The 60,170-nt window shown below is 50.8% G+C and overlaps 1 protein-coding gene and 1 long non-coding RNA gene across 3 annotated transcripts; one reads left to right on the top strand and one right to left on the bottom strand.

Annotated features, from left to right (window-relative positions):
* Positions 1-17,085: 17,085 nt before the first annotated feature.
* On the bottom strand, positions 17,086-52,961 carry KCNK5 (potassium two pore domain channel subfamily K member 5). 2 transcript variants are annotated; one of them, XM_037146203.2, is made up of 5 exons: positions 52,406-52,961; positions 22,797-22,908; positions 21,454-21,620; positions 20,982-21,150; positions 17,086-19,106 (listed from the first exon to the last, which is right to left on the bottom strand). In XM_037146203.2, the coding sequence occupies exons 1-5, from the start codon at positions 52,589-52,591 to the stop codon at positions 18,187-18,189; spliced, it is 1,554 nt and encodes a 517-aa protein (XP_037002098.2). In that variant the 5' UTR covers positions 52,592-52,961; the 3' UTR covers positions 17,086-18,186. The 2 variants fall into 2 exon arrangements, with proteins under 2 accessions (XP_037002098.2, XP_037002099.2); XM_037146204.2 differs by lacking the exon at positions 52,406-52,961 and adding an exon at positions 45,867-45,942.
* On the top strand, positions 33,719-35,176 carry LOC119050045 (uncharacterized). The gene is made up of 3 exons (XR_005082667.2): positions 33,719-34,032; positions 34,309-34,407; positions 34,529-35,176. It is a non-coding gene; the product is annotated as an uncharacterized LOC119050045 (long non-coding RNA).
* Positions 52,962-60,170: the final 7,209 nt, after the last annotated feature.

Below are 60,170 nucleotides of genomic sequence, written 5' to 3'. Positions count from 1 at the left end.
CTGTGCTGGAGCTCAGAGGGTGTGATTCTGGGTAAGTTCATGTGTGGGTTCTTTAAAAGGAACTGCTTGGAACTCCAGAAGTTTCTTCTACCAACTCAACCCCACTGGTTGTTGCAGGCAGAAGTTATGGAGACTTATCTTCCTGGTACTGGAACCCTGGGCTGGTGGCCTGGTGTGGGGCTGGGATTCCTTGCTCCTGAGATGTCCCTCTCAAATTTTTATCCACCACACATGGGTGTGAGGCCAGTCTGTTCCATGTCTGTGCCCCTCCTACCAGTCTGGATGAATGTGGTTTCTTCAGTTCCATGGTTGTCTGACTTCCATTCAACTGTATTTCTGAGAGTTCTGAGTTGCTCTATATTTTAGTTGTAATTTTGATGTAGTTTGTGCAAGGTGAGCTGTGTTTACCTATGCTGCCATCTTGACCAGAAGTCAGCTCTCCTGAGGAGTTATTTTAGTTAGGACGCATGTTAGGCTGCTAGTAGAAAGAAACCCCAAAATACAGTGCTTAAACAAGAAACAATTTCATTTCTCTCTCTGAGTATATGGTAGTCATTATGTAGAGAGACACAATTTTCTACCTTGTTGCTCTGCCACCCCCAACACATAGTGCTTCACATGGTTCAAAATGAATGCTCCAGCTCCTGCCATCACATTTTCACCCTTCTTCCTTTTGAAGACTTGATCCAGATACTGTACCTGTGACATTTGTTCATACCTCATTGGTCAGAACTTAATCATGTGGCCACTACTAGATGCAAGAGACTCTGGGAAATGTGGTCTTTTACTGGGTAGCCATGTGCCCAGCTAAAAATTCTATCACTATGTAAGAATGGGAGAATGAATATTGGAGGATTCCAGGGAGTGATTCATAGTCTGAACATAGAGCTGGAGCCAGGGAATCTAGCCAGGTCTCTCCAGGATTCTCCTCTTGGACTTGAACTTTTGGCCTGCTTCCCTGAGTTCATCAGGGCTGGGTTCCATTCTACCCCACAATTCACCTGTGTTCTTACTGACTTCAGGAAGCAAATGCAGCCTGTGGAGGCTTTGGTAGTGTAGGGTTGCAGTCATGACAGTCATCGCAGGGCCCCATCACATTACATGCTGAGTTCTAGGAGAGTTTCTGGAAGGTCAGTAGGATAGATTGGGGAAGAGGTAGGTTTTGGCAACCATGGCTCCCACTGGTTGTCAGAGGCTACTCCTTCTGCCCATTGTAGGAGAGGCTAGTCTGGGATGGGCAGTGGACCGGCTGTGTTTTCATTACCTACTCCTGAGCCAGGACCAGGGGTGGTCCCACAGCCAGGTAAACAGCTGGCAGCAGCCGTTGGAGTGGCTAAGGAGTGCTTTCTCACCAGACTGTCTGACCCTGAGAAGGCCAAAACCAACACCAGCAGATTTCGGAGACTGAATCCCACCCACTCTCTGGGCTATTCACCCCAGGCAGCTGCTGGCAGTGGCTCCCTCTCTGGCCTCTGCTCTCCACTCTTCTTTTCTCTGAGAGAAGCTAGAGGGTGTGTGTAAAGTAGGAATTGCAGGGGATCAGAGTTTCTCAACCTCAGCACTATTGGTATTGGGGGTCAGATCATTCTTTGTTGTGGGAACTGTCCTGTGCGTTGCAGGTGTTTAGCACCATCCCTAGCCTCTACCCACTAGATGTCAGTAGCACCAACCCCCACCCCAGTTGCCAGATGTTTACTGGGAGGGAGGGGGAAATCAACCCTGGTTGAAAACCACTAGTATAGATTCAAAACAACGTGGTTTACCAAAGGAGGAAGTTAGGGATGGATGGAGAGAGGGAGAGAGGAAAAGAGTAAGAGAGAGCTGTGACCAGTGTGGCTCAGTTGGCTGGGCATTGTCCTGAGAAGCAAGAAGTCACTGGTTCGATTCCACATCAGGGCACATGCCTAGGTTGTGGGTTTGGTCCCCAGTTGGGACACAAGCAAGAGGCAACCAATTGGTGTTTCTCTCCCTGTCTTTCTCCCTCCCTGCCCTTCTCTCTGGGAATAAGTAAATAAAATCTGTTTTTAAAAAGAATGAGAGAGAATGGGGGGAAAGGAAAAGAGGAATAGATGGAGATGGGGAAAAGAAGGAGAGATATTGAGAGTGAGAAAATAAAATAAAAGAGAAAAATAAAAGGAATAAAGGGAAAAAGCAAGTTCAGAGACAGATGAAGACCAGGCCCCGGAGGGCCAGGGCCTGGGGACGTTGAGCAGGTAATCAGGCCCCAGAAATTGTGCTGGAGTCTGGAAATGCAATAGGCCATGCAGGAGCTGGCTTGGGGCAAAGTGGCCATCTCAGAGCTCCAGTGTCGGGGTCAAGATTGAGGACCTGGCATCCCTTTCCTCCCCAGAAGCCAGGCCAGAGAGCAGAGTTTTCAGGGGTCAAGCTTCTCCCAGGTCTCTGGCCAGGATGCTTTCTTAGTGAGGCTGGAATTTTAATGTGGCATCTCCCGAACTTTCTCTAAGCCTCAGTGTTCACCTCCAGAGGATGGGTCATTGTTGAAGAGAAAGCATGCAGGACTGATCATTTTTTATCTCTCCTCCCCTAAGATCCCATTGAGATGATCTTGATAAGGCAGAGCCCACAAGGACAAGGAGAGAGAAGGAGAGAGTGAATAGTTCTGTAGAAGCTGTACCTTAACTGCCTACGGCGGGTGAGCAGAGGGATGGGAGGATGGACAGGACAGCAATACGAAACAGGTTACTTCCAGCTGTTGGTACACTTGCAAAGACCAGATCCCTCTGGAAAGGGGGTGTAAGGTGGGGCTACGGAGGACTGGTTGGAAGTGAATAAAGGGAGTCCAGGTCCACCCCCCCCCGCAACTACTTCTTACATAAATAGTTATTTTCTTCCCCTCCCTAGCAGAAAATGGGCTGCCTTAGCGACAGAGAGGTTTACACAGCTGAAGCAGGGAATTAGGTACTAGTCTGAACCAAATGGTGAGTTTCCCTGAGCCCTTCCCCACTCTGCACCAAAACATTGAAAACAGATTCATAGCCCCCAGCAAATTCCAAAGATTCTCTCTAGGGAAATTGGCCCAAAAGAAAAGTCCTACAAAGGATGACATTCAGGGGTTTCTCAGTTAAAAAAAAAAAGAAGTCAGTTTGCCACCAAGTCCACTAGGCACAAGCCCTGCTCATATAATCAAAGCCTTAGTCTTAAGTATGAATAGAAAACTGAGGATCACTGAACATTGGAAGAGGGGCATTCCTATGAAAAAGAGAAACCAAAATAAGCAAAACAAGCAAAGTCAGCAAAACAATCAAATAACTGGTAGATGATACAGAAAGCAAATCCTTTTTATTTCTTTGAAGTAATTAATATTGTCAGAAATAGGAAAAATACTGCAACCTTTGAAACAAGAATATGATGCTAGAAAAAGTAACATTTACAGAATAAGAAATGGCTCTTGAAAATTGAAAATATGACAATCTATATAGTAACTTTGCTAAAAACATTTAACCTGAATGTAACCATGATCCGACTTTCAGTCTCCAGTAAACATTACATGGAGTAGAATGAATTAAATAACATCCTGAGAAAGCAACTGGACAAATCCAGAATGTAGGACACTCTATAAGACAACTTGCCCAGACCCGTAAAGCATCAGTGTTGCAGGAGAAACAAAAAGATAGGACAAGTATTACAGATTTTAAAAAGACTAAGGAGACCTAGCAACCAAATGAAACTAGATAGGGTTCTGGCTCAAGCAGACCAGCTATAAAAGAAAATTTGGACACAGTTGGGACAATTTGAGTATGGATAGGATATTGAAGATAATAGAGAATTATTGTAAAATTTTTAGCTGTGATAATGGTGGTATGTTTATATAGCCAAGTGTCCTTAATTTTAGGATCTGCAGGCTAACATATTCCAAAATCAAGCATAAGGCCATCTATAAATTTGTTTCAAATGGTTCTGGCCAAATAGACAGGCAGTTAATATATAATAACATTGTTCAATCTACTAGTTACTTAAGGCTACTAATCACTTTAAAGCGCCTGAACTGAGTTATGCTTTGAGTATAAAATACACACTGGATTTCAAAGACAGTAAAAAAAGAAGTACAAAATATCCTATTAATTTTTTATATTGATTGCAGGTAGAAATGATATTTAAAAATAAATAGAATATAAAAGCTAATTTCCCCTGTTTATTTTTACCTTTTTAGTGTGATTGCTAGAAAGCTTAAAATTACATATGTGGCTCACATTGTGTTTCCAGGGAACGGCACTGACTTCCACGGTGAGGAGAGATGTTACGCATGCTATTTTTCACCTTTTCTGTACATTTACAATTTTCTTAATTAAAATTAGAGGGAAAAAAGAAACAAGGTAAAGATAAGGTAGAAAAATTCTTTTGAATGACAGAAGGGTTGAAAGATAAAGTTTAGAAAATCCTCTTAAAAGTAGTGTAAGAAGAAAAAAATAAAAATTATAAAATGAGAGAACCAGTTTAAGAGGTGTAGCTCAGAAAGATAGAATGTAATAAGCACAAACAGAAGCCAAAGTTCATGAGCTACTGGATTGAAAGGGAGCTCTGAGAGTTCAGCACTGTGAATGAAAAATTACACCAACCAATGCTCTGGGAAATAAAGAGATTCTAAAATGTTTCCAGTTTCCAGAGAGAGAGAGAGAGAGAGAGAGATCACATGAGAGAGCTAGGAATCAGAATATCACTGAACTTTTCCATAGCCACACAGAAAGCTAGAAGACAAATTAAAAAAAAAAAAACAAACCCTCAAAATTCTGAAGGAAAACATTTCCAACCCATAATTAGATACCCAGCCAAACTATCAGTCAAGGTTAAAAGTAGAATAAAGATATTTTTAGATACACAAGGTCTCAAAAATTTTACCTCCTTATACCATTTCTCAGAAGGATGTGAAGGAATTACTCCATCAAAAAAAGAGGTAAATGAAAAGAGACAGAAGGCATTGGACTAAAAATAGAACATGGCCTCCAATGTAGGAAGGAGGCAAAGGGAACTGCCCATGAATGGTGAACACTTTGGGATGCCAGCTATGTAGCAGGCCTAGAGGGTAGCCATCCAGCCAGGAGCAGAAATGTGCTTGGGTCTGAAAGCAATTCACCAAGAAAAAAAATGGGACTGATAGATTACCCTTCTGAGACGAGTTTTACAATCATAGCAGAGATTTGGGGAATTCGTGACTAAAACATACAAAACTGAGCAAATAAAAAACTTAGAAAATAAAATGTCATGCCAGAAATAAAGTGTAAACCAAGTATATCATGTAATATTTACTCAGTCATAATTGATATAAACACCAAATTGCGACCTAACCACAAACTGAGGTTAACTACATTGGGAGGAAAGGAAAGAAAGTATGTGGGTTGGGGGTGGAATGGAGCCAGTCCTCATCTTTTGTAGGAGGAAGATAATCTATACTAACTAAAGTAAGATAAAAACAATAATGAGATAAAAATAACTATATGTTATTTAAAGAAGTGGAGGAAAGGTAGGAAGAAATAGCTGGAAGTTCTAAAAGAAGTTGCTGCTGGGGGTTGGGGGTGGGGAAGAGTGAGGCAGGCAATTGCTGCTTTCCGTTATCATGTATGTGGTATTATTTGCCTTTGAAAAAGTATTTGTATGTATCACTTTGCTAAAAATAAAAGTTGAATTAAGAGATAAAGAGAAAACCTAGGTCATCCAGGGTAGGGCAAATGATTGCCCAGAACTGAGGGTCATTCCAAATGTCACTGCCTGTCAGCTGCCTACGTAAGCTCCTCTGGACAAGGCTAGAGGGAGCTTTTTTGAAGCCACATTATCCGGGCTACCCCCATGACTCATAGGCTCCCATTGTTTCGACACCCCTGCCATTCTTCCACCATGGGGATGTGCGTGTTGGGTCAGAGGAACTTTCTTGTGTTCTTTGTTTACTGTGTGCCCCACTCCCATCCCCAGGGGTACAGGCTTCCTTGCCAGGTTCCAGGTGTCACACATGGGGCACTGGGCACTGAGAAGGAGAAAAAACAATCTTAAAATACCCCTCTGCCTGCCCATTGTGAAAATTCAGAATCATGTGATTTAACAAGACCTATGAGATCAACTTGCCAATATCTCAAAGACGTAGATACCAACCATTTGCCTGAGTACTTTGAATGACAGGAACCTCAGTTCTTCAGTGGGACACTTTTGGGGGTCAGGGGCAAAGTGAGGGATACCTAAAGGTCTTTGGCAGCTAAAGGCTTTTGCATGGACTGTTCCCATGGACAAGGCCTTTCGGGTATCAAGAAACTCACTAGTCATAAAAGGTGAGGGTCAATGTAAGAAAATAGTTCTCAAGGGAACCAAGGCCTGACTAATCCCTTGTCACTGTCACTCTTGCTATGTATCTTCTTGATCCTCCTACTTCTCACTGTACACCTTCTTCCTCTCCCTACTCCTGGCTCATACATGATCCCAATGCCTACCATCACTCCCAAGCCTCCATGATCTTCCGGTTCAGCTCGCCACAGTTTACTGGCCCACTCTCTCAATATCTTAATTTTAAATGCCTCATCAGGTCATTTCATTGGTCCATTATGGTTCAGGTTTCCCCTTCTAGTCCAATCAGCTTTGCCAAGGTGGGTCACATGGTTCAAAGACAGCTACCTAGAGAGGCTGTTTCTTCTTCAGGAAGGACTGTGGGTGGGGAAAGCATCTCAAATGTATCTACTACACTCACCACCTTTCTCTGGCTCCCACTCCACATTTATCCATAGATACTTTCAGCAAATATTTACCAAGTACCTTCAGAAAGGACACTGGAAGTTTGAAGGTTGAAGAACCAGGCTCAGATCTGTGGCTCGCACCAGGCACTACCCCTCTGTGGGCCTCAGTTTATTCCTCTGTAACATGACGGGAGCTATGTTTCAAGTAGATTGGAGGTTCTCAACCCTGAGGGCACATTAAGTCATCTAGAGAGTTTTAAAATAACATTCTGATAACTGGCCTTCCTCCCCTCTCCCACCCCTTTCTGCTGAAGTTCTGATTTCATTAGTTGCTGTAGAACCTGGGTGACATACTTTGAAAATGCTCCCCTGACTCTAATATGCAGCCAGGGTTGAGATCCATCAGTAGATTATCACCAATATTCAATGGCCAACATGGTACTTGGCTCATAAAAGGTGCTCAATAGTTTCTTCTTGAGGGAATAAATTCCCTGCAGCCAACATTTGGTTCTGAGTTGAGAGATAGGTTTTGGGTTATTGGGGAGCTTGGAACCAGAGGTGGAAAGAGACTGGAAGAAGGGTGTGCTACCAGTTAAGGAGGAATCTCAGAGCATTTTCTGTAGTTGAACCAAGCTGGATTCCCTGAAATCTCTGACTCCCGTGGGGCCTGGAAGTGGGATGAGATCTTGGGGGTCTTTCCTTCAGTAGCTCTCTGACCTTGGACAAGTCAGTAAACCCACCAGATTTTTACATTAAAACAAGATTGCATATTTTCCCTTTCATTAGGTTGTTGAGAGTATTAAGGGAGACAGAGAACTGGAAAGCACTAGTGAATGCAAAGAATTGTTCATATGAGACCTACTCTCAGGTAAATCCCAGGTACATTGCTATCTAATGTCTCCACGAGGGGGCCGTAGAGAGAGCACTGAATTGTCAGGGTCTGCAGAGGAAAATAACCTCTGTCCAGTCACAGTTCTCCCTGGAACTTCTATGAGTCATCATGAAGTGTTTCCTAGCATGAAAAGAATGACAGTAGTGTATCTGTTATTTCTACAGATAGGTACATGGAGTAATGCCATGTGCCTTACATGCTAACCTGTCAGGTAGGTTATGGTCCCCATTTTTCCTATGAAGAAACTGGGTCAGATAAGTGAAGTGAAGGTTTTTAGCTAGGGGAAGGCTGAGCCTGGAATTTGAGGCAGCCCAAGAACAGTCTGTACCCTACCTGCTCACCGGGGAGATGAGACAGACACCCATGTACCGTCTAGAGCTAGCAGTCACAAATCTGCCTGGTAGAGAAGAACAGAGAAGAAAACCTTAAAGGGCTGGTGCTGCTGCTCAGAGGATCTTTCCAGGTTAGTTAGAACCAGGCCACCCAGTTGAGGAGGGGCATGAAGAATTAACTTCTCATTAACTAGGCACTCTAGTCTTGGGGTGCCTCTTCTGGGATGACAGGTCAGGTCTTTGGGGCTGAGTATTGGGGGTGCTGCTGTGAGGGCTCTTTGCATGGTAAGAATCAGACACCACTTTAGCTCACTCAAGCAAAGAAGTTCATGGTCAGGATTCAGCAGGTTATCCCAAGGAAATCCAGAGGTTAGACCCGCATCTCCTTGTAGAGACACCTGGGGCTAGGAATGTATCTTCTCTGGTATTTATTCTTCTCTGTTTCTCTTGTCTATATCTCTCTGACCTTCTGTTACCCTCAGTGCCTCTCTCTCTCTGGCTTAATGTTGTGCACGCACGCATGCACACGCACACATGCACGCACGTGTGCCTCTCTGCCTTTCTCTGTGTGTTTCTTTTTCTTCTCTGCTCTCTACCATCTGATTTCTACCTGAGCATATTTTCTACTTCCCCAAAATTGTGGCAGCCATGAAAGTGCACCCCACACATCTCCAACCGCCAGGAGCATGACTGACTGAAAGCTCCAGCTGCTGCCTCTGAAATCCATTGCCAAGTTTGTGCCCAGACCATGGGCTGTTCTGGCCAGTGACACAGGGAGCGGAATACCCAGGATTCAACTGAGCTGCCTTTCACTGGAGAACCCCCCAAAAGCCTAGCCCGACCTCCCTTAGCCTGCATGGCTGCCTAGGATGTTTCCGCCTGACCCCACATCCCACCATCACTCAGGATTGGACTTGCATCATGGTCAGATGATGCTCTTAACTTCTCACAGCTGCTTCCTCCAATCCAATACTTCCTGCCTGAATCCAACCATGGCACCTGCTTCTTAGAGAACCTGGACTAGCACCCGGCAGTTCTATGTGGGCCACTAAGGATCCCCAGTACCAACCCCACATGACCTCTCCTTCCACTTCTTACTACCAATGCACACATAGAGGATGAGAGTGGAAGAGAATAAAGAAAGGGAAACCTTTTCCCTGGATCCTCTTGTGAAGTGCCCAGCACAGAGCCTGTCACAACGCAAGTGGTCATAAAAGTTGTGTTTGTTAAAGGGACAGCATGACAAGAGGCTCTCAAGCCCAGAACATGCTCAGTGGCCAGCAGGACAGTGCCTGTCCCGAGGGGTGGGCCCTATTATGGCTGGCTCACTGCTGGGAGGATTCTGGGGTGGGGCTGAGGAGCACCAGACCTCTGAAGCACACACTTGACTTGGGCCATGGACAGCCTGCATGGAGTCACCTCCTCCCATGCACTGGGGGTGGGGACTTGCTGGAAGGCTTTAGACTCCCTCCTGTGTTGGCTCACATCAGGCATAGAATCCTGTGTGCTAGCAGGTGGTTTTGCTTGGCATCTTGATCCTTGCAGCCTTAGTCTGGGTCCCAACTCACCTAATCTCCATGATCCAGTTGTCAGACCCAGTGTTTGCTAAGAGGGTCTCCCCTTTAATTGTAAGAAACCCAGAGGGTAGGGACTTAGCTGAAGCCACAGTGCAGCTGGGCAGAGTGCAAGGCAGCTTCCGGACCAGGCTTTGGGCGGTCTGAGAATTCCAGCTGAAGGCAGAAGTGCCTCCTACACAAGGCCTAGGGTCCCCTTTCTGCCTCCAGTTTGGAGGATGACCCAAGAGCTTCCATGTACATACGTGGGGCAGGTACCTGTGTAACCTGCACACTTCTTACCCTCACGGTCAGCTCTCACAAGCTTTGAATCCTCACCCCAAGTCAACACCAGTCTCAGGGGCCCAAGGGAGTTTTCAAGTGACAACTTTATGAAATAAGTTCCCCCTGAAACCTAGACACTGCTTCTCTTTTCCAAGGTGGGCAAAACCTCGCTGCCCCCTCCCCACTCAGGCCACACAGCCAGTCCAGAAGAAGGTGAGTGCAGTGATGTTCTGGTCAGTGTTTACCATCTGGCTCTCTGGGGAGGAGAGAACCTTAATTTGTGGTGTTTGACCATTTTTGTGGTATAAATACTGCCATTGTGGCTGATGCTGAGCTACCAACAAGCTGTCAAAGAACATGAAGCTAGGAAGAGAAACACAGTAGTAAGATACCATTGTGTAGTATTTCCACCTACAGTAGATGCAAATAATTGCAAAGCATGGGTAGTCATAACATATGAAGTAACTAGAAAATAATGAGTTTTGAGTATTTACCACCTTTATTCTTAATACAATTTAATTGTATGTTTGTGTAACTTAATTTTTAATGCAACCAGCTTGTAAAATTTCTGAAATTTTAACCATGGGCTCTCATGAGCTGGTATGAATGGGCTCCAGAGCAGTGGGTCAGAACCTGCTGAGGGTGGGAACCGGAGTGGATAGAGAGACGGAGGTGAAGGCCCGATCGCCTAATTGTTCTTTGATTTTATTCCTCCTTGGTTACCAGTAACAGGTGTTCTGGGCAACCTAAGAGACACTCAACAAATACGGGCCATCCGAACTTAATAGAATGTGATGTCAACACCACGCATATCAGCTCAGCTGGCCAGAGGGCAGTTGGAGGAATTAAAGAATGAGAAGAAAGTTGACCATGTCTGGAGGTAAACACAGACAGAGAGGGACTGGCAGGGGATGCCAGGAACACAGTGAGACCTGACTTCTCACTGTGCTCTCCTGACTTCTGAGCTCTCCAGCCAGGCATTCCCCGGAACCTGGGTACTTCTGAGTTTTGTGCCAGACCTACTGGATCAGTATCTCCAGAGGCGGAGCCCAGGAATCCCCTGGTGATTCCTGAGTAGCCCCTGCAGGGCAGGGATCCGCTGACTAGTTCACCTCACTGTCTTCCAATGAGGAGTGGCAGGAAACTGCAGTCCAGGCGGCCTCTCTGGGTTCTCTTGCCCTTGAGCAGGAAAGGCTCTCTCCAGCAGGTGAAACCAAGGGTCTTTAGGACTTGGATTAAATTTAGCTTTAGATCCTAGCTCTAGAAATCATATCTCTCTCTGTATATGCCCCTCAGAGATGGCCCTCCCTCCCCCCGCCCCCACTAGTAATCAGCAAATCCCAAGGTAGCAGAAGACAGTAGCCGGGACCTGACTAATGATGACAAGTTCCGGACTTCTGGTAGGCTACTGATAACATCTTGACCTAAGTTTTATGTTTCAGTTCCTGAGCCCTAAGGTGGAATGACCCCCTGGCTACTTTCCCATGAGACCAGTCAGAGGGGTGGCAGAACAGACCTCAGAACTCTCCTCAAGAAATGACTTATTATCCCTGCCTTGCCTTCAACCAATCAGCTCCTATCACAACCTGAACCCCTAACCCACGGTGTTTTGTGATTTTGCCCTATATAATCTGTAACCTATACGCCATCAGGGAGTTGGGGCTTTGGGCATTAGCTTCCCATTCTTCTGGATGGTGCCACTCATCCATAAAATAGCCAGTATTTCTCCACTGCAGTTCTCAGTGTTTAGTGTTTGGCTCTGCTGGCTCTTTTGGCGCCGGGTGAACAAACTCATTCTGCTCAATAACACAGGCTTGTATGCTTATTAATAGTACAGGCTCTGGGTTCTCAGGTTAGAGCCCAGGCTCCACTTCTGTGTGACTTTTGGGCAAGTTCCTTAATCACTCCGAGCCTTGGCTTCCCAATGGGGATCAGAGTACTGACCTCACAGTGCTGTGGGGACTAAATGAGATCACGGGCATAAAGTGTCCTGGCCAGTGCCTGTATCCCACAAGTGGCAGGTGTGACGGTTTAGGCCACATGGCCTGATGGTAGCATCCTCCAGGCCTATGGCACTGTTTAAACACAGCAGAGAGGAGTGCCCCCCCCAGAGTAAAAGGGGACTTTGGTATCTTGAAAAACTTTGATCTTGGGTAAAGAGTTAGAAGACCTGGTGGCATTTGGTCTCTACTCTGCCACTTGAGGGAGTTTTAGTGCCAGGGCAGTAAATGCTGTTTGTGTCCCTCCCTCGGTCCTCTTTGGCTGTCGGTGCAGCTCCCGCAGACAGCCCAGGGGTGCTGCCGACTGCCTGCTCCGAGCACCTCTGTGCCTCTCTGCTTTTCCACCTCAGAGCTCTCTCTGAAACGGGGCAGAAGCTCGCTTAGCTCAGGGCAAGCCCAGCCAGGGTTCCCGTTGTCTGTTGCTGTTTAACAAGATACCCCAAAACGTAGAGGCTTAACACCACACCCACCGAGTTTTTGGTCATGGGTCTGCCGTGGGGGGATGGCTGGGCTCTGCACTCTTGGCCTCCTCTGGGCAGGGTGCCCCAGGATGGCGCCCTGGCTGCGCAAGTTCTCTCTCCACATGGCTCCTCCACCTGACTGGTTTGGTCCTTCAGAGCATGAGTCTCAAGGTGCTCACATTTCTTACATGTGTCTGGCTTCCCCAACAACACAAAAGCAGAAGCTGCCAGGCCTTCTTGACACGTGGGTTCAGAAAGCACAGAAGGTCACCTGCACATTATTCTCTTGATCACAACAGTCCCAGGGCTAGCCCACATGCAAGAACAGACTCCACCTCTTGCTGAGGGAGTGACGAGGTCACGTGCTGACCAGCACGTAGGATGGGAGATGCTGTCGTGGCTGTTGACAACAGTCTGTCACATCAAGCATGTGTGGGAAGAAGGAGGGAATTAGTGCCCCCTGGGGCCAACCCTGAGCAATGAGGGCAGGAACTGGTGGGTACGTGCAGGTCCCCTGCCCTTCAGAGGAAAAATTCTGACCTATATATCGGACAGGTTCTTTAGGGGATTCCCAGCAGGACAGAGGCCCAGATGCCCACAGTGGACGAGCTCAACAATGTCCCCTGAAGTGCTTGTCACTATTTCCCCATTTATATTTCCCTCTCCCCTCTGCTACTTCCTCCAAACAGCCCCCAGTTCTGGTCTTTGTCCTTCCTCTCCTGAGAAACCAAACCAAGACACCCAGTCTCTTTGTTTGAAAAAAACCCCTTAATGGGGGTTATAAAATATTGCACCCAAGCCTCTTGAGTAATCCTGAGGGAGTGGCTGTGAAAGGGCTTCGTAAACTAGCCACTGGGAGCTGAGGTGAGTGGTCACTTCGAGCACAGGTACTTGGGAGGGAAGCACGGGGACTGGGGACCACTGGGGTGGGAGATCCCCCCCCCCCAGGTCATCAGGGAGTGGTAACTGGGCTGCCTAGGAGAGGGCGAGAGGTGAGGGCAGAATGGTGTGAGGCAATACCAAAGGGGGTGTGGACAGAGGTGTTTTCTGGCGTGTGGAGAAATAAGGTGTGCTGTGTCCCTGTCCTGCCCGCCACATTTGAGTGACTTAACAAATTTAGGTGACTCATCAGGCCACCACAGCCTGGGACAAGGTCCCTTAAGATCATCCACCTAGCTTTGCTGAGGCTTGCTCTTGTGAGCCAAACCTTGTCTCTGGATTTGGCCTCTGCCCTGGGAAGAGAGGAACTGAGTTACCAATAAGAGAGTCCAGGACTCGGGTTCATTCACCCTCCATTCGGTAAACACTGAACAGCTGAGCTCTCCTCCATGCTAGGCCCAGAGGTAGGGATCCAGAGGTGAGCCAGCCACAACCTCTTCCCTCCGAGCTCCCAGGTGGGGGCGTAGTGTGAGACCAGCAGACGGGCAGCCAGAAATGGCACGGAAGCAGCGGGCTTGCTGGGGAAGATGCTCTGGGCACAGAGGAGGGACAACTGATGTGAAATCCGGAGTGGGGGTGGGGCAGATAATTGTGGGACTCTTCCCAGAGAAGCTTATGTTCACCTTGAATTCCAACAGGCCTTAGAACTTAGCCAGGAGACTGGCAGGGCATATGCCTGGCAGAGTAAACTGCATGGCCTTGGGGAGGCCTGGCTCATTTGAGAAACTTAACTGTGGGCAGAAAAATGTGGAGGAGGGTAGAAGATGAGGCTGGAGAAAGAAGTGGGTTGAGAAGAGCAATGGAAGCCCCTAAGGACTCTGAAGCAGGGGATAAAGGGATCAGATCTGAATTTAGGATACACACCACTGGTTACAGTGTTGGCCAGGTGTAAGGGCGACCACCTAATAAGGCTCATTCATTCATTCAACAAACGCTTGGAGCCCCCTCTAGGTGCCAGGCCCTGTGTCGCTGTGGGAATCCAGGAGAGGGGCTGGAGTGACCTGGATGGTGGCCAGGATGGTGGCCAGGATGGAGAGAAGGGGCAGAGATTTGGGGAGGCACTCTCGCTGTTGCGCAAACACATCCTGGCAATACACAAACTGGCATCTGGACCAGTTGTGCATGAGTTTGGAAATTGGGGACCTGTTATTTCAAGGGTGGAGAGCTTAATTGGCAGGGCTGAACTATTTCAGGAGACCCCACCCACAGCAGCAAAACTCTGCCTACCTCATCCTTCCCCCTCAGTCTGTCCCGGGCTCTGGGAAGCTCCCATGCAGTGGTGCCAAGGATAATCCACACTGGTCCGTTCCAGTAGGGGGGGTTGAAACCCAGACACCCCAGTTTCTTTCTGTCAGTCCTGGCAGGGAGCTGACTCCGCCAGGATCGAAATGAAATGGAGGGCAGAGGCCCAGCTGGGACACCGAGTTCGTGCTTGTTTATTTATTTCTGTGCTCTGCCCCCCTTCAGACTGCAGACTCTGGGGGTAAGAACTGTCTCCTCCACCAGACTGTGGGCTTTCTGAGCCTGTCTCCCCCATCAGATTAGGAACTTCTGGAGGGAAGACAGGAATGGTAATGAAAACCAGGGAAGCTGTTTTGCTGCTGATGAATAGTTTGCATTTGCAAAAAATAACTGTCATGAGGATTAAAAGACAAAATAGAAGAGACAAGAGTGAAGAAGGCTTGGACTGGATATAAGTACAAAGCATTTGTATTTATGAGAAATGGCCAGAAATGAGAGAGGAGGGAGCTAGACCATAAGCTCCATGAAGGCACAGATTTTTGTCCATTTTAAAGTTGTTTTCCAAGTGCACAGAACAGAGCCTGGTACATAGTAGGTGCTCAGTGAACATTAGCTGAAGAAATGAATGGGGAGTCCAGGTGGTAACTGTGGAGTGCAGGGCACCAGTTCACTACGAGGGCAGGGAGGCTTCTGGGAGGAATCAGGGAGGGCCTGGGGCCAGGAAGCCGCTGGGAGAGGGCCCACAGGAGTGGGGGTGCTGCCCTGGAGCCCCATGGACCTCTGGGGGTTGAGCGATGTACCCCATGAGCCTGTAGGTTTCACTTACCCAGGTCTCACTGACCTGGGTTATGAATCTGGTGTCAGCAGAGGGGTTTTCCTGCCAGGGCCATCTCCCTTGACTCCCAAGCTACATCTTCTTCCTTCCATCCCTCGACAGGACCTGTGACGTGACTGTGCCCTCTGCACAGTGCCCCTCCTATGCTCTTGATCCCTCACGAACCTGGGGTGCCTCCCAGGCCCCATCCTCTGCTCTCGTTGCTTTTCTCCACCATTTCCAGAACTTTTGCTTAGAAAGCTCCCAACTAATCTTAGCCAGTGGCCAGGACCACACATCCACCCCAACTTCCTGTTTGTGCCTTATCACCAATGAGCACAATTCTTCGAAACTGCCCCAGCTGTCATCTCCTTAACTGCTAACAGGGCTGGATGACCAGTGTCAGAGGGAAGCTCCGAGCTGTACTTGTTGAAGGACTTTGTGAAATGGCGAAGTGCAAAATAAAGGTAGCTTAGTGCGACAAAAATGTCTCCTTGAGGCTGAAAGGGGCTAAAACAAAACCAAAGAACCTTAGACCTGTGGGGGTGGAGGTGGGGGTGAGGGGGAGGGGAGAACAGGAGGAAGAGAGAAAGTGTGTGGAGATGTTTGGGCAGGGGGAGGGATGTTATCAAGTAATTAATAATTGGTTGGTATTTTAAACAATGGTCCCTGTAAACCATCTGCACCCTCACGAAAAATGTGGTTCACTCCTGAAGTCACAGAACTTTTCATTTCCCCCAACAGACTCAAAACTGTAACTGGCCCGTGGCGTTGTGAGGAAAGCCCTGGAACTGTCAGTCAGAGAAGACACTGATCTCCTCACTTGAGCGGGGCCGTGCGGGTTGAATCCAGGCTCCCCACCTGCTGAGATCTTGCACAAGTCACTTCTCAGGGACTGATTCCTCACCTGTAAAAGTGGGGATGTAATACCCACTCCACAGAGCTGTTGCAAGCCCAGTCGAGTTCATTCACATATCGCCGAGTTCCAGCACGTACACCAGTGCCGAGCAGACGGGTGCCACCAGTTTACCATTATTCACGCCTCTCCCTCTCCCTCCCTCCTGGTTCTCGGACCCTCTTCTGCAGAGGTCTCCCCTGCCCCATTCAGACCAGTTCGCTACCACCTCCTCCCAGAGGCCTGTTCTGCCCACCTCATCTTCGGTAGCCTGCTCTTCCTCCATCACCTGACCTTTCCGTTTTCCCTCCCTCCCAGATGCCAAGACCCCATTTCTCCCCTAGACCCCAAGGCCATCCTCAGTGCTCCCCGGTCTTCCAGCGCTGCCTCACCACATTGCACCCCACACAGCACACGCCAGGCTGGCCTGTCCATCTCACGTTTTATTGTAAAAATGTTAAAATAAATTACATTTGACATCATTACCAGTGTGTACATAGTGTGTGTGTGATTCCAGAACAGCCAGTGATACCCCAGCAAGGTGGGGTGAGGCAACTAAGATGAGCATTTAAAACATTTCACAGAATAGAATGCCGCTGCTTTTCCCCCCACTGTCCAGCCGGCACATCCCTGGTTACAGGATGAGCGGGGGTTTGGACACATGTGCCTATCACAGTCTTCATGTGTGTGGGGGGTGGGTTCTGGCTTTGCTTGGCCCCCAGTATTGGGGAGGGGACTAAGAGGCAGAGAGGGAGCTGGGATCAAGGGTGGTCACCCACCTCCTGCCCAGTATCCACTGCCTGTGACGGGTGCCCTCCCAATTTGCTCACCCGCCAGTCCATGTAGGGACTCTTTCATGACCTTGGCCGAGGTCACTGAGAAAGGCCCAATTGAGTTGGGAGGTAAGAGTCTAAATAGGGAACGTCCCAAAGATTCAGACTCTGCTCTTTTCCCTTCTCTCCCCCCCTTTGGCTCTAAAGCTGACAACAGATGCCAGGTGTATAAAAACAACAGTTTATTTAAAAAATAATAAAACGCGCATGGCAGAGGGGACAGGCCCCAGAGTGTGCATCGCGGAGAGCCTAAGAACTCTGCAGCCCCTCACTGGAAAGTCTGTATACAGTTTCACATTATCTTCTGCTCCCCCCATCACAAATCCTTTATTACACACACACAGAGGAGGCTAGGGGGAGGAGCCTGATTCACATATTTGGCCATTTCCACCTGTGAGCCCAGAGCAACCTGGGGAGTGAGAGGTGAGGTCCTTGTTCTGGGCACAGGGAAACAGGAAGGTGGGGGCAGAACTGAGCTGGCTCCTACAGCTCCCTGGTGACCAGCCCCAGGCATCGCAGCCTTGGTAACCATGGCCTTCCCCTTCTCTTCCTCCCAACACTTCCTGGGAGGCCAAAGGGTGCCAGAGACAGGAGACTGGTCTCCAGGCTGGGCTGGGTCTCAGTAAATGAACAAGGTCTAGGACCCCAGGGACACACTGGTCTTAGGCCCTGCTGGTATCAGGAGTGTTGCAGTACCTGCCCTTTATCTCCTCACTCCCTTCCCCCAGGTAGTCTCTTCCCTGGAAGGTTTGAAGTAGGGGCCAGTCAGGTAGACAGAGGGACTGGGAGGTGGTTAAATCCTTGCCCTGGGCAGGGTCCTGCTCCAGCAGAGACCTGAGTGTCTGGCCCCACCATACCATAGTTATCCCTCCAGCAATGATTAGCTCAGTGCTGAGCCCAAACACAGAAGCAGCTCATTAATACTGGTAAACTCAAATGGCCGAGGCCTCAACTTAAGAGAACCGTGTGACATTCTCAACCGTACGATGGGGCAAAGGTCAGTCCTGCCAGCCCACACATGTCTTTGAACCATCCAATAAACCAGCTACGCTCAGGACAGATGCCTCCCACTGCCAGGGTGCCCGCTCAGCTGGAGAACAGAGGCCCTGTCCTGGGCACACACACCTTGCTTAGCTGTAGGGGATGAAAGGTGAGACAGGCCCCTGGCTCCCCACTCCCAGTTCCAGGGGCTCCCAGGCATGGCAGGATGCCCCAGGATAAAGGTAACGGAAGCAATCAGAGGTGGAGTGGGGAGCCGGCCCTACCTCACGTGCCCCTGGGGCAGTTTGCCTTATTATACTCGTTCATTAGCTGTTCGTAAGGCACAGAGAGTTCTGACTCGGTGCTGGTGAAGGTGGACTCGTCTGATGAGGGAAACTCGCCCAAATTCAGGGGCACCTCGGCCTCAGCCTCTTCCTGGGGCCCCTCCTCTCTAACCAGGTTGTCCTCCAACGAGGACTTGGATGTCTCCTCGTCCAAGAGGCCCGTCTCCTCGTTCACGTAGCTGATGTTGGCGTTCTGGAAGATGAGTGGGTGGTAGTCCTGGGCGTCCCACGGCTCGCCCTCCTCGCTGATGCGGTCCAGCTGGTTAATGAACACCTCAGAGGCTGGGGGACCACCCTCGGGGGGCTCTGCCCCCGCCTCCTCACTGGGGGGCCGTGACACATGGCCTTTGCTCCTTAGAGTCTGAGACACTTCTTCCAAGCTGGGCACCCGGTTCTTAGAGTAGAACACCAGGGGGGCCAGGGAGGCGGGGACATCTGTCAGCCCGCCCCCATGAGGCCCTGGCCCGGGTCCTGGTCCTGGTCCTGGTCCGTGTCCCGGTCCCAGTACCGGTCCAGGTCCCATCCCCAGGACCTTCTCCCCACCCCCGCTCGTCTTCATTGCCTTCTTCCCAATCTGCTTGATGAGGTCATTGTAGGTCTCTTCCTTTTTAGACAGAAAGCTGAAGATGTTGACGTCCTTGGACGCTGTGCTCCCCGCCATCTGCAGGGCCTTTTTGGAGTGCGGGGAGCTCTCGAAGGACTCCTTTCGCCGCCGCCGCCGCTTCTTAATGGCTTTGTGGACCTCCACAAACATGCTCACCTTCCAGTTGACAAAGAGGGACAGCCAGGCCAGCCCCAGGTAGATCCAGAGCTCCACAAAGTAGCGATACAGGGCGTGGTAGTTGGCACTGGGGTTCACACCTGAGGACAGCACAGGAAGGCCAGAGGGTCAGGGGAGGGGTCAGTGGGATCCAGAAACACCCAAAGGCCAAAGCTGTTATCCGAGAGCGGGCGCGGCACCAGGACACAGAAGGGGACACACTGAGAAAGGAAGGAGGCCTGCTCTAGAAGCTGGGCCGTCCCATCACTCTGCGGGGCCTGTCCCAGTCAGAATGATTCGCTGGGCCAAGCGAGGTTCACGGAACAGTCCATGAATGTCTGCCTTTCAGTTAGTCACCTTCCCCCACACCTAGCTGTTCCTGTACTTTTTTTTTCAGTGTATTATGTTATGGTTCAGTGAAAACCACGGTGGAAGTTACCTGAGAGGCCTCTGATACTCAGACTCACTGGTTTGATAGAAATGAGGCTGGTGGTTGGCTCGAGAGGACTGTGGGCACTGGTCCCAGGAGGAAATATTCTGGACAGCCTTGAGTCTCCTTCAGTAAGGTCTGGCCTGCCTCCTGATTTCCTGTTTCTGACATCCTTCAATTGGTTCCTCCTACGGCCAGGCTTCTGACACCTGCTCCAGGGAGCCCTCCGGGGTCATCCCGCCTAGTCCTGGTTGCTTTCCTACACTCCAGGATTATCTGAGATTTGTACAACTTTCCTCTTCCCGCACACTGATCTGCATCATTATGAATCCTGTGCTTCCCCACGCCCCCTTGAAAGACTAAAAACAACCTGGAAAAGGGACGGGAGAACAGGGGCTTCCTTTGGAGTGGGGCTCCCTTGGGTGGGGGGGCTTGTTTGTTTTGTTTTTAAAGCAGTTTTACAGAGAAGAACACTGGGGCAGAGGTTTAGCATCTTGCTGGAGCCGAGAAAGTACACTTAAATACCCTGCTGTGCTTCTCCAGTACAAAAGTTTCTCCTTCACCTGCTCTGGGCCCCAAAGGCTACACAACGACAGGGTTGTGCCTCTATCTAAATTTACCTCTCAAAACAGCAGGCCCAGATCTGCCAGGTCAGTGGAGTGTCCAGGCCTCTTTCCTATTCCTCCTCCAGTTAGCCACCCCCTCCCAGCATTCCAAGTCTCCATTTACAATGGGGCAGAAGGGGAGTGACCTGCCCCTGCCCCCTGAGAAAGGGAGGGGGAGACCAGCGGCCCCTGGAGCAGAGGCTGAGGTCAACTGAGCAAGGCGGCAGGCACTAGGGGAACAAAGACTGAGGCACCGAGGCCAAACAGGGTGTCAAGAAGATGAAGAGCCAGGATGCTATGCAGGCCACAGGCACAAGTACTACAGTGGCCAAGTGCCCGGGCAGACAAAGGGTCCAAAGAATCCTATCTCCTGCCTGGATTAAAAAGGGGGTGGGGTAGGAGGGAGTGTCTGGGCCCACGCAGCTTGGAAGAAGGCCTCTCTGTGTTTAAGCCGCCTGTGGCAAGAGCAGTTTCAGGCCTCTGAGCCAAGCCCCTGTGACAGCTCCCTCGGCTCGATGGAAGGAAGGCAGCTGTGAGGGGGAGGGGCCCTGGCTCGGCTCAGAGGCTCTCTGAACGACAGGCACAAATCCTGCAGGTGGAAGGCCCTACATCCTAGCTGGTGCACCTGAGTTCAGGCGGTGGGCACGCGTGTGTCTCTCCCGGTCCTCAGCCCGCTGGGGAGAGCATGGAGACGAACATGAAGATGAGAGGGAAGGAGGAGAAGAAAGCCGCATCCTGAGAGAGGGAAACAGGCGTCTTCCGCAATTTCTCTGTGCCTTGGTTTCTCCTTCCACTGGCAGGGGGGGTAAGGACCCCACTGGGTAGAGGAAGTGCCCAGGAAACAAATGCCTACTAGGGGTCCCCATGAAGGTCAGCTGAATTGAGGTTGGGGGAGCAAAGAAAGTGGGGAGGCAGAGGCAAGAGGGCAGGGCATGACTTACCGGCCACGAAGTCCCCGAAGCCGATGGTGGAGATGGTGATGAAGGAGTAGTAGAGGCCCTCGATATAGTCCCACTCCTCGGTCACCATGAACACGAAGGGCGGGATCACCAGGTGGACCAGGACGCCCCACACGATGAAGATGGCCGTGCACGTGATTTGCGCCTTCCGCTGATGGGGTGGTGGGGAGTCCAAGTCAGACAGCAGTGGAGACTAGGGGATCCCGACAGGGACGCCCACAGGGCTGGAAAAGCGGCCAGAGGGGAGGCCAGTAGGGTACCACACCTCGGAGGAGGCTTACCACCCAGGAAAGGAGGGAGGGCCAATGTTCCCAGCCCGACCCAGGAGGGCAGGGGCTCTGAAACTGCTCTCTGGCCATCTAATACCTCTGTCCAAGTCTTGGATCCTTCCCATCCTCCATCTCCTGCCAGAAGCACCCCCATCTTTACCCAGCACCCAGGGTTAGGGACATACCAGGCTCACGCCTCTCTTGGTGAGGAACTGGCCCAGCCGCTTTGCTCGTCCCCCGAAGAACTTGCCCAGGGCACTGATCCATGTCAGGCAGAGTGGCACCCCAAAGAGACCATAGAAGACACAGAAGAGACGACCGGCAGGAGTCTTGGGGGCCACGTTGCCGTAGCCTGAGGAAGAAGAGAAGTGAAGCTAAGAACAGAGCCGCAGTGGGGGTAATGGACCCAGATTCAAAGTGACCCCTGCCTCTACCCATCCCACTCGCCCCCCGGCAAACACACACCTGGAGGGAGGCCCATTCTCTTAAGATCACTTCCTATTGATCTAATGCCAAAGTTAGGAAATGACACTATGATCATGATCATTTATAACAGTTACAATGGGATGGGGCTGTCTCTGCCATCAGATTGGGATCTTGCTGAAGGCAGACCAAGCCTCCACTGTCAGCAAGTCTTCTTCTAGTCTGTATGACATCCATATGCAAACCAAAAAAAGATGCGTCTCTGGGGAGACACCCCAGAACCACTGTGGCAGAAGGTCTCCAAACGTGGACATTCTTCATCCCTGCCCTTCTTATGCAACCCCGCTGCTGCTGAAGTCAAGCTGGTGGCTAATTCCCCTCCCTTTGAATCTGGGCTTTAGTGACTTGCTTGACCAGTAACAATGGGTAGGCCCGGTCTAAAAAGACTGCTGCTTCTCCCCGTGATCTCTTGAAATGCTTGCTTTTGAGATTTTCCCTCCTGCAACCCAGCTGCCACATTATGAGATGACTACACCATTGTCTTTTCACCCCCAGGTGAGCGCCCAGCCAATGGGCAGACTCAACTACCAAACACGTGATGGAAGAAGACATCACGCGTGTCTGCCAGTGACGCAGCTCTGGCACCGGCCACCATGACCGCTACAGCCTGAGAGGCCTCCAGTAAGAACCGGCCAGTTGAAACCAGTCAACCCATGGGATGGCAAAAGATAAGAAGTTATGTTTTTTGTCACTAACTTCTGAAGTGGCTGCTTATGCAGCCACCCGTAGATAACCAGAACAGACACCCAGCTTGGCGAGCAAGCTCGGGCTGAGTTTGTACAGTGCGCAACCCGTGCAACCTCCCGCATGGCTCTCTCAGGCCGTGTCCTTTCAAGAGCAGGTCAGGACTCCTGAACACAGACTCCCAGGCATGACCAGTCCCCAAGGGGGACTTTACTAAATCACCAGGAAAAGTGTCAAAAGAACAGGCTGCAAATGACTCAATTTTACCTCAACGTGGCCATGGGACCAGAACTGTACTCCTATAATGTTCTGTGGAGCTAACACACGGGAGCGGGTATCCTGAAGGTCCCTGCAGACTTACCGATGGTAGTGATGACGGTGGCTGCAAAAATCATTGCATTGGGCCAGTTCCAGTTGTTGAAGGTCTGGTTCCCTGTGATGGCCACGCCCTGATCTGCAGCATCAGATACCACCTAAACAGAGAGACAGTGAAGATCAAAGGAGGCCAGGCTAGCAGATGATTTTGAAGTGAAAACACTCTATTTGACTCCTTGTAAGAATTCTCGTGTAATCATCACAATAACAAGTGGTATTATTGCCTCCATTTTATAGATGACAATACATTTTATAATGGATCAGAAAGGTTAAGTGATTTTGTCAAGGTCACACAGCTGTTAAGTAGGGTTGCTCCTTGACTTAAAAGGGGGTTACATCCTGATAAGCCCATCGTAAGTTCGTAAATTGAAAATGCATTTAATGCACCTAACCTACCAAGCATCACAGCTTAGCCTAGCCTACCTTAAACAAGTGCATAACATGGTATTCAAAAACCACTGGCAGCAAAAACACAGTGCGCTATAGAGAACTGGCTGGACCTCGTGATCACAGGGCTGACTAGGGGCTGTGGCTCGCAGCTGCTGCCCAGCATCTCAAGGGAGTATCCTACCACATATCACTAGCCAAGAAGAGCTCAAAATTCAAAACATAAAGTATATTTCTACAGAATGCGTATCACTTTCACACCATTATAAGTCAGAAAATGGTAAGTCAAGCTCTAGGCAATCTGGCTCCTCACCAACATGCCCCAGAATCACCTGGAGAGCTTGTTAAATGAACAGCTGGGCCCCACCAGAGTCTCTGAGTCAGTAGGTCTGGGAAGGGGTCCAAGAATGTGCATTTCTAATAAGTTCCCAGGTGATGCTGAAGCTACTGATCCAGGGACCACACTCTGAGAACCACTCCGAGAACTGTTCTGCCTCTTGAAGAGGGCGGATGTGAGGCAGGCGCACAGGAGGACCCTTACGCCTCCCCCAGCTCTCCGTAGAGAAGTGTCTACTGTAAGGCTGGCCTGGGAGGGACCCCCATGCACGCTTCGCCCCCGCTGTCAGGACGCCTGTGAAGGTCAAGCTCAGTGTCCTCTTGGATCTGTCCTCTAAGACCTCCTTTTCCCTGTGCCTGGGACTGTCGTCCCCCTTACGGGCTCCCCCTTCCTTCTCTGGAGTCCTTCATCTCAGTCACGGGCCCAGCAACTTTGACGTGTGGGACGGGACAGATCACAGGTGTATGCTTTTCAGAGTGACTCAGAACTGCACTGGCAGGCCCCACGGAGCCTCCAGCACCTGTGTGCTGCGGACGAAAGGCCAGCGGGGGAGTCCGGGACAGGCCCCAGGGGAGGCCTTATCTGTCCCAGGAGCACTGAGAGCTGCCGAACCTGCTTCCGCTTGACCAGACCCTGCCTCTACCAGGGGCGTCCAACCTTTTGGCGTCACTGGAAGAAGAGTTGTCTTGGGCCACGTATTAAATACATTGTGACACGTAATCACGACGACATCTCATAATGTTTTAAGTAAGTTTACGACTTGTGTTGGGCCCCATTCACAGCCATCCTGGGCTGCAGGTTGGACACCCCTGCAGCTCATCCTTCAGTTCTGCTCCCACTCACCCCACCCAACCTATCAATGGCAGGGCCTGGACCCCAAAAGGCAGCTCACAAGGGCCAGGATCTGCTCCAGGTCTGGGGCTCCAGGTCTGCCCCCAAGGAGGGCCATGGATGTCCCTCCCATCCAGTCCAGATACCAGGAACTCAGGCATATTCCCAGTAAAAAAAAAAAAAATCAAGCCTAGGGCTGGGGGAAGACAGTGAAAGACGGAAGCAGGAAAAAGATGGGAAAACCACAGTTTTAACCCGCCTGCAGCACGACTGACTGAAGTTCGGTGGGAAAGGTTGCTCTGAAGGAACGTGCAGTCAGCAGCAGCCGCAGCAGGCCTGTGTAAAGGGACCTGCAGACATTAAAGAATTCTCCACCGCGCTGTGCCTGTCTGACAGGCCCTCACACCATACCGCTGGCTGCCTTGCCTCCTTGCGGCATTACCAGAGCATCTCTCTGCAGGCCCTGAGGGGCTGCCTTAAGCCCTGCCCACAGAGAGCTGGCTGTCTGGCTGGCCAGGCCATGTCCATGTGAAGGTGCCAGAACATGTTGATACTAGTAGGCCAACAGGAGAGCTAAAACAAATATGAAGGTATATCCAAGAGGTTTCCTAAAAAATGACATCTGTGCTTGAAGCAGGAGAATGAGGCTGTGTCCTAATGTCGAACAGATGGCAGGGCAAACAGAACCACTCAGACGTCCGTCTGAGAGCGGAGACTAGAGCAGAGTTCACTGTCAGTGGCGAAAAGAACACACAAGGACACCGTTGAGTGGGAACTGTGCCACTGACCGGGGGAAGATCTGCCTCTGATCCCCTCCATAGAATCCCAGGGAACAGAAGAGATTTCGGGAGACCAGCTACCCTATTCTCATCCAGACAAAAGGGGTGGACTCTGGAAATGCCAACCTGAACTCCTGCAGACTTCTCAACAGCAGGACGTCTGGCACACGCAGAGAGGAAGTGGTGGGCCCTGAACGCCCGCACAGGGCCTCCAAGAACAAGTCCTGCTCAGTGACGTGCACCTCCCTCTCCAAAGGGGCTGCAAAGCCTTGCAGTTGGGTGGAAATCTAAATGCAGTAGATCTAGATCCAGTGAGGCAGCCGAACACATGGGTTTAAAGACATTCATGTGGACGAGACGGAGACATGAGGGTAGAGCTGGGATTAATTTGGGTCCATTCAAAAGAAGATAAAGAATTAGAAGTATTGATCACTATCAACCCGGCCTGAGGTCTCTACTATTATGCAAAAAGCATGGCTTCATCAATATTTTCATCAACAATAAAGTGAGGACAGAGATGGACGACTAGTCTAATCTGCAAAGGATGCAAAACTGGGCACCAGGCTGGGCTGGGAAGGCAGCCCGCACACAGCAACAATGGTTTGGGGACCAGAAACATCTGTCCCGGAAAACCGGGCCTAATCTAAGAAGATACGACCACCTTCCACATGGGGGCACTCTGTTCCGTCCTGGGTGACTTCACAGGATCCGTTAACTAACAAGTCAACCAACAGGCCTGGGCCCAAGAGGGAGCAGGGGCGGCATGTTCAGCTGTCTCAGAATGGACTGTCCTCGGCGGCTGTCTGTTTCTGATCAAGAAAGTTGTTTAGACCAAGCGTGAGTACTGTACATCAGGGGTGCTGAAGGCGTGGCTGGAACAGGGGTTCTCACCGGAGGGTGGCGGCATATTCTGGAAGTGTGTAGAAATGCTGTCTGGTGGGGGGGGGGGGGCAGGGGCTTGGGGAGGATTGTGTCAGAGCAGTGAAGAGACGAAACCCATTCTGGTGACGGTGGGGGTGCTGCTGGCATTGAGTGGGCAGGGCCCAGAGGCTGAATGCGGTGCGATCACAGGACAGCCCCCACCATGCCGGCCGACACTGCTCCCACGGAGAACCACTGGCTGGCCAAAGGTGTTAAATGGAGAAAGATTTGTATGATCTGAAGAGAAACCAGAGTTGCCCAAGGTGTTATGTGACTTGAGAATCATTTACGAAATGCTAAAGAGCCGTGAAAAACAAGAGCTGGCAAAACAAGTTACCAAAGAGGGCATGATTTTGAGTCAGAAAAGCAGAGCTTCCTGCCCTTCACCCCATGACAGGGCACCCTCTGGGGCACAGCCCGCAGCCTCAGCCTCTGGCCCTGAGTTGTCAGGGAGCTGCAGCCACATGACCTCTACTGTGGCTCAAGGTCACCCAGAGAGGGACAGGCCAAGGGGGCATTCTCAGGGCTAGAGGAACCACTATCCCTGGCAGTACTTATGCCTACTTGTTAGGTGGGGAAATTGAGGCTGAGAGGGTAAGTGGCAGAACCGGGGGAGGTTCTACACAGCCTGGCTGCCAGTCAGCACGGTTCCACCTCCCTCCTTTCACTGCTGCCTGCCCCGGGCGGCCCAGCGCCCCCTGTGGTGGCCTCCTCTCTGCCCATGAATCCAAGCATTAGCCTGGGAACCAGCTGGTCTCCATCTCAATGCTGGGGAGAGAAGCAGGACTCGAGTGCTGCTGCACGTTAGACACTGCTCGCTGGGGCTTGCAGATTTCTAGCCCAACCGGCTCTTCCTGCGATTCTGCCAGGCATCACTTGATGGCTGAGGAAAGCTCATCTCGGGAGCAAAGTTCCCAATGTGAACTTGGGGTATCTGTTCCCTGTTTCCACCCCATGTAGCTGTAGTTCTGGTCAGGATGCCATACTGGTAATGGTCAGGGTCACATGCAGGGGAGGAGGAGGTCTCCTAGAACGGAGGGGCTGACCAGCTTGAGGTCATCCCTGGGGTAGGGGGCGTGGTGCAGGGAAGCCAGGCCAACATCCAGTTAGACCCGGTGTCCTGTCCCCAGGGTTAGGGAAACAGCTTTCACAGGAGGAGGCGGCCCTGCTCACTCACGGGATTCTTTAACTTGGCTCCCTGATTCACACAAGACAATATTTTCACTTTCCCTATAACCCTGGCCAGTGACGAGAGGGAGACCCTGCACTTTGGCCAGGCCCAGCTCTTGTGTGGGGGCGGTACAGAGCTCCCTGCTGCCGCTGTCAAAATAAAGCAGCTGTGATTTATTGAGGGCTTACTATGCAACAAGTGTTATGCTGAGCACTTCACAAGCCTTTAGCTTATTTAATGAGGACAGAATCTTGCTGGGAAAAACTATAATTTTTTCCACTTTACAAATGAGGACTTAAGGCTTGGTTAGAGGTTAAGTAGCCTAAGGTCAGGACGCTAAAGGCAATGAAGCCAGGAGAGCCCTGCCCGTCTGGGTCCAAGCTAGTCCAAGCCACTGTTGCCCTACCCACTTTCCACAACGGCCACAGGAAGGAGGCCGAAGCACACCTCCACCCCTTCACACCAGCTGAAAAAACAGTGCCCTCAAACCAGTCTGTCCACTCTGACGGAGCTCGGCGTTCCCCGGCCAGCCCTCCAGGAGGCCAGATTCATTCCTTTGCCTCTGGCTTCAGGCAACTAGCTGCCCTCATCCCTCATTGTCTGTGAAATCTGGGTTCCCGGACAGCTCCTTATCCTTGGGGGGCCAGGGTTTCCTGTGCAGAGGCAGCTGCCATGTCCTCCCTCCCTGAAGAGGTTCGTCCTGACCAGAGGGCAGTTCTGGAGAAGGCACGTGCGGGGATTAGGAAACAATATCCACCTTCAGACAGGTCAGCTGGGGCTGAGGTCGGGCTTTCCCGTCACTGGGCAGGGTGCGGGCAACGGGAAGAAGGGTGGCAGCCTGTGTGGGGATGGTGGCTGTCTGGCACCCACAGGGCTCCTCCCGCCCTGCCCCCAGTTCCCGTGGCAGACATCGCACCCAGAAAGCATCCCGTGGGGATCACAGAGCTCCTTCCCGTTACACAGGCAGCCTTTTGGACTGGGCCTGTGGGCTGCTGATACAGCGTCCTGGGCTGCGTTCATCCCTAATTAATTCGGTCTAGGCTCTTGCCTCTGGCTGGGAAGGGGAAATGACGCTGAGTGCACGGCGGGGCGCAGCCCAGAAAGAACCTTTGCCATTCCTCTCAGTCAGTCCTCCCAGCCACCCTGTGAGGTGGACGTGGCTTATTAGTACTCAATCATAGATGCTAAAATAGTTGATACTTGAATACTATCTGAAAAATGCTCACTTGGTACAAGACAGACACCAGTTAAAGTATTTTTAACTCCGCTCGCTGAAATCTATACAACCCTGTAATGTAGGCACTATTACAGTAGCCCCTTTATCCAAGGCGAATGCACTGCAAGACCCTCAGTGGATGCCAGACACCATGGACAGTACCCAACACTAAATATGCTACGTTCTTTCCCACACACGCACTTTTCACTTAAAGGAAGCACATTATGCCTTCTCTTTGGCATATCTGAATTCCCAGCATCACTCTGGGGCCACCACTAACTAAAATGAGGGTGACCCGAACACAAACACCTCACACACAAGACGGTCAACCTGATAACCGAGAGGGCCGCAAAGGGACTGACGAGGGTTTCACACAGTGTGCCCACACTGGGCAGAGCAATGATTCACATCCTAGGCAGGACAGAGCAGGGTGACGAGCGATTGTATCATACTACCCAGAATGCCACGCAATTGAAAACTGACAAATTGTTAATTTTTGAAATTTTTCATTTCATATTTTGGACTATGGCTGAATGTGGGGAAAACAAAACCACGGATAAGGGGGGACTACTGCACCTTTATTTACTGATGAGGAAAATGAAGCACGGGGGCTAATTAAGTAACTTGCCCAAGGTCACACAGCTATTCAGTGGTGGAGCTGGGGTGTGAATCCAGATAGTCAGCTAGTAACCCTGAGGGGTCAGGCAGGGGGGTGGGAGGGCTATTTGGCGACAAGGAGAGAAGCCAAGGCTCTGGAACGTAGCCCCCAGGCCACTGCCAGGGAGGCAGCCACAGGGGTGGAGACTCCCCCAGAAGGTAAACTCCACAGGGGCAGGACTGTTATGTTGTCTTTTCTACTACTGTATCCTCTGAGCCTAGAACACGGACTGGCGCATAGTAGGTGCTCAATATATATATTTGTTAAACGAGTGATTGAATTAACTGGAGTGCACGAGGGTGTGTTCTCTGGCCTGAACTAACTCATTCTCTGGTGTCCTTCCTTCAACCTCCCCAGCATCATTCTGCAGCTGGGCTTTAACTAAATTCATCAGCAACAAGGTGGAAGCATTTATCTATCCAGCAAGAAGATGGCAAGCAGAGTCAGACCCCAGCAAGAGTGGGGCTTCGTAGGGTCAGGGGGTGCTGAAACCAGCCCCATCCAACTGGTGTCAGGGGGTAGGGGATGGGGCTGGTCACCACGCTGTAAGGACAGAGGACAGGGGCTGAAGGTCCTGGGGGCTGGGGCTGGGGCGAGGTGAGGGAGTCATCCAATAGCTCCCTCGTCCAAGAAGGCAGAGTGAGGGGAGTGGGGCTGGGAGAGTCCCTGGGGTGACCAGAGAGACTGTTCTTCCTGCAGGAAGGGGAGGCCTGTCCCCTCTGGAAACTCTCCAAGAGAGCAAAAGGCAGACCGTGTCCTCTCCCAGGCAGAGGCCCCTGGAAATGTGGGGCTGACCTGGGTGTGAATCTGGAGGGGTCTCTCTACTGCCAACACCCATCGCCTACCAGCCTCGGTCTCCCCACCTGCCGAAACTGACACCTACTCTGAACATATGAAAAGTACCTAACACACTGCGAGCACTGAATAAATGTACCTGCAGTCAGAGATGTGATCGTATGTGTTTGTCCGGAAACCAGACCCTGTAGTGACTTGAGACCCAGGGGGAAAGACAGGCCTAGGTGAGAACAGGGACACTGTCCCCAAGCTTCCTTGCACCTGCCACCTCTTCCCAACTTTCCCTGTTGAGCAGTGAAGACCGTCCTTTCTCGGTCTGATCATTTGGCTTCCTCAGACCACAGGGTGACTTCTCCAACATTGAGGACCAAAAAAAATATATGATGGGTGGACAGAGGAACTGGACAAATGGAGTCCAGGGACCTGGGGGAGAGGGAAGTGTGTGTTAAAAAGCTCTCTACAGACAAAGCAGAGGTCGGGAGAAACAGAGGTACACCTAAGATGTTCTGCCTCGCCCCTCACCCCTCACCCCTCAGAAGGCCCATCTCTCCTCATCTCTGTAACCCAGAGGCTCCCAGTCGCCCTGACCAGCCTCCTGCACAGCCAAGCAAGGCAATCAAGACGCAGAAAACACAATGCTACACAGCGGTGACCCCCTGTCCCTGCACTGTGCTCTTTAAGTGAAGCAGAGCCTGGGGACCATGGAGACGTCTCTGAACCCTAGTTCCAACCTCCTGACATGCTGCCTCCACTTCACCAGGCGGCCAGTGCCCACCCCCGGCCCCGTCTCTGTGCTGGGCTCTCCGTGTGTGTCCAAGTCTGTCTGTATGTCCATCCAGTCCAGGCCCCACAAGCGAGTGGGTAGGGGAATCTCAACAGAACAGACTGAGCACTTTTCAGGCAAGTATTTGCCGTTTGGGCTTATTTGAAACAATGGTTTCAAGTTCTTTAACAAAGGAAGCTCACAGAAGGATACAGGGTGGAGGGGGAGGACCCAGATCCTACATATTGGGACCCCCGCCTCCAGCTCCCTGCAGCAGTTTTTGAGGGGGAGTGGAACAGGCTGAGGGTAGTGAGCACCACTGTTAGTCCCTGTCTAGTCCCCCTCCGTCTGATGGGGGCTGCTGGCAGATCCCAAGTATCCTACAGAGAAGGCGAGCCCCTGTTAACTTATCACAGAGTTACTTACAGAAAGTTTAACTCTCCTAGCTAATCTTCAATTATCTTCACTCCCTCACTTTCCAGCTCCCTGATGAACTAAACTTCCTGAGCTTTCCCTCAGGGGGTGCTGGGATTGTTTTCAGGTGAGGAAACTGAGGCCTGGGGGCCTTAGACCCCACCCGGCCACTGAGGCAGTGGCTCTCAGTTCAGGCTGATACGATGCCTGAGTGGCCCTCGGGCACAACAGGCTCCACAGGTGATTCTGTCCTGCGGCCACTGCTGTGGTGGAGAATGAGGGGTGTGGGCGCTGGACTCAGGCCTTTTATCTCCTTGAGAAGGGAGGATTTGAGGGAAGAGGGAAGGCATCCAAGGTATTCACTGCCCTCCGGCCTTAGCCCAGGTGACCAGGGTGTGGCTCAGGCGCAGGCCCAGTTTATGAGCAAGGTCCTGGCGAGGGCCCAGTGCATTAGGCTGATATCGGCACCCGGGGCAGGTCCAGCTCGGCCAGGCCCTGTCTCTCCCAGAGGACTGGGTGTCTAGGGGGGCAAGTGCAGCGGACTAAGGGGACAGGGTGAGACGTCTCCATTGAGAACAGACCTCAGCTATTGCAACAAGGACTTTGTTAAATTTTCAGATTTGCTCCAATATGTACTCAGATAGTTATGTTTTTAGATGAGAGAAGGAAAGACAAACTGTTGCCCCAACCCCCAAAACCCAGGCAACCTCATTAGGCAACAGGGAAGGTGGGACACCATCCCCACCCTCACATACACCACAGGGGTCACTGTCACCACTACTGCCTCTTAACCTGGTCTGCACGTCGAGGTCATCTGTGCGAGCCTAGGAAAATACTCACTCCTTGGCCCTCCCTGGAGTCAGCAGAAAGGCCACAGATGCCTGACTGTCTCGTCCACCTCTGTGCCTTCCCACCGCCCGCCCTCCCGGGCCGTCTCTCAGCAGCCCTTGCGGAGCCCAGAGGCACTGGCAGGTCTCACGCTCACAGGGACCAGCCCAAGCCAGATGTGAGCGCATTTTCAGCAGAAACCTCTGGGTTTCCGACTTTCTCAGGCCTGGGAGCCCTGTCCTCACTCAGAAGGGACAATGAAAACAAAGGAGGTGACCCTGCCCCCATTGTTCTCAGGCTGGGACGGTAACCCCCTGGCAGCAGGGCGCCCCTCCCGTGGGAGTCCAGAGCTCTGCAGGGCTGGCTGACCTGGGAGGGCTGCAGGTTTGGCAGAAGCAAACAGGGAAGGCCCGGAGGGGTCTGAGTTCAGGACGGGAGCTCAGCAAGCATTCTGGGGCACCTGGCGGCCCGGCCGACGGGTTCGACTGGAGCTCTCTATGCCGGGGAGCACAGGGAGCTTTTGGGGCCCGGGCCCACAGCACTGCTGTGCGAGAGGTGGCCCTGGGAGCAGGAAAGAGCCTCCTCCGGCCCAAACACACCAGATGACCCTCTGGAGCTGTGTTCTCAAAATCAACCCCTGCGCCATCTTCTAAAGGACTCAGGGCAGGTGCTATGTCCGGAGACTTAAACGACAAGAGGGACATCCTCCTTCCACCGGCAGCTTCTCTGACGGCAGATCACAACTACTGCCCTGCTCTGGAGTAGCTGTGGCCCAGCCCAGGGTCCTGCACTGCTGTCTCTTCCTCCCTGTCTGGATGCTGTAGCCTGGGGTCTGGGCTTAAGCCCTGGCCCCTTCCCGACTCCCAGAATCCACATTCCAGAAGTGCCTGACGTCTTTCTGTTTTCACTGATGCCAAAAGGTGCCTCTCAACTATTGGATCAATAACTTGAGGGCAGGAAATTTTTCAGCCCTCGAGCACATCAGGTGGGCAGAACAGCCCCCTCCCCCTTCCCCATAGGGGAGTGGGTCGCTAGGCAGTGGGAGGTCCTGCATAGGACTTGGCTCCTGGCTCCTGTCCAAGCAGGACAGCAGACCTCTCTGGCCCCCATTCAGCTCCTCTGAGAGGGACTACAGACAGCATCCGGTCCGCACCTCCCCATCCCTGCCAAAACTCCACGTCATCAGGCAACTTGCGTGCCTACACACTCGTCTGGTCCTAATCACTTGAGACTTAAGACGCTGTAGGGAAGACAGACAAAATGGGTTACCACTCCCATTTGGTGGCTGAAGAAACTAACCAGAGAGGGCTAGTGACCTGGTAAAAGTTACACAGCAAGCTGATAACAAAGCACAGAGAAGAACCAGCCAAAAGTCACCAGTCCGTTGAGGGCCCTTCCTAACAAATAACCAGACCACCCAGCCCTGCTCCTGGGACCCGGCTAAGAAATGCCAACCAAAGCAGAGCAGGTAGACACAGGTGACAGGTGACAAAGAGCTATAACAGGATTGAGCAATCACACCCATGATCTAATCTCAATGTTATTTAGGATTGGTGCTCCTTGCCCCCAACTCCTGGAGATGCCTTAGGTTACCCCGATCTTACAGGGTGAAAGAAGGAACCATGGGAAGTCACCAGCCACCCGAAATTTCTAAAAACAGCCTTTGAGCGGGCCACAAAGGAGGTCACAGAAACTGCTGACTTGCCATCGCACCATCTGGGCAGATGACCTGAGGGAGATTTGGTTCGGTGTCAGCCCAGCTGCCCCGCCCTGTGCCAGCTTGCTTCCTGCAATCCAGAGCACAGCTCTGCACTTTGGCCTGCCCCACGACACAAGCCGGGATGGCCAGTCCACCTCCAAACTCACCAACGTCAATGTGGGGACCCTCTGCCAACAGCATGGGGCAGAGGGGAAAGGCCCAGGCTCTGGGGCAGACACATTTGGGTTCGAATCCTGGCTCCGCCAGCCACCAGCAGGTCACCTGGGACATGTCTTCTCACCACCTCTCTGAGCTTTACTTTCTGTCCTAGACCCACACAGTGGAAAGTGGGGGTACCAAGACTTCATCGGATCGGGGTACAGATTACATAAAATGATGCAAGGCTCGGTCCTGAGCAGAAAGGTGAGTGTGGGAAGGACAAGGGCTGGGGAGGCCAGCTCCGTTCTGAAGGCTTGTGCCCGCTGCACAGGGGACCCCCGGGGCTGTGGGTGAGAGCTGGGCCAGCTGTCGACAGCTCTGCCCTACTCCTGGCTACCAGCACCCACAAGGCTGGGGCTTGGAACTGTACTTATTACCACATGACATTCTTGTGGGTTTCTGTTATCTAACCTATATCTCCTGAAAATAGACTGTGAGTGCTGAGGGCAGAGACTTCACTCATCCCTTTTCCCAAAACAGAGCCTGGCACTACCGGATACTCAATATTTGCCAAATAAATGACCAAGTCTCCAAAGATGTATGCCTTCCGCCATGTCTCCTTCCGGGGCACAGAAGTGGGTACGGTGTTATACTGAACATGGGTATGGGTTCTGGTTCTGGTTCTGGCCCCGCTGGAGGAGGTGGGCCACCCTGGCAGGTACGGGCAGCGCAGTGATGTCTCTGTGTTTCTCTGCCTCAGTGCCTTTACCCCGCCTCACCCCCCTACCTGTCCACCAGGCCAGAGCCGCCCGAGATCCCAGCCCTGGTGAGTCAGCAGCGCTGCAGACTTTGGAACCATCAGGAAGGGGGTGGGGGCCCTCAAGGGAAGTCACAGTCAGGGGCCGCAGGTCTCCCCAGACCTCTGCTTCCCTGCTCCTCCAGCAGTGGAATGAAAGGATACTGCGCTCCACAAAGCTCTCCTATAAGCCCTGGTGGGTGCCAGCCTTGTTCCTGGGCCCCCTGCAGGGGCTCTGAGGCCAAGACTCCGCCATCAACACCCCCAGACTCCCGCTACCATGGGAGGGAACCTGCCCAAACCTCGCCACTCAACCCTTCCTATAAACACCCACACCCTTGAGAGAAGGGTTGTGGTTGACACCCCACCTCTTGTCCCAAACCACCACAAACCCCCCTCCACCCAGGGCCTCCAGAAAGCGGCCCATGAACCTGCCCCTTCCTCCTAGTCATCTCTCCCTTCACCTATGGCTGGCGGCTCTGGGTAATAAGTAAACCACCCACCCTTGAAGGCTAGAGTTCTGATAATTAGGAATTATTAAACCTACCCATTTTTTAATAAGTTGCTCAGGATGACCTGATGGTTAAACTGTAAACCTCTTTACTAATTAAAAAATCGAAAGCCCAGGGTGTACTGTGCAGTGGTATTAATCCTGCAGCAGGGTGGGCAGCTGCATTTCTCTACTCCTATGAAGTAACCTCCCTGCCTGTTTATCACGAAACACCCCTTCCCACCCCAACCTGGCCTGCTGCCTCCAAGCATGGCCCCACCCCTACCCCTCTCCACAAAGCCCCCCACAGGACTCTCCTGAGGGGCAACCACCTGTCACCATACCCTTCCTTATTATCTGACTCTCCCCCGAGTCCCTCCAGCTGCAGTCCAAGCCCATTTCCTTTGGTTCACTCTCCAGCTGGAGATGGACGACAGCTGGCCTCCATGCGCCCTGGAAGAAATTGTGGAAGAGACTACTGGCAAACTGGCACAGGCATTCTGGGATGGGCGGTACTCCTTGTGGGCCAAGGGAGCCCCCCAAAGTCCAGATCAAATCCCACTGAATCACAACTGGAGGCAGCAGCCAAGACAATGATGCCCCACAACTGTAATCAGGGGGCCAGTTACCAGGGGCATGTTGCCCTGATGTGCAGACTCCCCACAGCCTGAGCTGCCACAGACCTCACACCATGGCAGCTGCACTGGGGGCTCTGACTACCACGACCCCATTTGGATGAAGATCACAGGAATGAGACACAAAGAGGACCCCCAGATAGTGTGGGAAAGGAATGGGAGCCTGATATATGCAACCAGTGAGCTGTGGGGACAGTCCCCCGCCCACCTCCCATCCCCAGCCAACCAGGCGTGAACGTGACCGGGGTGAAGAAACAGAGCCGTTTTGTGCTGAAGGTATGGAAAAGTACAGAGGCTTCCTAACACAGGAACGCTGGGCTGATGTGAGGGGTGGTGTGGGGATTGGAAAAACCTGTCCCCAACCTGGGGCCCGAGACCAGGGACAGGCCAGGGGGGACAGGAAATGGAAACTCTCTGGGTGGCCCAGCAAGAGAATCTTGACTGAGACAGCCTCATTGCCGAAGGCAGGAGGCAGAAACTCAGGACCATGCCTTTGACACACACTCTCTTCCTTATTCACAGAGGCTACGATTTCCAAGGCTGCTTAATCCCTGATGCCCACCAGACTCTGGTGGCCCTCTATCCTCTCAGCAGAGTGCTGGGGCTCTCTCCCCCAGCCCCACTGTCAGGACCTCAGTTTCTTCACGTGTAAAATGGGAACAGTGCTGCATCCTTGCCCGCCCCCATAACACACACACTTCTCAAGACACTGAGACCAAAGGCTTGATGGATGTGAACATGAAGAGCACAAGGCAGGCACACAGGCAAAGCTAAAGATGCTCCCAATTTCTGAATTCCTAGCTTCTAAACCCTGGCATGGTCGAGGTGGGGTTTCTTTCAGCCTCCCAGTGCATTGTGTGGGGCCAGGGGAGATAGGAAACAAATGCCACCAGATTACCAAGTCACCTAGGGGTGGGGAAGAGGAGCAAGACCCAGTTCTCTTGTGACTGCATCCTGTCCCCGGGGAACTCATTTTCCACAAAACGCTGTGAGTGGCGGGTGGGGTGGCCAGTTCTCAGGCTCATCCAGCGAGGCCCATTCATCCTCGAGGCTGCTGCAGCAGGCCGGTTCCAGGCTGCTGAGGGCTAAGCAAGTGACCTAGCAGTGGGCATCCAGGGCACAGCCTGTCCTCTCCTCCATGTGCCACCTTCCAGGAAGAAGGCGACAAGGGTTCCCATCACCCTCGCTCCCACCTTGGGGTCCTGGGCCATTCCCCTCTTGGGAGGGGCAAAAGTGCCTGCCTATTACAAATGCCACCTCTAGCCAGGCACCAAGTCCCAACCCACACGCAGAACAATGCATCCAACATAATTTAACACAAAGAAAGATGGGATGAGAGTCATGGACAACCTTTTTTAAAAAACTGTGCAGCTCAAAGTTGGGTCAATTGATTCATGAAGTTTTTGCTAAGCACCAGCCGTGTGTCCTGATGCTGTGGGCTACACAAGGGAGTGTAAGACCGAGGCCCCTCCAGTCTAACAAGATGCAGGCAGGCAGACAGGAGCTACCTGACAGCGGAAGACAGAAGGAAAAGGCAGCAGGCAAGCTGACGGTGAGTCCAGGACAGTCCCTAGGACCCACACCATATTCCTTTCAAGTCCAAGCAAAAGGGCCCAAAGTAGGACAAGAAGCCCAAACACTGATGGGGAAACTGAAGCTCAAAGCCATGAACAGACTAGACTGGAGCTATCCTGCCAGTCAAATGCTCTACCTGCTGTGGAGCTGCCCGCTCTGCCTCCCTACTCTCATCCTCAGATCTTCCACCTTTCCCGGCCCAGGACCCTTACCCTGGGCCCAATAAGTGACCTAGGAAAGCCCTGCCATTTCGTCAGTCACCCCTTTCTTCCATGCTGTCGGGATTTGTGGCGCAAAGATACATTCATATCGCTCATCCCACAGGGCAGATGTGCCCATGTGGCCAGCAGATTCATCTGACCTGCGACCCTGAACCTTAGGAAAAGCTTTCTTCCAAAGGACTGGGGAATAGTATGCATGACACTGCAGACTGGTGGCCTGAGGTGCTGGGGTTAGAGATCTATGAAAAAGGATTCGTTTTCTACAGCCTGTTCCCACCTCCAGTGGAGCCAAGGATGACCGGCGACGCTGGGTTGGGCCCTCCTGCCAAACATGAACTCCCAAACACATACTCATCTGAGTCTGGTGGGCCAGACAGGGCACGGCAGCCAGTCAGTAGGCCTCTGAAAACCCCGTGTTCTGTAAACGGGACCAGTGGGTGTGCTCACCTAGAGAAAGCTCGCAAATTTCCCAGTGAGTGGGATGGGGAAACCTCCCATGCGATCTCAGCGCACCCTCCCCCTCCAAAGCTGCCAGGCCAGGCCAGGCCTCCCCTCTCCCACCCCAGAGCAGGCAGGGAAATTTGCCTGGGCACCCAGGGAAGCTGGGGTGCCGGTGGAAATATCGACAGACCCCCCCACCAATCCTCCAGGGCTCTCCATCAGAGCCCTGTGTTGATGGGACGCTCTGTATCCGAGCAGTCCCCTGTGGCTGCCGAGCCCTTGAAATGTGGCCAGTGTGACTGAAGATCTAAACTTTAATTTTATGAATTTTAATGCAAACCCTTCCCCAGGCAGGGTCTGCCTCCCCTGGGCCTTTAGGTTTGCCCAAGCCGAGGTCCACAGTGGGCTCCCCTGCATGGTCCCGGGCCATCCCAAGCCTTCCCTGTGCTTGCTTTTTTTGTTAATCTGTAAGGCAGGGCAAGATTTTCTGGGGCTCCACAGGACTTGGGAGACCTGGGTACACACAGAGGCAAAGATAATACTCGTCCACAGGGCTCTGGATGATTTCCTCTACCCAGGGGACACTGCCTCCAACCCTGGGGGCAGCCTCCGGAGCCCCTTGGCTCTGCCAGGCCGCTGCTGAGGAACCACACTCTCTTCATGTGACCGTCAACTCCTGCGCCCATCTCACACTTCCAGGTCTGCAGACCAAAGGCCCACCCGGTATCCCTCCCCCCGAAAGTCTTTAGTGGTTATAGAAGGAAGGGATGCCAGTTCTCAGTGTGTGTTCTGTTAAAACCATGTTCATCTGTGTTTTTTTTGTGTACACTGTACATTAAAAATAGCCAGTACAGCCCTGACCGGTGTAGCTCAGTCGGTTCAGTATCATCCTGGGAAGTGAAAGGTTGCTGTCTTGATTGCTTGATAGCACGTGCCTGGGTCTCGGGTTCGGGCCCCACTTGGGGTGTGTACAAGAGGCAACCAATCTATAGTTCTGTCTCATGTCAATGTTTCTCTCCCTTATCTTTCTCCCCCCCCTTGCCCTCTCTCTAAAAACAAAATTTAAAAATCCTTTGAAAATTGCCAGTGTGGAGAGGGCCAATGATATATGTATTATCTTACCCTCTTAGAATACTCAACTTTGTTTTTTTGAAAGCCATACAACAGCATCACAGAAAACTGGGGAGGCAGAGAGAGACAAAGGCGTCGGTAACCGCCTGCCACTCCGCAGCGCGTTGATTTTCCACCCGTCCGGTTTCCCTGACCCAGTGCTAACGGGGACCTGCACACAAACCTGAGCCGCCCTTCTGCCTTCACCTGGGGCTTGTTTTTGTGCGACTTCAAGTCTGGCTCATGACTCAGACCAGCGATTTTCAAACGGTGTGCCGTGGCAGGCACACCGGCGTGCCATGAGAATTTTTAAAACACGCACTACCGGAGTATTTAGTCAGGAGCACTGACCTCTTTGCCCTTAGACTGTCACCTAAAAAAATGACAACACAGCAACAGCTGCCTGGTATGAATGAATCAAAATCATATCAGCAAAACATACATTTCTGGTGTGCTTCAGTAACTAGTTTATGTGTGACGCGAGATGAAAAAGGCTGAAAATCGCTGGCTTAGACAGACCTACTTTGATAAACACCAAACTGAGACACCAGGAAGCCGCCCCACCCCCACCACGGCGGCTTGTGCCCTTCGTAGCTCTGCTGCAGGCTGCCTGAGGGTTTCTCACTCCCCAAGCCAGAGCCCAGCAAGTCAATGGATAAGCAAGGATTAAACTGTGCAGAGGAGCCGGGAGAAGTGTGGAGCAGTGGGTACACGGTTGGGAAAGCGGCTTCAGGAAGGGGAAAGTTTAAGATGTGCACACTGACCCTAACAAAGCAGGTGGAGGGAGATGGGGAATTCCGAAAAGAGAGGGCAAACTACAAAAATAACCCGAATCTGAGAACTCGCAAGTCCCTGCATGCTTGGTGAGCACGGAGCCCCCTGGAACAGGATCCGAAAGTGCCCATGGTGTCCTTCCCAGACACCCTCCTCCCCAGCCCCGGCTCTCAGGGTTCTGTCCTGGGTCTGGACAGACGTGAACCAGGGAGTCGGTGACACACTTTGCCACACACCCTATCGACCTGCCCCAGGAGAACGGAGTGTCCCCAGGGAAGAGGGCACTGTACATGCAAGAGGTGAAAGTGGGGGTGGGGAGGACAGTCCCAGAGTGCTCGCCGGGTGAGGGCAGAATCCAGCTTGCTGGGCCCCCCACCGAGGGAACTGGTGCCCGCAGTTTTCCAGATTGGGGGCGGACCCATCTGAAAGGCAGAGGAGGGTTCTGCTGGTCCTGCCTCTGGGCTCTGGGGGCCGTGGGGGCCAAAGGAGAGGGACAGAGAGCTTCACAGTTCTCGGTTCCCAAGACATTCATTAATAATTACCCTCTTTAGTGGTGCTGGGTTTGGAATCCAATGGGGCACAAGCTGAGGGCCTGTGGGATTAGGGAGGGAGGAGGGTGTGCACACAAGACAAATAAGTGCCCAGTGTCACTGGGGTGGGAGATGGGGTGTCCAGAGAATGACAGGGCTCAAAGAAAGGCAAGCCCCAGGGTCAGGGTCAGGGTCAGGGTAATGTTCCCTGACTGCAACTTTTCACCTGGGAGCACCTGAGACCACCCCCCCAACACGTCACACCCTACTTAACAATCCTTAACTTAACAATGCACAACCCCATCCCATTGTCCAAGACAGGGACAATACCTAATCTTCCTCTCATAATACCCAAGACCCTTAAAACAACACTGGGCTCAGCAAATGTCTAACTAGCCTTATTGAACAAGTCCTTGGTTCAGAGAGGGGCAGTGACTTGAACTGGTCACACAGCAAATCAGCCAAGCCAGGCCCCAGCTGTCTTTAGTCCCCTCCCAGGCCACTCGTAAGTAGATCTCTGGCCTCAGCTGGCGTCTGGGGGGGATGGGAGAGGTGGGTGTGGAGAAGCCGATAATCAGGACACCCCCCCCTTTCCTGCTCCCCCGGGGGTTGCTGACAAGACACTGGTGCACAGCTTGCTCCACTTAGTCCACTCAGCACTTGTCCCTGGGTGAGAGGCGGCTCTGCCACCCGCTGTTCCAAAGGGGGCCTGGATGCTGAGAAGGGAAGGGCACCCTTCCAAAGCTAACACTGTCAGGATGCATTCCACGACCTGGGAGGCAAGAGTTTTATTTGAACAGGAGCGATGGGGAAGGTATGAGCTTCTTTCTCCTACAGAAGGTCTGTGAACAGGTGCCATCCTGCACCCGGGGCATGGGAAGAACAAGAAACTCACGCTAGACACAAAGGGCACCCAAGCCAAAATAAACATTCGGCCCATAAAGCACCTGCCCGGGTCTTCAGCATGCAGCAAAATCACCGGTCTGTCCTTAGCCCTGCAGGCAGTTTGGCTGGCACTTACACCCCAGGGGGAAGGCAAGGCTCAAGCTATTCCCTCCCAAGGTGCAGACTGGAGTCCTGCTGGGGGTTAGCCCTGGGGAAATCAAATGGGGCGATGTGTCAAGACTGTGGATTTAGCAGCCAAGGAGGTGGAACGCAGACAGGAACCCCACAGCTAAGAGGCAACTGTGCCTCCCCCTCCAGCTCCTTGATTTTCCTTGAGGGCTTGGTCTCTGGGTCCCCTGATCCATAAATCCTGCAGCAAAGGGTCAGGGGATGAGCTGACAGCCCCAACTCTGAGCTGTGGCACCCACTTACATAACTCAGTTTTTCCTGCTTTAAACTTTTCACACTGAAAATGCAAACAAACCTATATACGGTCAATGTGGTCAGAAGCAGCAGTGTGCAAAGCCAAGTGAAGAGAGCAGAGTGCTGCTGGGTGCTAAAATGAAGCCCAAGCAGAAAACAGTCCCAAGGAGTGTCTGGTAGCTGAGCAAGGTCGGAAGGACTGGTGGGAATTTAGGACACGGGGAGTCTAAAATGAGGCAACTCTGCAGAGCTCTGGACTCAGAAAGCTTGGGTTCAGGCCAGTAACTAGCGGCATGACCTTGATTAAGTTATTCAAGCTCTGCCTCAGTTGCTTTACCTACAAAATGAGGTTCCCCACAGCCCGTCTTACATTGCTGGGGGGTTGATAAGATGTGGCAATGGCCCTGACCTGGCCCACACAGGCTTTCCTCCAATTCAAGAAGTGCCAACTCATGTTCCTACTGCTGTGTGACTGTTGTACCTGCCTGCCTAAGCCACCCTCTCCTGGCATTTATAGTATCAGAGGACATGGGCCTCTCCACCCTCATGAGATGGCCTCCTGTCTGTATTGAGGCACTGGGACCAAAGGTGGGGTGAGATGAGGCCACACAGGTCTCAGAGTCCAGATCACCTGGGCCACAGCAGGAATGTTGACCCTTAGTCTCAGGGAGATGCCACAGAGGGTTTTCGAGTTGGGGGTCTGGATCTGACCCTGAGGATGGCTGACTCTGTGGCAGTGACCAGGGTCGACACTGCCCAAACCTATTAGGTGTGGCAATTGCCTGTTAAGCTGCCTCTTATGGTCATTCCTTACAAGAAGCCTTCCCTAACTGACCCACTTAGCTCTAAGTAGCCCTCTATTGTACTTAACCCTGACCCTGAGAGCAAGGCAACCTTGGCAGTTACATAACCTCACAAAGTCTGAGCCTTATCTCCAGGACTGTACAGGGAGTCCCGTTAGATACCCAGTAAGCGCCCTCCAGCTTCAACATTTTATGATTCACTGCCAGGAGAGGTGCCCAGAGCCTGACCCTCTGCCCCCATCAGCCGCGCCAACCTCCAAGGCTCCGCACCAGCCAATGACAGCTTCCTGGGCACAGACACTTGGGGAGCAGTGCCCTGTGACCGGAAACTCTCTGGGAAGGTATCGTGTCCTTTCTGCCCCAGGCTCTGGATGGTCCCAGAAAACATTCTTTCTCAGTCTATGGTTCACCACAATTTCAAGTTTTGCCTCTTATCCCAGAAAAACTCACTGGTGGGTGAGGAAGTTGGCACCCGAGAAGACAGGAAAGAGTGTGCTGGGCAGGTTAAGAAATCAGGCAGACCAATTTAGTGCAGGCTGAGTAAGCACTCTGCACTCCCAAACCATCAAGGTTTGGAGTTAAGGGTCATTTAAAAAAGGATCAGAGGTGGGGTGACAAATGGCTCCATGAAGAAAGGCTCTGGACTAGGCATGTGGACTAAGGTTAACTTGAGTTTGGTTCTAGAGACAGTCTATCCCTAGCCCCTCGCCAGGCCTGGATTTTTCCATCTGGCAAACGGGATGGCATCTTAGTGCCAGACCTCACAGAGGCAGGCCCAGAGGTCACAGGAAGGTACCTCAGATGATGGGTGTGCAGAGCCCTCCCCTGGGGACAACATCCTTGGTCAGCTGTTGGAAGGGGTGCCCTGTGGGGCGGGCCACGGGGCAGAAAAGGCCCCGTGCAGGCTCCATGCCAAAGGAGATATAAGCTAGGGACGTGCCTTTCTCCCATGCAAACAGCCCAGCCTCCCTCCTGCTCCTCCTCTTCAGAAGGCTCTGAAGATCAAACAAGTTCCCACAAAGAAGGGGCAGGGCAGAGGGGCGTGGTCCACACCTCCTCCCACCTCCCCCCATCCCTCTCTGTCACCACCACTTCACTTGACTTCTTGTTTTCTGAAGTCTGTGGCCTGAACACATTCTCCAAAAGTCAGGGATGAAACTCTCCTCGCAGCAGGTCTCAACTAGGCCTGGGCACATGGTATGCATGCATGATATCTGTGTGACGTACGTGTGACATAAACTGCTAAATGGAGGACTAATTGCTTTGTCTCAAGTTCCTTGAAGGCAGAAGGCACGGCAACCATCCAGCACCTAATCCTGCAGGGACAGACCTGCTAAACCGTGCTCCAGCCGCCCGCCTTGTTAATCCCAGGGATAAGAGTTTAGGAAAAATTCACGAAACAAGGAATAGGGAGAGCAGAGAAGGGGGTTCCTGGAGAGGCACAGACCCAGGGAGGGCCAGGGCAGTTTGTTCAGTGAAATCCTTCCAACAGAAGATAACATTAAGCTGGTCTTAGTGTTATCAGGACTGAGCAGGTCCCCAGGTTAACTGGGAACTAAGTGAGCTCTACTTGCATTTTCGGCTGTTATCACTCCCAGGGCTATTCCAGTGAAGGAATGTGCTCAGGGGAGACTCACAGGCCTGTCCTTCACCACTAGGAAACATGACCTCTCCTCCTATGGCTTGAAGGGGGGAAGTGGAAGTAAATTTTGATAATGGCACACCCCCTCACCTCTCCAGGATTCAGGGCCGGAGTCTGGGCCTGGCTCAATTTACCCAGGTAACCAACCACCTTACCTTGTAAGACGCTCCTCCCCTCCTGACTGTACTTCTAACTCAGAGGTCCACGTGGCTCTCTGCCTCCCGCCACAGCCAGGCACCATGCTGGGCACCCAGGCCCAAAAGACATGTTCCGAGCAAGTCAGTGGTTGCCTAAAACCCACACACATATGGAGCATGTCTTGCGGGCTGGGCCTGGGAACACAGGTCCAAGGTGGGAAGCTGTGGCCCCAACCATACAACAGGCACTCAGAGCCCTCTCGAATGAATGGATGAATTTACTGGAAGAAAGTGGAGAACAGAGGGGTGAGATCTCACTCGGGTCACACAGCACAAACCAGTAGTGTGGGGAGAATCGGAACTATTCTCTACACAGTGATTCAGACATAGGCACCCGGCCACTCAGATAAAGGGAGGGGCTCCACTGGGCTTCTCTCCCAGACTTTGGGGCAAGCCTCCCCTTCATCAAGGGGACCGGATAAGCAGCTACAGCAAGATTACAGTGGGCCATGGGAGGTGACAACAGCCAGAAGTACACAATCCTCCCTAGATATTTAGGCAGGAAACCCAAATATTTACAGAGAGGAGAGGAAAAATAGGATATACATTTGAAGCCAATCAAAGAGTCCTGGCTACCAAGGACCCTCTGAGAGGGGAAGTGGGTGGTGTCTGCCTCCAAGGAGGGTACAGCTTTGACCCCAGATCCCACATGACCACTTCCAGGGAGGTCACCCATGAGACCATCAGACACCAGAATCCTCCAGAAGGGAAAAGGTCTGACCAAGGCCTGGGGCAAGTCAGAACTGAGCAGGCAAAACCTTTCCTCTTTCCTCCAGAGCAGGGAGCAGGGCTATACTGGAAGAAAAGGAAGTAAACCTTCCATAATTTAAGGTGGTGACCATGAACTCTTTTGAGGAGAGGGGTGTGGGTAAATCTGCAGAAAATGGGGAATGGAGGGATTTGGTGCATTTTATCACCTGTGCTTCCACCTGCATGTAGGTTGGGAGCTCTGTTCATGATGGGGCCTGAAGCACGTAGGGAGTGGAACCCACTCCCCCACCCCCTGCAGAGAGACAGGGTGCAGGGACAGCAGCTGAAACATGGCCAGTCACCTGTGGCATATGCCAGGCACTGTCTAGGTGTTTACGTGGATTCTGCAGGCATGTGGGAGCTCCTGTACTATCATCCCACTTCACGGACGAGGAGGTGACTTGCTCAAGTCACACAGTTGAGCAAGCGTCCTAAAAGTCATCCCACAGCTCTGCAGGTACCACTCAAGCCTTGCTTGCATTTCCCACCCGCAGGCCTTTGATCCTTGTTTTTCCCCCCCTTCACTGTGGCCTCATGAATGCAAAATGATTCCGTGTGGGCCCTGAGTTCGAATCCCTGTTCTTCCACTTCTGAGTGGTATGGCCTCGACTGACTTATGGAACCGCTGTGGTCCATTCTATTGCTCCCCCCTGAGGAAGTTCCGGCAAGAGTTCCTACTGCAGAGGGCTGCAGCAAGGATTTATCAGATGGCGCACAAAACAGTTCACACAGCATATGCTGTCCAAGCAAGTGCTTTGGAACTGTTAGCTGGCATCACCACCCCCACTTGTTACTCCAACCCCCTAAGCTCTGGTCCTCCACTCACGGTCCTCTGAAGTCAGCAAGGCCCGGGAATCTCAGCCTCTAGCTAGCCGTGAAGACCCCAGCAAACGCTCTGGCCTCTGGTTTCCTGCACAACAGGCACAGTAACAGCGGACCGTCAGGACTGGTTCACTGAGACACAGGTAAAGCACCAGCCCAATGCCTGGCACATAGCAAGTACTGAGCAGAATGCTCACAGGGGCTGCTTATCCTTCCCACCTGTCTCAAAGTCCCCTTCTCTAAGTTCCAGAGCAGAAATTAACCTCTCAATGGCACACACTTGCACCTCCAGTACACTTACCACTGTCCACCAGGTAACAGCTGCGTACCTTTCTTTCTCTAGATCTGGTGCTCCCTGAGGGCAGGGGTTATTTTTTGTCCAGGGCCAGATCCCCCCCCCCCCCCAGGGCGAGGGGTTCTACAGGCCTCAGGAAACAGGAACTGAATTCTCCAAGGCCCTCTGACCCGCGTCCGTCTCTCCAGCCTCAACCATCTGCAAACCATCACTCAGCACCAGGACCGTATTTCCCCTCATTTCACCACCGGGGCCCTGTTTCTCTCCCCAGCTAGACTGAGCTCCTTGGGGGGGGCTAGAGCCGTGTCTGGTTTCTGAGGCTTCAGCAAACACCGAAATGACAGCTGGCAGCAAGGGACTCCTCTGTGATTCCTTAATGTTGCCCAGGTCTCTGAAGTTCAGGGATCAGATTAACTGCTCATAAAAAGCCTAGAGGCCTCAGGCAGCCGTACGGAGCTGGACTATACTGCCCCACATTTCCACAAAGGTGCAACTAAGGCATAGTCTGGACAGTCATATCAAATGGGGGATGTCTTTGGCAGGGAGGCGGACCCAGACTTCCCAAGGGGCTCAGGGAAGAAAGGGAGTAGTAGTATCTTTAACTGAAAGCTGGGGTATGACAGAGCATGGGCAGGCTCTTTGGGGGGGATCCTCTGAGCTCTGTGGGCTTTGATACGCTATCATATCAGAAGGAGAAAGGGAGGAAGTGTCCTTATCATAACATTCATGGGGTGAAGGGATCAACCCAGAGAAACACCGTTAGTTTACAGGAGAATATTCCACTTCTTTTAAGTTACAAACGGCCATGAAGAGAAACTTTCTGAAATGCTGCTCACTCCCTGACTTGAAAATTGCAAAAATTTGGTAAGCACAAATTCCTTGGCTAAACCTAGGGAGCTTCCTTATCTGACCCTTATCTCCCTGCCCCACGGCGAAAGGCCAAGGCCATCGCGCTGGACTGATCCAGCGGGATGCTCACGGGAATCTCTGGGACAGTCCCCCACCTTCTCCACTCCCCCAGAGGAATAGCAAAGAGAGGGAGATAAGTCTATTTCAAGTGTTCTCCTAGTCATCCGCCTCACCTGGCCGCTTGGTATCACCCGGTGCTGGCCAGCAGCACCATTTAGATCTAACATCTCAATTTGTACAAAGACTGTCTTGGGAGTACCATTCTCAGGAGCGTGGCTCCTCTGCTCCCCAAAGCCTTGTGCTTTCCCGCTCCTCCCGCCCCTCCAAAACACACACATAGAGTTCTGGGGCTGGGCCTGATCTAACAGCCAACAGCCAAGTTCAAGATGAAAGCCCATGGCCTGAGGTCAGAGCCAGCCAAGCACAGCATTCAAAACTGGAAGATTCTGTTTCTTTTATAGGACAGATTATAAATATGGCAAAACCCCAGGAAAATACTTAGAAGCAGCAGTCATCAACCCCCTTTCACCTCCCCCCACAATAAGAAGCCCCCTCTCCAGAACATTTCAACACTTGCTAATTTCTACCCTCGGTCAGTCTCTACTACCATGCCGTCTGTAACTGGTCTGAGGGCTCTAGTAAAATTCTCAAAATCATTCGATAAAAATTCACTTTACCTGTTTAAACTCTAACCAGAGCAGTTAACTAAGGCACATTTATCAATCCGGAAAAAAAAAATTAGGAGGCGCTGCCTGGACTTTGAGCAAAACATTAATTTAGGGGGGAAAAAAAGAGCCTTTGGGAAGGGACCCTTTTCTTCCATTTCCTCCACCAAACCCACTTGTCCGCTCTCCATTTCTCCATCCCTAGAAGGTGAGAGTTCACATGTGAGCTGATGACGCGGGGGCCTCCATGATTCTGGACAATCAAAAGACCTGGTGTGTTCCCTTTACTCACAAAGGCATTTAAATAGACGCGTGCACTTTTACAATTTCCAACACGGCCTGACCCAGAAGAGGTTTTCATGTTAACCCTCGATTCTCCCAAAAAAATCCAATGAGTGTGGCTCATTCTGAGCATTTTGGTCAGATGTAATTTTACCACATGGCTGTATTTTTCATATTTTAGGAGGAGGATTAGTGTGAACAACAGGATGTGAGGACCTCAAAATTGGAATGAGCCTCGCTGCTGAACTGGAGCGGGTGCAGAGTAGGTAGGGGTCCAGAAAAACAAAAGGGAGAGAAAACCTCCCCAGGATAACACAGTTTGCAGCTTAGACAGTGAGGTCAGCAACATCCAAGAAGCTCGTGGGAACTGGTCATCTATGTGAGCAGTCTCGGAAAGCCAGAGTTAGGGCTGGGGTGCCCCAATGGAGGGACAGCCTGGGGTGACCCCTACTTACCATACCCCCATGAGACTTGAGCATCTCAAGAACCACAGCACAAAGCAATACCCCGTTCTCTTTCCCCTTTTTTACCCTGCTAAACCCTCCTAATTCTGAGATCCCGCTCTGGCTTGAGGTCACCTCCTCCTGGAAGCCCTCCCTTACCCCTCAGGCTGGACCTGGGGTTGCTCGGTAAAAGTCCCTCTTGAACACCTCTGCGGGGCCCTCAGAAACCATTGTCAAGGTGGGTTTATTCATTCTTACCTCCAGCTGCCAGCCAGATCTTGGCTGTGTCTTAATTCACCTTTGCACTCCCAGCACCTTGTTCAGTGTCTGACACACAGTGAGTGCTTAATAAATGCTTGTTGACTAATTTCCATGTACTTTGGCATACAACACACTTAGATTTGAAACCTGACTCTGCACTATGATACTGGCAATATGATATCATTTTTTTCGAGCCTCATACTCATCTATAACTGGGGTTGATCACCACGATTAGATTAAAATAAGAATGTATGCGAAGTGCTTAATGGAAGCCCTGGTGCTTGGTGAGCTCTCAAATCCTTCCTGTTTATGATCAGTGCACACCAGAGGCGATGGCCGAGAAAGACTCATCCTTCCCCTTTACCCCAATCCTCTGCATTTTTGTGCTTTCAAAGGAGTGGGATTCAGCACACTGTCGCTTACTTTGTTAACGGAGGAGGTGGCGGCACAGCCAGGCACAGCACGGAGGAGCCTGCGTGCAGAAGCCTGTTCTTGGGGGAATGGAAAATAGAATTTCCCAGCAGACCAGAGTCCAGCTGAACCAATTTACTAAACTCAGTTACAGACCAACTACTGAACAGCTTCACAAGAGGAAGGGCAGGGGTGTGTGAGGAGGCAGGCAGCTGGTCCCCACCCCAGGCCATACTTTCTGGATGTGTCACCAAAGCCACTCACTCTAACTTCCCTGACCTTCAGCGTCCATCTGTAAATAGGTAAGGGGGCTGTACGGAGTACCTGAACTAATAATACAGGTAAAGCACTTGGCCAGTTGCCTCGAGCAATGTGTGTACTACAAGTGCAAGTGACAGGTTGGTCTCCTAAGTTATATCTCTATACATCTGGCTGAATGCTGCTCCTTTACTTGACCCTCACCAGGCCCTCATTTGGCACACGAGAAATTTAAATGGCTTGATGAGTAAATGGCCAAGCCAGATGGCAAAATCGGATTGCACCCTCTCATAAAACGCAGATACTGCCCACAATGCCCAGCATTAAGGGGATCAGTGGATGCTAACTCTCCTCACGGGAGACTCTGCAATTTAGGAAGAGGCTGGTGGACAGGGTCACCCAAACCCTGGTGGAACGAAGGTCACAACAAAGGATTCAAAAATGATTCTGAAGGCAGGAAGGAGGATGACCACGTGGTACAAGGCTGGTGGGGCGCACACAGCATATGAAAGTCAACCTCTGCCTCAGCTCAACCACAGCTTGAGCAGGGAGGAAGCACCTGACAACTCAGGGCCTATTTCCAAAGATCTAAAGAAAGGTGTGTAAACTCGCTTTCTTACAAATCTGAAAGCTAAGTTTCCAGTGTGAGAAAAACCCCAACCTAGACTGCACCACCCCCACACCCTTCCAACAACCCTTCCCGAGAGCCTGCCCCCACCCCAGGAATTCCTAGCAAGGGACTTCTTTAAATTACAAAGGTGATTCAGAACTTCAGGTGGAAAATGCCCAAACAACCCAAATGGAAAGATTTTTCAGTTTTCATTTTCCCTTAAACCAATTTCTGGCCTGAGGCAATGCCCACAGTCGCATCGGAAAGCCGAGCCCCAGCAGACTTCTGGAGACTAAAAGTAACGCTAACAAAATGCTTCCACTAGTTTTCATTTCTTGGGTTTTTCCTATGAAGAGAAGAGACTTGAGCATTTGGAGATGATTTGAGTTTTTGGCTGAGGATGGGGACAGGGCTATCCATAATCATCTCTAAATCATGCTGGCCAAATGCCCAAATCCATTTTCTAAAAGTTACCTGTCTGCTTTGGGGATAGCATTTAACAGGACCTCAAAATAAGAGACATTTTGTTTCCCACACACCTTAAGAAAGCTGTCTAACCCCCAAAGCTCCTACCACCAGCTGCACCAGGCCGCCTCGCCCCGCCCCGACCCCCCTTTTCCCTTCTCCTCATGTTTTGAAGTTTATTTTCCCACATTCGGCCTTGAATTCTTTCCTTCCTTCCCCCTGCAGTGGTTGGTGGAGGAGCAGCGAAGAGGGAAACTTCGAGGGCAGCTCGATTCTTTATCATACTTGCCTCACTTCTTCCCCTCTAAACAAAGCCCTGGAAGAAACTAAACAACAGCTCGTTGTCCAGAAGAATTGTTTCCTCAAGGGAAATTATAAAGTGACCCCTCCCCAACACATGCACACAGGGCAGACCCAGCCAAAGGAACCCACGTCACCCCAGAACTTCTGCCATCACAAGCTAGCTCACCTTCTGAAGTTCATCATCCTTATCAACCTCACACACCACCAGCGCACCCCCCCCCCCGGCCCCCCTGCAACCCTCCCCACTGAAATTAAACACCTGACCTGCTGGCCTAAGCTTGCCCTTTCCAGTGGCCCCTGAGAGAACAAGTCTACCTGCCCAGCTGCCCGGAGGCACTAATATGCTCACTTGTGAATGTCTAATGATTTGGGGACAAAAAAGGAAAACACAAGCAGCTTCATGGTTTCCAATGTTCCAACCTCCCAAGAGTTCGGGGCAGGAAAGACAGACAAGGACTGGTTCATTTCCGGTTTACAGATGGGGAAATCAAGGCCAGAAAAATGAGACAACCAGACAACCATAACATATTGGAGGACCGCTATCGATTAAATGCTGTTCCTCATCAAACCTCCTTTATGGCATCTTACACCCCAAGAGAAAATGTAACATCTTAGATCAACTTCCCCTATTCCACCCCACAGTCTAGAGCCCTCACGGAATCTTACTCTGGTCCAGGTCATTTCAGTGGAGGGATGCCATTAGTGCAGGCCAAGGGCGAATGGTTGAAGCTAAGAGCCTTCAGGAATCTGGGGAAGAGGGCCTCTATTCCCAGCGAAAGGTCGGTTTACCCCACTAAAGTCAATGCCATCCATAGGGCTTATGAACCAGAAGAAACTCCCAATGCTAACACAGGTGAGAAACTCTCCCCACCACCTCCCACCACCTCTCACTCTGCACATCCTCTTTGTACCCACTCCAATGGACTCTCTGGGTTTTGTTCTTTTGTTCAACCTACTACTTTCCAAAGTTTAATTCCAAGCCTTGAATTCTTTGGAGTAAGCCTTCCCTGATAAACAAATAAGCTACCTCGGAAGCCTGAGCGCATCTCCAGTATTCCAGTCACCAGCCCCCATCCCAGTGGCTCAGGCTCGCAAAGCCCCTTACCCGACTCCTCAGCCCTACTGGGAGGAGGGGATCTTTGCTTAGGCTGGTTCTGAGAACTCGCCCGCGACTCTGCCGGGCTCACATTCCCGAAGAAAGGCCGTGCGGGAGCGGCACTGGCCCCGGAGATGGGAGGTGGAGAAGCTGGGGCGGGGGTGCGACACCCTGCTCGGCTTCCGAACTCCAGGAGCGTCTCCAAGGAAAGATAAATGCTTCTATCCACCCCACAGCCTTCCTCCAAGGAGGGAGGTACCCACACCCAGCCACTGACTGCAGGGCCCGGTTCACCCGGAGGTCAACCCTAAATTCTTCTCTCTAGACAAACTGGCTTCCAAAGAGCCTCTGCGCGTGGGTGACTCCCGTGTCCACGGGTAATCGAAAGATACCAGCAGCCAGATCCGTGGTAAGACATTCTCTCCTGTCACTCCCATGCCAACCCACAGGAACTGAGGGTCATCCAAAGCTGTGAGGAGTGCCCTTCAGCACTCCTAAACCTGCAGCCAGCTTCTGGCGTTTGTACGTGTAAAGCGGCGCCTCACCTGCAGGATCTTGTCCAGTCCCTCCTGGCCTAGACACGGGAATTCCTTGAGTAGATGCAATTTCTGTGTATAGTAGTTTTTCTTAGACTCTTTCCAGTGCGGCTCCTCCAGCACCTCGAAGATCGCCGCACCGATGGCCAGGTAGAAGATGATGGCCGAGGTGAGCAGAGGGCCCCTGTCCACCATGGTTCCCGAGAGGCCGCCTCCTCAAGAAAGCGTCTCCTAGCCCCAGTGGCTCCGGGTCCACCGGCCCTGCAGCCTCTGGAAACAGCTGTTTGAATTTGGAGCTCCGCATGCGCAGTGCTCCGTATTCCCAGCGAGGTTCTCCGAGCAAGTTGCTCCTCCGAGTCGGCCCCCTGAGCGCTGGGAAGTGTGCGTGGCCCTGCTCACGCGGGCTGGGGATGAGCACACACCTAGGGGATGGGGGTCGCCCTGGATTACAGTGGCGAAAGCAGCTGGGGGAACTCAGGGCCAGACTCTGGGAGACACGTGGGCCACCCTAGGAGAGCTGCAGCAGTAAGTACCGCGCCCGCCTCCGCGCGCCTCTTTAATCAGCTCCGAGCGCACACTGCCCGCCCGCGCCTAGCGCCCCCCCGTGGGGGAGGGGCCGACCCGGGCCGGCCCCTCGCCAGCACCGCCCTCGCGCAGACCACGCCCCACGCAGTCAGCTGGGTTGGTCTTCAACACACCGTGTGCTTCCTCGTGTCGGTGGGTGCCTGGTGCCGAAAGCCTGAGCGGTTGTGGTCTCTGGGACTCGCATTTGGTACTAGTACTGGTGTATTAAATAAAATTAAACGTGTTAATGGCCGGGATCAGGAAGTTATTACTATTGCTGTTTTCACTGTAATTCGGTTTTAATTTACTGATGTTTCTCCCAAGAAAGCTTGATACTCAGTCTCTCTGTCTCACGCACCTTCCAATAATTATACGCCTGGGGAAAGGGGATCAGAAAGGGACTGGGGAAATTGTAGAGAACCAGGACAGCAGGCATTAACCCAGCCACAATGGTGTGACCTCTCAGTCTGGCCCAGTCTCGCCTGCTCTGGCGTGAGACCCCCACACGGGGAAGGAGCAGTGTAGGCAGCACTGTGCGAGACCCCTCCCTTACCCCACCCCCACTACGTACACATTGTTAGCTTTAGGAGAACACCTCTTTGATACTCCCAGGCCTATTTAAAGTTGTAACGCCCCCCGCCCCACCACACACACACATGCACTTCTGATCCCCCTTATTAGCTATATTTTCTTCCTGGTACTAAATTTTTCAAATATACTATATAACTCTAATATACTCTACAACAGTAAAATGACAGATTGTGAATGGGGAGTCTGGATTGTTCGATGGCATTCCCGGGGCCTCTTACATAGTATACACTTATTAGACATATGAGCAATGAAAAAGTAAATAATAGCCAAAAACATATTTGTTAAAAACACATCCAGTGGAAGTTACAGCCAGAGCAATTGCGCAAGAATGAATGAGTGAATGAATAAATGGCATCGACATCAGAGAGGAAGAAGTAAAACTGTCACTATTTATAGATGACATGATAGTATGTGCAGAAAACCCTCCTAAAGATTCCACCAGGCCCTGGCAGGTGTGGCTCAGTGGATTGAGCGCTGACCTGGGAAATAAAAGGTCACCAGTTTGATTCCCAGTCTGGGCCCATGACTGTTCTGCAGGCCAGGTCCCAGGTTGGGGGCGCAAAAGAGGCAACCACACATTAATGTTTTTCTCCCTCTCTTTCTCCCTCCCTTCCCCTCTGTCTAAAAGTAAATAAATAAAATCTTTACAAAAAAAGACTCCATCTAAAAACAGAGCTAATCAACAAATTCACTAAAGTTATAGGATTAAAATCAATATACAAAAATAAATTGCACTTCAACATACTACAAATGGAGTATCAGGAAGAGGAACTAAAGAAAACAATATCATTTATAATAGCATCAAAAAGTAAAATAAAATACCTAGAAATCATCTAACCAAGGAGGTGAAAGACCTGTGCACTGAAAATTATAAGATACTGATTAAAAGAAATCAAAGAAAACACAAACAAATGAAAAGATATTCTGTGGTCATGGATAGGAAGAAGTAATATTATTAAAATATCCATCTAACCAAAACAATCTACAAGTTTAGTGCAATCTCCATCAAAATTCCAATAGCATTTTTACTTTCTTTTAAAAAATTACTTTATTATTGTTCAATTACAGTTGTCTGCATTTCCCCTCCACCACTCCCTCCTGCCCCCGAGCCAATCCAATAGCATTTTCAAAGACAAACAATCTCAAATTTATATGGAGCTACAAAAAACCCCAGAATAGCCAAAGCAATCTTGAGAAAAGAGAACAAAGCTGGGCATCAAAACCCCCTATTTTAAGCTATATTACAAAGCTATACTAATCAAAATTGTATAGTATTTTCATTTGATGAGAACAAACCCATGGATCAATAAAATAAAATAGAGCCTAGAAATAACAACAAAGGAACTAAGAATACACGATTAAGGAAAGGACAGTTTCTTCATAAAATGGCATTGAGGAAACTGGACAATCACATGCAAAATTATGGAACTAGACTATTATCTTATACCATACACAAAAATTAAGCCAAAAAGGGTAAAAGACTTGAACGTAAGACCTAAAGCCATAACACTCCTAGAAGAAAACAGCGAGTTTTTGAATCAAACTTGGGTCTTGGCAGTGTTTTTTTTTTTGGCTCCGACTCTAAAAGTCAAAGCAACAAAAGCAAAATAAATAAGTGGGATTACATCAAACCAAAATGGCTTCTGCACAGCAAAGGAAACCATCAACAAAATGAAAAGGCAACCTGCAGAATGGGAGATCATATCTGCAAATCATGTATTTGGTAAGGGATGAATGTCTGAAATATATAAAGAACTCATACAACTCAATAGCAAAACAGAACAAATTATTTTAAAAAATGGGCAGAGGATCTGAATAGACATTTTTCCAAAGAAGACATACAGATGGCCAACAGACACATGAAAAGATGCTCAACCTCACTAATTATGAGGGAAATGCAAGTTAGCTATCCACAATGAGCTATCATCTCATACCGGTCAGATGACAATTATCAAAAAGATAAGAAATAACGAGTATGGGAGAAAATGTGGAGAAAGGGGTACCCTGGTGCACTGCTGGTGGGAGTGTGAGTGGGCGCGTCCACCTGGGAAAACAGAATGGCGGTTCCTGAACACATCAAAAATAGAGCCATCACATAGTCCAGCAGTTTCTCTGCTGGGTATTTATCTGAAGAAAACAGAAAATACTAACTATTGTAGAAACTATATGCACCTCCATGCTCACTGTAGCATCACTTAGAATGGCCAAGACATAAAAACGGCCTAGGTGCTCATCCGCAGATGAATGGATAAACAAAACGTAGTGTGTATCTATACAGTGGCGTACTATTCAACCATAAAAGACAGTGAAATCTTGCCATTTGCAACATTATGCATGAATCTTGAGGGCATTATGCTTAGTGAAAAAAATCAGAGAAAGACCATACGATTTCACTTGTAAGTGGGGTAAAAACAACAACTACAAAAATCAAGGTTTCAGATACAGAGACTGACTGGTAGTGGCTGGTGGCAAGGTGAGGGTGTGGGGATATATGAAATCGGTGAAGAGTCAAAAGGTACAAAGTTCCAGCTATAAAGTACAATAAATTAGTCTTGAGGATATAATGTAGAGTATGGTACATTATATAATACTCGATTGCAAGTTTGAAAGTTGCTAAAAGACTAAGTCATAAAAGTGTCCATCACAAGAAAAAAATTGCAGCTATGCATGGTAGTGGAGGTTAACTAGACTTACTGTGTTGTGCATTTCACGATACATAACAAGTGTCAAATCATTATGTTGTATACTTGAAAGTAATATAATGTTATATGTCGGTGATAGCTCAGTATAAAATTAACCAAATTTATTAAACAACAAAAACATGGCTGCCTATGCTATTTCTCACTCACCTTGCTAGCAGTTACTGTCTAGAAGCCACAAGTCCCAGACAGTAATGCTACATCCCACCCAAGTGTCATAAGCGGGGCTTGTCATCATACCCACCTGCAGTGAGAAAGCTGGTGCTGGGGTGGGTTCGTGTGTCCAAAGTCTCTGAACCAGCAAAACCCAGAAGTTGGAGAGACAGATACCTTCCGTACTCTGTTCCCGGGTGTGGCCCTGACCCTGTCCAGTCTGTGTGGGGGCAGATGCGGCAGTAAGTAGGTCAAGTCCCCTCACTGCTCCCTGGCCAAGGCCTTTTTTTTTTTCCTATAAGGGAAATAGGTGGTCTTTTCTCAGGTGTCAAGAGTTAGGCCAGTTTTTACTTGAGGGATAGGAAGGGAGAGGTATCCATGGGATCTCCAAATTGGGCTGGAGCAGAGGGGCTAGAGATGCAGGCTTGAAAATTGAATATGTTTCTGTCTCTCCTCAATGGCATGGAGTGTGTGCTTCCCAGAAGGCTGGAGTAGGAAGCTGAGAAGCCCCAGGTTTTCTGATTCCCCTGTACTTGAAGCCTCAGTGAGGTCTTGGGGTAGCTTCCTTTGGGTGTGAGGGAGCCTGCATAGTCAGGTCCCCCCCCCACCCCCCCGACTGCCAGACACTGTCCTCCCACCCTGCCTGCCCCCTACCCAGCCGCACCAAACTCCACGGTCCCACTCCCCAGTCCTCAGCCCTTCCTGAGACCAGGCGTTTGTCTCGGTTCCCCCTCTCTGATGGAGAAAGTCAGGGACTGTGGTGTGAACAGTTCACCCATCGTGGGGTGGACAGTTTGAGAGGCCACAGGCTCTTTCTTTGTTTGGAAAATTCCATCCCATTCCTCTCCCACCTCCGGACTGTGTTCTCTTCCGAAGAAAATAAAGGGCCTCTTCCTATTCCAGTTTCACCGTCTCGCAAAAACATGGTAGCATAGTTTAAGATGAATTGGTTTTTACTTGAAGCTTTTGTAATTGCTACTTTGTCTTTCCACTTTGCCTATTTCTTCATTTCCCGACCCCTTTCTCGTTCCAGTCCTCTCAATGTCATGCTCACTCTCCCCTCATCCTCTCCTTCTGTCGTCCCCTATCTTTCTGTACTGCCCCAAGCCCTTAACCCAGCCCTCCATTCTCCCTGCTCCTGCCTCTGCCTCCTTTGTCCCCGTCCATACTGAATGTGTTTCTCCTTCCCCTCACCTTTCCCCACCTCCCTGGCCCCTTCCACAGTTTTGGATCAGCAGTTTCCAGTGGAGATCAGGAGTCCTGCCCATTCTCTGCACAGCAGCCAGTGGGGGCTTTTAGAAATATAATCTGTACTGAAACTAATGAATGTCTAGACAATTTGAGCCTCAAGATTAGGAAAGGAAAAACTGGGTGTGTGGAGGAGGGGCACGGGGTACACCGCTCATACATGAAGGCATTTCAATGGCTGTATTATTATGCTCATTTATCAACTTGTGGCTGATCATCATTTCAGTGTGCCATCTTTTGAAAGGCAACTGGCTTTGCGTGGAATTTCACCTTGACAGCAACAGGGCACTAGACTTACCCGGGTTGACCCTGAGGCACTGGCAGAGCAGACTGGTTGTTCTCTTCAAGGTCATGCCCCTAAATTCTAAGCACAAAGAAGATCCTCCCCACCTCTGTTACTTCCTCCTTTCAATAAGATGAAGGGATTATCCTCTTGGTAAGGAAACACTTCATAATGCTGAAACACTTATTGTTTTCTCTTTGTTTATATTCTGCTTAGGAATTTCAAGGGTAATAGTCCCTCTCTGAAATTCCCCACCCTACCTAAGGAGGCAGATAAAGATCCATTAAGAGCATAAAGTAATTCAATAGCACAATCACTTGAAAACCTTCATTAAAAAAGAAAAGAAAGAGAAAAAAAAAGGCTTTCTAGCTCCTGCGGACAAAACAAAAACAAAAACAGAGTGGGAACAGTTCTCTGAACCGTAACCTCGCAGAGTGATCTGATTATAAATTCCTAACTGAGCAGGTCATGGTGGGTAGTCACATCCCAGTCCTATAAACTTCTTCACTAAAAAGCTTATCTTTGCCCTGACCTGCGTGGCTCAGCTGGTTGGGCATTGTCTGAAAAGCAAAGGTCACTGGTCGGGGCACCTTTTGGTTCTTGGTCAGGCCACGTGCCTGGGTTGTGGACAGTCCTGGGCTGGGTTAGGGCGTGTGGAACAGGCAACTGATGTTTCTCTCCCTCTCTTTCTCCCTCCCTTTCCCCCTCCCCTCCCCTCTCGAAGGATTAAAATCTTTTAAAAAGATAAAAATCTTATCTGTGCTTTAAGCAAAAAGTCCATTGTTCTTGTACGTCTAAGTTAACATCTTGTGCCTACCTTTTAACCTTCTGGGAAATTTAACCACACTCAAGGGATCCCCTAATCTTGTATCCTTTAATCCAAACATTGAGACATCTTACCTTCTACCTTCTTATAATCTTCCTTCTGGTCCCTCCTTAATTCCACATATATAAAAGAAACTGCAAAACTGTCGTTCTCCAGAGCATTTGAGATCTTGTTTCCCAACAATATAGTCAATTTTGGCTCAAATAAAGTCTTATAATTGTTCTTACATCAACATAGGCCATACCACCTCAGTTTGTGTAAGTCAGACTCTTAGAAAGAGAAAGAGTCATGGCCCAGGGATGAAGGGAGGGGGAGAAAAAGTTGTTCAGTGAGGATCCAGTTTCAGTTTCGTACGATGTTAAAAAGTTCTAGAGATTTGATGTACAATGAGGGGCATATAGTTCACAACCATGCTGTCCACTTAAAAAGATGGTAAATTTTATGTTATGTGTAAGATTTAAGGTAAAAATGTGCAAAAAAGTTGCTATGCTAAATTTTGTAAACTGGCATCAAGTTTATGAGTAATCATTTATATATATTTAAAAACTCACAAAAAGTTGTAAAAATTGAACTTGTTAATTCAATGGAAGACATTCGAAGTCACAAGGATTAGCCAGGCATTGAGGACAGCGATATGGCTAAGCCACGGATAATACCGAGTGAATCACAGAAGTGTTGTCCTAGCAGGGCTTCAGTTGCCCTGAACACAGAGCTACATGTCCCTTGCTCTGAGAGTCAGTTAAGCTGTGGAGAAGCATGTCCATGGAGGGTGAGAGCAGAGCTCAAGGACCGATTCTGAATTATTTGTATTTGGAGATTTCAGGTAGATCCGCCGTCTCGCTCTTTCAAAGTCTCTTTCTCACAAAGGGAGCATGATAATATCAGAATTTTCTTGCTTTGCGACAGCATCTAAAATTTCTACTGCCAGGATGAACAACTCGGTAACAAGAGAAGCCCCGCTGGCCAGTTCAGAGGTCATTCGAAATCTGTTCCTTCGAACGGGTCACTTCTAGAGGAGCACAGGGGGGTGGTGTGTGTTATGGGACTACCCTCCAAAACTTTCTCTCAAACTGTTGGTGGTCCCTGAAATCCCACCACTTGAGAGCATTTCCTTTCACACTAAACACTGCCCTGTCCCTAAGACCTCTTTTCAAATCCAGGAAAGGAGTACAGCCTTAAGACCCTAACACTTTACCTCGGTGGATCTTAACCTTTTTCAATTGTTTTGGTCACAACGATGAGTATCTATGCGTGTTTCCTCAGAAAATGCACATGTCCACCAACATTTGTCTGCCGGTTCTGCTGGTTGCCAGGAGCGGCTCACCCTGACCCCCGACCAAGGTCATTCCTGGCCGGACCACTCTGTGAGCACCGTGGGCAGGGAGGTTTGGAAACACTGAGTGCAGCTGG

The sequence above is a fragment of the Artibeus jamaicensis genome, unplaced genomic scaffold (genome assembly GCF_021234435.1).
Source record: "Artibeus jamaicensis isolate MK-2021 breed Jamaican fruit bat unplaced genomic scaffold, CSHL_Jam_final contig_1803, whole genome shotgun sequence".
In the NCBI taxonomy this organism is placed as follows: Eukaryota; Metazoa; Chordata; class Mammalia; order Chiroptera; family Phyllostomidae; genus Artibeus; species Artibeus jamaicensis.
This window is presented reverse-complemented; position numbering and strand designations above follow the sequence as displayed.

What these genes read in the sequence shown, in the direction of transcription:
- KCNK5 (XM_037146203.2), bottom strand. Translation starts at nt 52,591, where the DNA reads ATGGTGGACAGGGGCCCTCTGCTCACCTCGGCCATCATCTTCTACCTG. An exon ending in GACTGGACAAGATCCTGCAG is followed by an intron (nt 22,909 to 52,405) that starts GTGAGGCGCCGC and finishes CTCTCTGTTTAG; the next exon opens with GTGGTATCTGATGCTGCAGA. An exon ending in CCAAGAGAGGCGTGAGCCTG is followed by an intron (nt 21,151 to 21,453) that starts GTATGTCCCTAA and finishes CCACCCCATCAG; the next exon opens with CGGAAGGCGCAAATCACGTG.